A 71,592-nucleotide genomic window follows, 5' to 3' on the forward strand; every position below is an offset into this window, starting at 1 on the left:
TAATTAAGTGGTACATTTATGCTCACAACATTGTATAAGATACACACCATGTGTGTTGCAATATCATGAATAAGAAACCCAAAGAAGGTAACAACAAAATAGAGGTTCAACAATCCCCAAATGCCCCCCATCCCTACTACAGGAACAGTGGGTGATTATGTTTAACAGGATACAACTTAATCTTCTATACTCCTTTGATGCAAATTTGGGACTACACAAAACACAGATCTCTCCAACAAATGCGTTACGCTCCATTATTATTATTTTTCCCTGAGATTTAGTGGCCACCTCTGCAGCAGATGCCTTAACCCCTTAAAATATTTTAGAATGCGAACTTTTCAACCAGTTAAGCAGAACAGATCCACTACCATGCTTTTCCTTGTTGACAATTTCTTTGTGGCAGGGTTTTAAAAAAATGTATTCCTTGAGGCCCAGATTTTGTGTCAGGATTGTGCCACTTTGTTGGCACAACTCCGACTCCAAGTCTCATTTGTTAAATATCATAATACACTAAAATGTACTCATGATGCACCTGATAAACATATGTGTGAGTTCTTATTATCTGATATCACTTCTTCTGATGTCACTTCCAGTGAGGTCACTTCCTGTGATGCCACGTGGAATGTCACGTATCATGACAACGTGATTTGATGGCACGCGTCATGTCACTTTCATACTGCTTAACTTGGTCTGCCCCTCTACTTCTTTTTTTAGGACTTGTGCCCTGACCCAGTGCCATATTGGCACCAGCAGCAGGGCTTCTACCCCACTTGCAGTGGCTCAGTGGAGGAGGCCGCACAGCAACGGAAGGAGCTCTCTTGGAATGGTGCTGCTGGGACAAGAGGCTAGCACTGTGGCAACCGGGGAGTGGTGATCCTTCTTTCCTTCCTCCATATTCCTGGGCCGCTCTATGGACCGCAACAGACCCTCCTCTGTGACCAACTAGCTCTGGGGAGTGGGAGTTGGCTTATTAAGGGAGGAGGCGTTGTATACACCGAGAAGGGCCAGGGCTATATCATGACAGGCCCTGGAGGAGAACTAATCCTAACAGACCCAGGAAAACACCAGTTATGGGGGTACACGCAGCGGCGGAGGAGGCAACGTGAGAAGCAGTTCATCCAGGGACTGACAAGACTGGGCAGGAGGCTGGCACCATGGCAATCAGTGAGTGAAGACTCCTTCCTCCTCATCTTGAGGCCACTTTGTAGACTAAAGATGGGTGGCAAACTGAGCTCCGCCGCCAGATTTTGCGGAGTTTTGCCAACTTTGCTATTCTAGTCCAGCAAAAAACTCAAATTCCGCAGCATGTCGGAGTTTGCCTCTGCCACCCACCCGTAAAAAAAATATGCAGAGAACAATAGCAATTCACCTTGGGCCACAGATGCAGCATGTGGATTCTGACAGTGCAAGTGCTGAAGGGCGAGAAGGGGGCACCACTTGGTTGGTGATGGAGAGAGCTACTGGAGCAGGTCAGACCCAACGAAGACGGATTGTGCCTGAGTCCTCCTTACCTGAACTGGAATTCTCCATGCCCGGTCTGTCCTCCTACTGTGTCCTCGTCATCAGTGGTGCAAAACCCTTCCGTTGCTGGACTCGCGAGGACTGCGCATGTGCGCGCATGCGCAGTCCTTGCAAGTCCTGCAGCGAAGAGGTTTCACTTCCATTACAGCCCAGGAAGGACTGGAGAAACACCACTAATCACTGCCACGGAAAACTGAGGTAAGAAGGTGGCAGTCTGGGGTCAGGAACACTCCAGGTCTGCTGTGTGCATGGGGTGGAGTATAGTGGAGCAGGAATCCGTTGAGTTTTTAGACAACTCTGCGAAATTCTACATTGTGCCACTGCGCCAATGCCTCCCACCCTTACTGTAGACCACAGTGGGCCACTATTAGTGCCTTTCATATCGCCAGCGCGCACTTCTTGGCTGTGCTTGTTCAGAGATACTTGATTTTTAAAAGCACCTCCGTTTCCCCTGCTGCAAAGCTTGTTGTTGTTGCTGCCATTTTGTGTACATCCCCTGGCCCTTCCCCCACCTCGCTCCCGCCTCCCTGCTGACCCTCCCACGCTCCGCCCCCCTCCACTCTCCACTTAAGACAGATGTCCCAACGCGCAGCGTCCACGCGCTTCGGACACGCCGAAGGTGCGCCAAAGGTAAGCCCGTCTACGCCCGTCCGTGCCTGGACCGCGCCCAGCGCCAGACCCCCTGCCCCTCGCGCTGCCCAGCCCTCCCGCATTACCTACGATGCCGCCACCCTCCTAGCCCTTAACCCCGGCCGCGCCCCCAACTGCGTCCAAGCCGCTCCTGGACACACCCATGGATCTTTCTCCTGCTACTCCTGCAAATTCAGCGGCACCGACAACATCTCTGCTACGACCACACCACAGATTCCCGACCCCAACCACCTACAATGCATCCTTCTCAACACCAGATCGATCCACAGGCATGCCATTGACCTATGGAATCCACTAGACACCATTTCTCCGGACATCGCCTTCCTTACGGAAACATGGATGAATGCTTCCTCCGCACCAGACATCACAATTGCCATTCCTGAAGACTATAAGATCACCCACAAAGACCGTACCAGCCACACAGGAGGAGGAATCGCTATCGTCCATAAGAAATCTATCCGCATCTCAACCAGCTCCGACGTCAATCTCGCAAACTCCGAACACCTTCACTGCCAGATCCACATCGATCCCAAAACAACACTCAGAGGCACTCTCCTCTACAGACCACCAGGACCCCGCGCAAAATTCAGTGAAGACATCACGGACTTCATCACCCCACACGCACTCCCCTCCAAAGATTACATCCTTCTGGGAGACCTCAACTTTCACCTTGAAAAGACCAACGACCGCAACACCACCACCCTCTTGGACAACCTCGCCAACCTCGGACTTAAACAACTAGTCACTTCCCCCACCCACATCGCAGGTCACACACTCGACCCCATCTTCACATCCAGCAACCATGTCTCCTTCAGCCACACTACGGATCTCCTCTGGACCGACCACAGCTGCGTCCACTTCATCTACAACAAGCCGAAACCCATCAACCACTCCCAACCTACCCTGCAAAGAAACTGGAACAAAATCACCACGGACCAAATCTCCGCATCGCTCCTTCGAAACTCCCCAGCCTTCTCTTCCAACGCCAACGATGCCGCCTCCAACCTCACGCTATGGTTATCCAACACCGCCGACACCTTAGCTCCACTGAAAAAACGTCAAAGCAAACCTGGCAGCAAGAAAGCCTCATGGTTCAACGATGATCTCAAGAAGTCCAAGAAACTCTGCCGCTCCCTTGAAAAGACCTGGAAAAAAGACCCAACCACCAGCACCAAGGACGCCTTCAAAAGCGCCACCCGCTCTCACCACCAACTGATCCGAAAAGCCAAGAAAACAGCATTCAAGGATTGACTTGACAACAACGCCCACAACAGCAAGGAACTTTTCAACATCGTCAAGGAATTTTCCAATCCCTCGGCCAACTCCAACGACATCACACCCTCTCAAACCCTCTGCGACTCCCTAGCCTCTTTTTTCCACAACAAGATTGCAGACATCCACAACAGCTTTGACAACCAACCCGGAAACCAACCCACCCTACCATCTGCTGACCATCTTCCCCCCGTGAACACCCTTAACGCTTGGAACCCAATCTCCACCGAGGACACCATCCGCCTGATGAATTCCATCCACTCAGGATCCCCCACAGACCCATGCCCTCACCACATCTTCAACAAAGCAGACTCCGTCATCGCACCGCACCTCCGAGACGTCATCAACTGCTCCTTCAACTCCGCCACCTTCCCAGAAGACTGGAAACACGCTGAACTCACCGCCCTTCTGAACAAGCACTGGCGTTGCCAATAGGTCTCGCAGTAGGAAAGTTGGAGCTATTGGTTTTGTAAATGACAAAGCCCTTTATGTATTTAAAATGATAACCAAAGTGAAAGGCATTGTTATTTGCAATTGTAATGGCTCCAACTGTCGTACTGCGAGACCTATTGGCAACGTGAGTGGTTTTTCGTGTGTGAGTGGCGTTGTGTGTGTGAGTGGCGTTGTGTGTGTGAGTGGCGTTGCGTGTGTGAGTGGCGTTGCGTGTGTGAGTAGCGTTGCGTGTGTGAGTGGCGTTGCGTGTGTGAGTGGCGTTGCGTGTGTGAGTGGCGTTGCATGTGTGAGTGGCGTTGCATGTGTGCGTAGTTGAGTGGCGTTGCGTAGTTGAGTGGCGTTGTGTAGTTGAGTGGCATTGCGTAGTTGAGTGGCGTTGCGTAGTTGAGTGGCGTTGCGTAGTTGAGTGGCGTTGCGTAGTTGAGTGGCGTTGCGTAGTTGAGTGGCGTTACGTTGTTGCGTGGCGTTGCGTAGTTGCGCGGCGTTGCGTAGTTGAGCGGCGTTGCGTGTAGTTGCGTGGCGTTGTGAAGTTGCGTGGCGTTGCGTAGTTGCGTGGCGTTGCGTAGTTGCGTGGCGTTGCGTAGTTGCGTGGCGTTGCGTAGTTGCGTGGCGTTGCGTAGTTGAGTGGCGTTGCGTAGTTGAGTGGCGTTGCGTAGTTGAGTGGCGTTGCGTAGTTGAGTGGCGTTGCGTAGTTGAGTGGCGTTGCGTAGTTGAGTGGCGTTGCATGTGTGAGTGGCGTTGCATGTGTGAGTGGCGTTGCATGTGTGAGTGGCGTTGCGTTGTTGCGTGGCGTTGCGTAGTTGCGTGGCATTGCGGCGTTGCGTAGTTGCGCGGCGTTGCGTAGTTGAGCGGTGTTGCGTAGTTGAGCAGCGTTGCGTAGTTGAGCGGCGTTGCGTAGTTGAGCGGCGTTGCGTAGTTGAGCGGTGTTGCGTAGTTGAGCGGCGTTGCGTAGTTGAGCGGCGTTGCGTAGTTGAGCGGCGTTGCGTAGTTGAGTGGCGTTGCGTAGTTGAGCGGCGTTGCGTAGTTGAGCGGTGTTGCGTAGTTGAGCGGCGTTGCGTAGTTGAGCGGCGTTGCGTAGTTGAGCGGCGTTGCGTAGTTGAGTGGCGTTGCGTAGTTGAGTGGCGTTGCGTAGTTGAGTGGCGTTGCGTAGTTGAGTGGTGTTGCATGTGTGAGTGGCGTTGCGTTGTTGCGTGGCGTTGCGTAGTTGCATGGCATTGCGGCGTTGCGTAGTTGCGCGGCGTTGCGTAGTTGAGCGGCGTTGCGTAGTTGAGCGGCGTTGCGTAGTTGAGCGGCGTTGCGTAGTTGAGCGGCGTTGCGTAGTTGAGCGGCGTTGCGTAGTTGAGCGGCGTTGTGTAGTTGAGCGGCGTTGCGTAGTTGAGCGGCGTTGCGTAGTTGAGCGGCGTTGCGTAGTTGAGTGGCGTTGCGTAGTTGAGTGGCGTTGCGTAGTTGAGTGGTGTTGCGTAGTTGAGTGGTGTTGCATGTGTGAGTGGCGTTGCGTTGTTGCGTGGCGTTGCGTAGTTGCATGGCATTGCGGCGTTGCGTAGTTGCGCGGCGTTGCGTAGTTGAGCGGCGTTGCGTAGTTGAGCGGCGTTGCGTAGTTGAGCGGCGTTGCGTAGTTGAGCGGCGTTGCGTAGTTGAGTGGCGTTGCGTAGTTGAGTGGCGTTGCGTAGTTGAGTGGTGTTGCATGTGTGAGTGGCGTTGCGTTGTTGCGTGGCGTTGCGTAGTTGCGTGGCATTGCGGCGTTGCGTAGTTGCGCGGCGTTGCGTAGTTGAGTGGCGTGGCGTAGTTGATTGGCGTTGCGTAGTTGAGTGGCGTTGCGTAGTTGAGTGGCGTTGCGTAGTTGAGTGGCGTTGCGTAGTTGAGTGGCGTTGCGTAGTTGAGTGGCGTTGCGTTGTTGCGTGGCGTTGCGTTGTTGCGTGGCGTTGCGTTGTTGCGTGGCGTTGCGTAGTTGCGTGGCGTTGCGTAGTTGCGTGGCGTTGCGTAGTTGCGTGGCGTTGCGTAGTTGCGTGACGTTGCATGTGTGAGTGGCGTTGCGTAGTTGCGTGGCGTTGCGTAGTTGCGTGGCGTTGCGTAGTTGCGTGGCGTTGCGGCATTGCGTAGTTGCGCAGCGTTGCGTAGTTGAGTGGCGTTGCGTAGTTGAGTGGCGTTGCGTAGTTGAGTGGCGTTGCGTAGTTGAGTGGCGTTGCGTAGTTGAGTGGCGTTGCGTAGTTGAGTGGCGTTGCGTAGTTGAGTGGCGTTGTGTAGTTGAGTGGCGTTGCGTAGTTGCGTGGCGTTGCATGTGTGAGTGGCGTTGCGTTGTTGCGTGGCGTTGCGTAGTTGCGTGGCGTTGCGTAGTTGCGCGGTGTTGCGTAGTTGAGCGGCGTTGCGTAGTTGAGTGGCGTTGCGTAGTTGAGTGGCGTTGCGTAGTTGCGTTGCGTTGCGTAGTTGCGTGGCGTTGCGTAGTTGCGTGGCGTTGCGTGGTTGAGTGGCGTTGCGTGGTTGAGTGGCGTTGCGTGGTTGAGTGGTGTTGCGTGGTTGAGTGGCGTTGCGTGGTTGCGTGGCGTTGCATGTGTGAGTGGCGTTGCGTTGTTGCGTGGTGTTGCGTAGTTGCGTGGCATTGCGTAGTTGAGCGGCGTTGCGTAGTTGAGTGGCGTTGCGTAGTTGAGTGGCGTTGCGTAGTTGAGTGGCGTTGCGTAGTTGCGTGGCGTTGTGTAGTTGCGTGGCGTTGCGTAGTTGCGTGGCGTTGCGTAGTTGCGTGGCGTTGCGTGGTTGAGTGGCGTTGCGTGGTTGAGTGGCGTTGCGTGGTTGAGTGGTGTTGCGTGGTTGAGTGGCGTTGCGTGGTTGAGTGGCGTTGCATGTGTCAGAGGCTAAATGTAGCACAGGGAGACCTCCAGTGGTAAGACAATCCAAAACAACTTAGAAAACATTTGACAGTATGAAGAGATCAAACTCATGAACAAGCGTGATACACCTAAGCTAAAAATCATGATAAATAACAACACACATTAGAAGTGAAACTGCAAGTACAGAAGGACCAGCTTTGCTTGTTTAAAACTCCCACTTCAGGCAGATGAGTGTAATGTGTAAAGCGTCTTGTGCACATGAGCAGATCGGAGTCTGGAAGCAAATACAAAGAAGAGGAATGACTGAGGCGCATTGGTGTGAAGCACATCAAAGGGCTTCTCCTCCCCTAATTAGCCGTTCTGGGGAAACTGAAAGTACGGCCGGCCTGCGGCCGGCCATGAATAATTAGGGGAGGAGAAGCCCTTTGATGTGCTGGGCTGGCTGGCCCTGAATGCGCGTGCATGTTATCACGTGGTTCACGGGCACTGCAAGAAAACCGCGGCTGAAAGGCCTTTGGTTTGACGAGAAAATAGCTGACTTGAATTCTCCCCATTTCCCATTCCTGCGGAATGGTAAAGGCTCGACCTAAAAAACCAACAGCGGACCCCACCGAACTCAAAAATTACCGCCCCATCTCGCTTCTTCCATTCCCGGCCAAAGTCATCGAGAAAGCCGTCAACAACCAACTCGCCGCTTTCCTCGAAGCCAACAAATCCCTCGACCCCTCACAATCTGGCTTCCGAGCAAAACATAGCACTGAGACCGCCCTCATCGCAGCAACAGACGACATTCGAACTCTACTGGACAATGGAGAAACAGTCGCCCTCATCCTCCTCGACCTCTCTGCAGCATTCGATACAGTCTGCCACAGCACCCTCCTACAACGCCTCAATAACATCGGAATCCAAGGAAAAGCACTTGAATGGATCACCTCGTTCCTCACCGGAAGAACCCAGAGAGTCCGCCTTCCTCCATTCAAGTCCGAGGCCTCTGAAGTCATCTGCGGCGTACCTCAAGGATCCTCACTCAGTCCCACCCTCTTCAACGTATACATGAGCCCCCTCGCGGCCATCGCACGCCAACACAACCTCAACATCATCTCCTACGCGGACGACACTCAACTAATCCTCTCTCTCACCAATGACCCCAGCACCGCCAAAACTAACCTACACGAAGGAATGAAAGAAGTTGCCGAATGGATGAAACAAAGCCGTCTGAAACTGAACTCAGACAAAACAGAAGTCCTCATCTTAGGTACTTCCCCCTCTTCATGGGACGACTCCTGGTGGCCGGAAGCCCTCGGAAAAGCACCCATCCCGACAGACCACGCACGGAACCTGGGCGTCATCCTGGATTCCTCACTTTCGATGAACAGACAAGTCAGCGCCGTATCCTCTTCATGCTTCAACATTCTTCGCATTCTCAGAAAAACATTTCGCTGGATCCCCTCCGAAACAAGGAAAACAGTCACCCACGCTCTGGTCACGAGCCGACTGGACTACGGAAACACCCTCTACGCGGGTACTACCGCAAAACTCCAGAAAAAACTCCAACGAATCCAAAACGCATCAGCCAGGCTCATATTAGACATCCCACGCAACGAACACATCTCTGGTCACCTTAAAGACCTCCACTGGCTACCCGTCAATAAGAGGATCACTTTCCGACTGCTTACCCACGCACACAAATCACTCTACGACATCGGACCAGATTGCCTCAACTCTCGACTGTCCTTCTACACCCCCCCCGCCAACTACGGTCTTCCAGCCAAGCCCTCGCCACTGTACCTCGCATCAACAAGACCACCATGGGAGGCAGATCCTTTTCATACCTGGCTGCTAAAACATGGAACTCACTCCCCCCCTACCTGCGCCTCACCCAGAACCACCTAGCGTTCAGAAAGCAGCTTAAAACGTGGATATTTGACAAATAATCCTCCTCCCCTTCCTAAGCGCCTTGAAACCCTCTGGGTATGTAGTGCGCTATACAAATTTTATGACTTGACTTGACTTGACTTTTCCTGTAGTTAGCTGGCCCTGAGGGACATGCAATGGACAGGCACTGCAGGCCTCACACTGAAACCACAAGGAAAATATCCAAGGGCTGGACCTGTTGAGTGGCAGGAACCCATTCTGAGGTTTGCAGGTGAGGAGCACAGGGGTCACAAGAAGGCATACCAATGAGCCCTACTATGGAGGGGGAGCGCAGGGAACCTTGCAGGGTATGGAGATCTTTTTGGAGTGCAGACCCAGGGCGGGGTCCCACTGAATTGCATACCTGGTGACTAAGATGCTTTGATTAGAACCAAGAACTTTCTAGTGAAACTTTCTTGGAAAATAACACTGGCTGGATTGTTGGCCCGAGGGGTGGATGTATCTGCTGCTTTGTCGTGGATGGTGCAGCAGGTTCATCTGCTTTCTGATGTCTCTTTTGATTCATTGGGGACGGCGGCCTCTGCGGCTGGGTCTTTGATTGCTGCGAGACGTCTATTGTGGCTCCGTTCCTGGGTGTCTGATGCGGCGCAGTAGGGTCTCCTGATGGTATTCCCGTTTTCTGGGGTCTAATTGTTTGGGTCCCCTTTGAGGGACATGGTGATGACCTGGACGTGCTGGTCGCTTCCGAGCCTTTGGTAACCAGAGGGCTTTTGTGGTCATTCTCGTGGGGGCCATGCATGGTCAGCCCTTTTGTGGGAGGGGGCGTGGCCGGGGTGATCTTTCCTTTGTCTAGTCCCGGTTCTCCGGTGCTTCTACCTCCTCCACTCCCGCTTCGACATCCTGGCTGGTTCGCTCCTGGAGTGGGTCCGGTTGGGGGTCGCCTCGCTTGCTTCGTGGACTCTTGGCGCGAGACTGTGTCAGATCAGTGGGTGCTACAGGTGGTGTCCGGAGGTGTGCGTCTTGGATTTACCCTGTCTCCCCCTACCTGTTTCAGGCCCACTCCTTGTCCCAGGGACGCTATGAGGTAGGTGGCTCTTTTGGAGGGTGTCAAGTCCTTTGTTTTGGGGTCTGCCTTGATTCCCGTACCCGTGGATCAGTTGGGGTTGGAGGTTTGTTCCTTCCTTTTCCTGGTGATGCGACGCACTGAGGATCTCTGTTCTCCTGGGGATTTTCTGGCCTCCATAGGCTTGTATGATGCTTTTCTGCATATACCTGTTCACCCGGATTCTCTGAGGTTTCTCCATTTCTGCTTCCTGGGTTGTCGCTACCTGTTCCGGGTTTTGACTTTTGGCCTCTGGTCTTCGCCCGGAATTCGCCTGGAATTTTTAACTGCAGTTCTGGCTCCTCTTATTGGACTTTACATGGGGAGGGCGTTTGTGTTTTTCCTTTTCTGGGCGTTATTTGTATTTCTGCTTCTTCTCTTCGGGGCAGAGTTGCATGTCCGGAGGGTGTGCCTTGTCCTGATGCATCACGGCTTCCTGGTGAATGTTCCGTGGTCCTCCCTGGTTCCTGCGCAGCACTTGACTTTTATTGGGGCTCTGTTCATGTCTCCGTTGGGAATGGTGTTCCTGACCCCTGCTCGAATTCTGTCTCTGTTGTCTGCTGTGCGGTCCATGTTATCGGGCCTTCTCATCCTGTGAGCTTGTAGTTACGGGTTCAGGGCCTGATGTCTGCGTCCTTGCTGACCGTTCCATGGGCTCGCCTTCACATGTATACCTTGGTGTCCCTCGTTTTGTTGCTTGGGTCACCTGTTCCATGGTTATGGGTGTTTTCGTCCCCGTGTCCCCGGCGGTTCGGGTGGTCCTGGTGTGGTGGTTGGTTTTGGGTCATCTGTCCGGGGGCCGCCCGTTTCTGGGTGTTCCTTCCCGGGTTCTCTCTACCGGTGCCTGTCTACTGGGGTGAGGTGCTACTCTGGGGGTTTCGACGTCTCTAGGCATTTGGCCTCGGTCGGTGTTGTTTTCCACCTACGAGGTGCTGTAGCCCGCCCTGTTAGGTCTGTTGGATTTTTCGGATCTTCTTCGGGGTCACCTTGTGCGGATCCGGATGGACAATCAGGTGGTGATGTCTTATGTGATCCTTCATGGGGGGTGCAGGGTTTACTCCCTTGGTTGCCTCTACTGTCGGTTTTGTTGTTGGGCGGTGGTGGACCTGGATCCCTGTCTACCGTTTACCTGCCTGGTGCGGTGAACACTATGGTGGATTGTCTGCACCGGGTGTTTCCTTCCGTGGGGTCTTTGTCCCTCATGCGGTTGATGTTCGGGTGCTTGCGGGAGATGTTTGGCTGTCCGATTGTGGACCTGTTTGCCTCCCGGTACTATGCCAGGCTCCGCTGCTTTTGCACGATTATGCCTTGCCGGGATGCCTGGAGGGTGGACCCCCTGGTTTCCTTTGGCCGAAAGGCCTGTTATATGCCTTTCCTCCCTTTCCCTGATTCCATTGGTCTTGCAGGAGATCGAGAGGGTGGGGTCGTTTGTCCTTCTGGTTGCTCCGGGGTGGTGCCGTCGTTCTTGATATCCCCTGTTGCTGGAATTGGCTGTATCTCCGGGCTGGACGTTACCGTTCATGCCTTATCCTCTGTTGGATTCTCTTCTACCTCTGCCTATGTTCCGGTCCCTGGGTCTGCGGGCCTGGATCTTGAGTGGGGATCGCTGATGCGTGCAGGTTGTTCTTTTGCGGTTGCTGGCGTCGTTCGGCAATCTCGGAGGCCTTCTACTATTGAGTCCTTTGCTAAGCATTGGGATGACTTTGCCTCTTGGTGTATGGGTCGCGGTCTGTCATTGGATTCTTTGGACCCTACTCGACTTCTGGATTTTTTGGATGATGGTTTCCATTTGGGCTTGACCATTTCCACTCTCGGGGCTCGTTGGGCCGCCATTCGGGCATTTCTTGTCCTCCCTTTGGTTCAAATTTATCCTTTGATGGCTCGACTTTTTAAGTCGCTTTCTTTGCAACGTCCCCGTCCTCTCTTATGTTCTCCTCCTTGGGACCTTCCTCTGGTGTTGCGTTCCTTGCGGTCGGCTCATTTTGGGCCTTTGGTGTCGGTGGGCCTGGAGTTCTTGACACTCTCAGTGGTGTTTCGTGTAGCTCTTGCCTCTGCCTGGCGTATTGGTGAGCTGGGTGCCTTCCTGCGGTCTGCTCCATTTTTGGTCATTTATCTGATCGTGTGCTATTGTGCCCTCCTCCTACGTTTATTCCTGTGGTGGTTTCTTATTTCAACATTCTGCTGCAGTGGTTCTTCCGATTCTTTGTCCTGATCCTTCCTCGGCTGGGGTTTGCCTTCTCCACCTGTTGGATGTGCGTCGTTGGTTTCTTTATCACGCACTTCTTACTTTTGTACGGTTGCCAATTTGTTTGTCAATTTTGATTTGTCTCATCAGGGCCTGAAGCCCTCCCTGTCCACTGTCAGTCGTTGGATTAAGGGGTCCATACTGTTGGCTTATGGTTCTGTTTCTGAACTTCCCCCTCTTCATGTTCGGGGTCGGTCCACCAGATCTGTTTCTGTATCCTAGGCTTCTTTCAAAGGGGTGTCCATGGAGGATGTTTGCAGGGCTGCTACATGGTCTTCCCCACATACCTTTGTGTCCCATTACCGCCTCCAGGTTGAGGGTGGGGGTTCTGTTTCTTTTGCCTCTTCTGTTTTGTCTGCGGGGGTTCCTTGTGAGGTTATCCTTTTGGTTGCTATACCTCTGTATATTGAAATATGTTTTTCCCTACTCTGATGGTGTGGCTTGTTTTCCTTACATGAAGCTGATTGCTTTGGTATCGGCTCATATGTGAATACTGTGGCGAGGAAGACAGGATGAGGAGGTAATGCCCTGGTTACTTACCGGTAATCTTCATTACTCCGAGTCCATGTCTTCCTCGCCACAGTATAGTTTCCCTTCCCTCACGGCCCTAGTGGTGGCTTCATGTCTGCGGCTTGGTTCTTCAGGTCGTGTTGGTGTTTATGTGTCCCTTTATGGGATTGGATGGAGCCACTGGGGGCCATCTTGGAGGAGGGAGAGGGAGACTAGAGCGCTGTTTTTATGCTTGGAGTTCTGTGTGGAGCCGGAGGCTCATGTGTGAATACTGTGGCGAGGAAGAAAGGACGAGGAGGTAATGCATGACTTTTCTATTTTAATGGAGAAAAACTGTGGCTAATGCGGGGATCCAACCCATGACCTTGGCGTTATTAGCACCACGCTCTAACCTGCTAACCGGCCAGCACATGTCTGCATGACATAGGAGCTTCTAATGAAACTGAACAGGCTATCACGGTACACAGACACATGTAATAGACATTCAGACAGGCTATTACTGACCCATGATAGTTTCAGTCCACAACATTGAAGAGCTCAGATAGTCCTGTACCAACTTGCACATACTCGGGAGCGTCACCAAAGAACACGGATATTATTGAATGAGCTGCACTGAACGCACTTCACTAACAAGAGCTGCACGACCATCACAATCCAGAAAAGATGTATTGAAAGCTAGAATCACTCCAGAGACCCTCCCTCCTCCCACACTCACCCAGAAAAGGACATGTCTGGGCTCAGCAGCATTGCGCATGCTCAATGTTCTGCAGGTTCGTCTCACACCTGAACCTAATCCATACCACTCATGGTGCTGTCACTCCCTAACCCTTCCCTTCCTGTACCCTTTTCTCTGTACTCCTTCCGCTAAGTAACCGAGGCATTACAGTACAAGGCGTTAAAAAACATATAGGGTTGTTTGATTCTTCTGGTCATTAACTGGGACATCGCTGATGTTTGTACAAGGGTAAGTGTTGCTAGTACCATTTAAAGGGCACTGTGGGCTAACAGCCTCCCTCTCCTCCCGCTGGAAGACCAGCAGCCCGCTCCTTTGGCACTTTTTGAAGCGCTGTTTGAACCTGGAACGCGTCCCTAAAAGTGTCGGTTCCTCTGCTTCTTGTTGGGGTATCCAGAGGTCACGAGAGGTGAAGGAAGGAGCACAAGGGTTATGTAGGCATCATTAAATTGTCTTCTATGTATTGGTTACCTTTAAAATCGTTACACTCTCGTTTAATTTCACGTATGTATTGCGCACTCGTCCACCAGTGTAAATATTGCAAAATGAATACAGATATGTACATATAATGATATACGTTATTCGTGACCCTCTTTCTACATTTCCCATTCCAAGTTCAGGTTTTCTTCTCCATTTTCTTGTTAGTAGCTGGAAAAAAGCAAAGTGTTAGAGACAAAAACATATGCAATGTCACCAGGACAGAAGGTACAATGGGGAGAACCAAACTCAAAGAGGTGCTGTGGCTTAGTTGGTTAAAGCGCCTGTCTAGTAAACAGGAGATCCTGAGTTCGAATCTCGGCAGTGCCTCGTCTTTTACACAATATCTTATAAGACCTATTGTTTGATAAAAGACTCATTGTCTGCAAGCCCAGTTGCTCTTATTATAATTGTACACATATTATAATTATCCACATATTATAATTATCCTCACAAACACAATGCTTCTCCTTCGAACCTAAAGATGTTTCAGGTGTTTAGATGCCAATGTTTTGTACCGCCAACCACCAGTTTCTTTAATTTTCAAAGCCAATCAGTTTGGTTTTGTGAAATGAAAAGATGTTTTTAGGCTGCACTCGCTTCAAAGTACAACCAGGGCAGCAGTAATGCAAGCTTCAAAAAACAGGTGCAGCACAGGCAGCACCAGAGTGACCTTCCATTACTGAGCCTGTTACTGAACAGGCAGAAGAGGTTCGAGCTTCAAGAACAGGCACAGCACAGGCAGCACCAGAGTCTGATGGATTGTGAGTGCTTGGAAAATAACACTGTGTACTGTGGGCAGCTAAACATGCTGCACCCATAGCACTGTTCCAAGTTGTGAATGTCACATCTGTGACATTGTGTTCACTTAGGGAGGCTTCACGTGAGGTTCTGGAGGCCTCTTCTGAAATATTGTGTCTGTCCTGGGAGACTCCTACGGAGTATTGTCATGTGCAACACACCCCATATGAAACGTCATGTCCAGTTCTCCATGCCTGACCTAGAGGTTTGATCCTACTCTTCAAATGTTTGAATAACATAACGCTTGAGGTGTAAAAAGGAGGGAGCGGTCCCTACAGAGTAGGACTGCAGGGCTGTGTGTGTTGGTTTGTGAACATCCCAATCAAGTAGGCGAAATGTGAAGCATCTACCTCAAAACAAAAACACAAGAACGAGACATGACGCGCTTTCTGCATATAAAACCCTCATGGCAGAGAGCGCCACCGGATCTGCACTATGAACGTCACGTACAAGGCGACTTCATTAAGCCCGAGTAGCTCGCCATGATCGTATAGTGGTTAGTACTCTGCGTTGTGGCCGCAGCAACCTTGGTTCGATTCCGAGTCACGGCATTGCGGGTGGCAATGTCACGGCAGTTGGGTGGTATTTTTTCATTGTAAACATATATTTTCAATATACAGAGTATTTTTTTTAAATACCACCTGTGCCAAACACTTTGTTTTCTATTATTTGTGAAATTGCCAGCTTTAATAAAGAGAAGTCATTTCATTAGTATGCCACAGCTGTAGGGCGGTAGGGAAAGTGTGTTTTATACATGCAACACTTACATATAATATACTCTTGCATGTCGTAGTCCGTGTAATTGCGCATAAATCGTTTTTGCGGAATGCAGAAACATTTGCTTGTGTTATATTACCTTTTCATAAAGAAAGTTTTATTTTTCTGTAATGTTGCTTTATTTTACGCTCAGGCTAAAACTGGCATTTAGGGCCCTTCCAGATTAAAGGGTAAATGTTTCTCCCTTAAATATGGATAGAGACGGTCGTCCCATTAAGAGTATCCCAGCATCCCGAGAAAGAGCTTTAATGTCCTATTAAACAGTGTAGTTGGCCTGGTGAGAGGTGTCAGTACTACTGTACTGGAGACATGAGGGAATCCTTATGTACTTTCCAGTTAGCACCGACCCCCGGCCGCGCCTCCCCTCCTTTCCCTTCCGGTTACTTTGGTATTCCAGATTTTCAACTCTGGTTTCCTTTTTGTGAGATTTTGCCTTCAAGCAAGTCGTGTGGACTCTCTCTTCTTCCAAGCACTCACTTGTATTCTGCTTTGCTAAATTGGATATATTTGTTTATTTTGAGATTCAAGTTTTAGTATTTTTTCGATGGGTAAAAGAACTTAGTTAATGAAGGGGAGGCCACATTTGGTTTGGAAAGTGATAAGCTGTGTACTCTATGACTATGAAAAGAGAGGGAGGGGGAGGAGTGAGTGATGGCGGAAGGAGTACAGAGAAAAGGGTACAGTAAGAGAAGGGTTATGGATTGACAGCCCAGTGAGTGATAGTGTGTGGTATGAATTAGGTTCAGGTGAGAGACGAACCTGCAGAGCATTGAGCATGCGCAATGCTGCTGAGCCCAGACATGTCCTTTTCTGGGTGAGTGTGGGAGGAGGGAGGGTCTCTGGAGTGATTCTAGCCTTCAATACATCTTTTCTGGATTGTGATGGTCGTGCAGCTCTTGTTAGTGAAGTGCATTCAGTGCAGCTCATTCAATAATATCCGTGTTCTTTGGTGACGGTCCCGAGTATGTGCAAGTTGGTACAGGATTATCTGAGCGCTTGAATGTTGTGGCCTGAAACTATGATGGGTCAGTAATAGCCTGTCTGAATGTCTATTAAATGTGTCTGTGTACCTTGATAGCCTGTTCAGTTTCATTAGAAGCTCCTACGTCAGGCAGACATGTGCTGGCCGGTTAGCTCAGTTGGTTAGAGCGTGGTGCTAATAACGCCAAGGTCGTGGGTCTGATCCCCACACTAGCCACAGTTTTTCTCCATTAAAATACAAAAGTCATGCATTACAGTACAAGGCGTTAAAAACATATAGGGTTGTTCGCTTCTTCTGGTCATTAACTGGGCCATCGCTGATGTTTGTACAAGGGTAAGTGTTGCTAGTACCATGTAAAGGGCACTGTGGGCTAACAGCCTCCCTCTCCACCCGCTGGAAGACCAGCAGCCCGCTCCTTTGGCACTTTTTGAAGCGCTGTTTGAACCTGGGACGCGTCACTAAAAGTGTCGGTTCCTCTGCTTCTTGTTGGGGTGTCCAGAGGTCACGAGAGGTGAAGGAAGGAGCACAAGGGTTATGTAGGCATCATTAAATTGTCTTCTATGTATCGGTTACCTTTAAAATCGTTACACTCCCGTTTAATTTCACGTATGTATTGCGCACTCGTCCACCAGTGTAAATATTGCAAAATGAATACAGATATGTACATATAATGAATATGTGTACAATTATAATAAGAGCAACTGGGCTTGCAGACAGTGAGTCTTTTATCAAACAATAGGTCTTCTAAGATATTGTGTAAAAGACGAGGCACTGCTGAGATTCGAACTCAGGATCTCCTGTTTACTAGACAGGCGCTTTAACCAACTAAGCCACAGCGCCTATCTGAGTTTGGGTGTCCCCATTGTACCTTATGTCCTGGTGACAGTGCACATGTTTTTGTATCTAACACTGCTTTTTTCCAGCTACTAACAAGAAAATGGAGAAGAAAACCTGAACTTGGAATGGGAAATTTAGAAAGAGGGTCACGAATAACGTATATCATTATATGTACATATCTGTATTCATTTTGCAATATTTACACTGGTGGACGAGTGCGCAATACATACGTGAAATTAAACGGGAGTGTAACGATTTTAAAGGTAACCGATACATAGAAGACAATTTAATGATGCCTACATAACCCTTGTGCTCCTTCCTTCACCTCTCGTGACCTCTGGACACCCCAACAAGAAGCAGAGGAACCGACACTTTTAGTGACGCGTCCCAGGTTCAAACAGCGCTTCAAAAAGTGCCAAAGGAGCGGGCTGCTGGTCTTCGAGGGGGAGGAGAGGGAGGCTGTTAACCCACAGTGCCCTTTAAATGGTACTAGCAACACTTACCCTGGTACAAACATCAGCGATGGCCCAGTTAATGACCAGAAGAAGCAAACAACCCTATATGTTTTTTAACGCCTTGTACTGTAATGCATGACTTTTGTATTTTAATGGAGAAAAACTGTGGCCACAGTGCCCTTTAAATGGTACTAGCAACACTTACCCTGGTACAAACATCAGCGATGGCCCAGTTAATGACCAGAAGAAGCAAACAACCCTATATGTTTTTTAACGCCTTGTACTGTAATGCATGACTTTTGTATTTTAATGGAGAAAAACTGTGGCCAGTGTGGGGATCGAACCCACGACCTTGGCGTTATTAGCACCACGCTCTAACCAACTGAGCTAACCGGCCAGCACATGTCGGCATGACGTAGGAGCTTCTAATGAAACTGAACAGGCTATCACGGTACACAGACACATTTAATAGACATTCAGACAGGCTATTACTGACCCATCATAGTTTCAGTCCACAACATTGAAGAGCTCAGATAATCCTGCACCAACTTGCACATACTCGGGAGCGTCACCAAAGAACACGGATATTATTGAATGAGCTGCACTGAACGCACTTCACTAACAAGAGCTGCACGACCATCACAATCCAGAAAAGATGTATTGAAGGCTAGAATCACTCCAGAGACCCTCCCTCCTCCCACACTCACCCAGAAAAGGACATGTCTGGGCTCAGCAGCATTGCGCATGCTCAATGTTCTGCAGGTTCGTCTCACACCTGAACCTGATCCATACCACACACTATCACTCACTGGGCTGTCAATCCCTAACCCTTCCCTTCCTGTACCCTTTTCTCTGTACTCCTTCCGCCATCACTCACTCCCCCCCCCCTCTCTTTTCATAGTCATAGAGTACACAGCTTATCACTTTCCAAACCAGATGTGGCCTCCCCTTCATTAACTAAGTTATTTTACCCATCTAAAATTACTAAAACTTGAATCTCAAAATAAGCAAATATGTCCAATTTAGCAAAGCAGAATACAAGTGAGTGCTTGGAAGAAGAGAGAGTCCACACGACTTGCTTGAAGGCAAAATCTCACAAAAAGGAAACCAGAGTTGAAAATCTGGAATACCAAAGTAACCGGAAGGGAAAGGAGGGAAGGCGCGGCCGGTGGTCGGTGCTAACTGGAAAGTACATAAGGAGCCCCTCATGTCACCAGTACAGTAGTACTGACACCTCTCACCAGGCCTACTACACTGTTTAATAGGACATTAAAGCTCTTTCTCGGGATGCTGGGATACTCTTAATGGGACGACCGTCTCTATGCATATTTAAGGGATAAACATTTACCCTTTAATCTGGACGTGCCTTAAATGCCAGTTTTAGCCTGAGCGTAAAATAAAGCACCATTACAGAAAAACAAAACTTTCTTCATGAAAAGGTAATATAACACAAGCAAATGTTTCTGCATTCCGCAAAAACGATTTATGCGCAATTACACAGACTACACATGCAAGAGTATATTAAATGTAAGTGTTGCATGCATAAAACACACTTTCCCTACCGCCCTACAGCTGTGGCATACTAATGAAATGACTTCTCTTGATTAAAGCTGGCAATTTCACAAATAATGGAAAACAAAGTGTTTGGCACAGGTGGTTTTTAAAAAAAAATACTCTGTATATTGAAAATATATGTTTACAAGGAAAAAATACCACCCAACTGCCGTGACATTGCCACCTGCAATGCCGTGACTCGGATTCGAACCGAGGTTGCTGCGGCCACAACGCAGAGTACTAACCACTATACAATCACGGCGAGCTACTCGGGCTTAATGAAGTCGCATTGTATGTGACTTTCAGAGTGCAGATCCGGTGGCGCTCTCTGCCATGAGGGTTTTCTATGCAGAAAGCGCGTCATGTCTCGTTCTTGTGTTTGTGTTGTGAGGTAGATGCTTCACATTTTGCCTCCTTGATTGGGATGTTCACAAACCAACACACACAGCCCTGCAGTCCTACTCTGTAGGGACCGCTCCCTCCTTTTTACACCTCAAGCGTTATGTTATTCAAACATTTGAAGAGTAGCATCAAACCTCTAGGTCAGGCATGGAGAACTGGACATGACGTTTCATATGGGGTGTGTTGCACATGACAATACTCCGTAGGAGTCTCCCAGGACAGACACAATATTTCAGAACAGGCCTCCAGAACCTCACGTGAAGCCTCCCTAAGTGAACACAATGTCACAGATGTGACCTTCACAACTTGGCACAGTGCTATGGGTGCAGCATGTTTAGCTGCACACAGTACACAGTGTTATTTTCCAAGCACTCACAATCCATCAGACTCTGGTGCTGCCTGTGCTGTGCCTGTTCTTGAAGCTCGAACCTCCTCTGCCTGTTCAGTAACAATCTCAGTAATGGATGGTCACTCTGGTGCTGCCTGTGCTGTGCCTGTTCTTGAAGCTTGCATTACTGCTGCCCAGGTTGTATTTTAAAGCGAGTGCAGCTTAAAAACACCTTTCATTTCACAAAACCAAACTGATTGGCTTTGAAAATTAAAGAAACTGGTGGTTGGCGGTACAAAACATTGGCATCTAAACACCCGAAACATGTTTAGGTTCGAAGGAGAAGCATTGTGTTCGTGAGGATAATTATAATATGTGGATAATTATAATATGTGTACAATTATAATAAGAGCAACTGGGCTTGTAGACAATGAGTATTTTATCAAACAATAGATCTTCTAAGATATTGTGTAAAAGACGAGGCACTGCCGAGATTCGAACTCAGGATCTCCTGTTTACTAGACAGGCGCTTTAACCAACTAAGCCACAGCGCCTCTTTGAGTTTGGTTGTCCCCATTGTACCTTATGTCCTGGTGACATTGCATATGTTTTTGTGTCGAACACTTTGCGTTTTTTCCAGCTACTAACAAGAAAATGGAGAAGAAAACCTGAACTTGGAATGGGAAATTTAGAAAGAGGGTCACGAATCACGTGTATCATTATATGTACATATCTGTATTCATTTTGCAATATTTACCCTGGTGGACGAGTGCGCAATACATACGTGAAATTAAACGAGAGTGTAACGATTTTAAAGGTAACCGATACATAGAAGACAATTTAATGATGCCTACATAACCCTTGTGCTCCTTCCTTCACCTCTCGTGACCTCTGGACACCCAAACAAGAAGCAGAGGAACCGACACTTTTAGTGCCGCGTCCCGGGTTCAAACAGCGCTTCAGAAAGTGCCAAAGGAGCGGGCTGCTGGTCTTCCAGCGGGAGGAGAGGGAGGCTGTTAGCCCACAGTGCCCTTTACATGGTACTAGCAACACTTACCCTTGTACAAACATCAGCGATGGCCTAATGACCAGAAGAAGCAAACAACCCTATATGTTTTTAACGCCTTGTACTGTAATGCATGACTTTTGTATTTTAATGGAGAAAAACTGTGGCCAGTGTGGGGATCGAACCCACGACCTTGGCGTTATTAGCACCACGCTCTAACCAACTGAGCTAACCGGCCAGCACATGTCTCCATGACGTAGGAGCTTCTAATGAAACTGAACAGGCTATCACGGTACACAGACACATTTAATAGACATTCAGACAGGCTATTACTGACCCATGATAGTTTCAGTCCACAACATTGAAGAGCTCAGATAATCCAGTACCAACTTGCACATACTAGGGACCGTCACCAAAGAACACAGATATTATTGAATCAGACCCCCCAGGATATAGCGGCATGGATTAGCAAATTTAGCGGCACAAAAATGGAAATTTAGCGGCACAAATATGGAAATTTTGCGGCAATTTTGCGGCATTTTATGTGGCCATTTTTCCTACAACAAACACAGATATATTAGTTTTTTTAGTTATTTAACAACATGAAGCTATGTATATTTGGTTTCTTTACAATGTAGACACTTTGGGGCAGATTTACAAGCCCCTTGCGCTGCTTTTATGCCGCCGTTGCGTCACTTTTGTGACGCAGCGGCGGCACAAAAGATGCACCATGGTGCGGGGTATTTACAATGAGACGCATCTCCCAGATGCGTCACGTTGCAAAGCCCTGCGCCAGAAGAGGCGTACCATTGCAGGTCAGTTTGTGTCTTGCAATAACCTTAGAGTTTGGTGCCACTGTACCTGCTGCACTAATGATGGCCATACCTATCGCCCCTTTACAGTGTATTTTGAACACGACCTGATATCCCACCGGATGCCCGTTCGACAGATCTAAACACTAGAGAAAGAGCAGTCAAAACCGCCAAGTGGTCACTTGTTAAACAGTAGCGAACTGCATGTTGGTACTTGTAGTTTCGTTGCAAAATGTCAGCCTGCAAATCGTCTCCGATTTAAAAGCGGGGACTGGTTGAAGTTGACACCCATGACATGGGGCCACTTGACGCCCGATTTAAATTTCTCGCCTCTCTGATTTTTCCCATGGCTCACTCCCAGGGGGAAATGGTCTGCAATAGGTGAGCTCAACCCTCTGACTTCATCCCTTGTCCAGCGCGCCTCTGCAGATACCCCGTCCCGTGTGCGCCTCAGCTCTCTCGGCTGAGTGGTTCTGTCTGTTTATCTTGAGGGACAGACATCTCTGCACGGCGCTCCGTCTCCAAGCCCGCGAATAGGGTGACCAACTGGCATTGGTGCAAATTCAGGACGGTGAGTGTACAAATTCAGGACAAAGGGTCAAAATTCAGGACACAAATTCAGGACAGGAGGTCAAAATTCAGGACAAAACTTCAGGACAATAGGTACGTTTTAACACATCAGAGGTCGCGCAATAGTATATAAGTAAGCCCAGCCATTTCCAAACATATTCAACCGTTTGCAAACCTATCCATCATGTATCCTTCCATCTATCATTTCACTCATCCATCCCTTCATCCATCCCCTCATCCATCCTTTCACTCATCTCCATTATCCATCCACCCTTTTACCCTATCCATCTGTACACTTATCCATCCACTCCTCATCCCATCCATCCATTCACTCATCCATTCAGCCATTTACCCTTTCACCAATTCAGCCATCCTTTCACTTACTAATCCTTCCACCCATCCACTATTTTAGTCATCCATCCATCCTCCCTTTCTCTCTCCATCGACCCTTTCACTTAGCCATCCTTCCTTCCATCCATCCTTTCACCCACCCATCATCCATCCATCCATCTGTCCTTCCCCTCATCATCCATCCATCCATCCCCTCATCACCCATCCATTCTTTAACCCTCATCATCCATCCATCCTTTTCCCTCATCATCCATCCATCCTTCTACCCACCCACTCTTCATCCATCCATCCTTCCCCTCATCATCCATCCATCCTTCCCCTCATCATTCATCGATCCATCCATCCATCCTTTCACCCACCCCCTCATCATCCATCCATTCCCTCATCATCCATCCATCCATCCTTTCACCCACCCCCTCATCATCCATCCATCCACCCTTCCCCTCTTCATCCATCCATCCATCCACCCTTCCCCTCATCATCCATCCTTTCACCCACCCCCTCATCAACCATCCATCCATCCCCTCATCATCCATCCATCCATCCTTCCCCTCATCCATCCATCCTTCCCCTCCATCCATCCATCCTTCTCCTCATCCATCATCCTTCCCCTCATCCATCTTTCCCCTCATCCATCATCCAGCTACCCTTTCACCCATACATCCAGCTATTTACATTTTCTCTCCATCCGTCCCCTCTCATCAATCCATCCATCCTCTCTCATTATCCATTTATTCAATCTTTCATTCATCCATTCACCCTTTCACTAATTCATCCAGCCATTCACCCATCCCTTCACTTACTTACTCACCGACCTTTCCACATTAATCTTGAGCTGAGCCCTTTTGAGAAGAGGCCCATCAAGAACTTCACCCTCGCTGCAGGGGCCGTTCCAGGACTCGGACAGAAGCCACCCAGGGCGGAGACAGGATCCACCACAGGGGGGGACAAGAGCCATCACAGGTGTAGGTGGACTGGAGCCACAACATGGGGGGGGGGACAGGAGCCATCACAGGTGGGGGATGGACTGGAGCCACCACATGGGGGGACAGGAGCCATCACTGAGGGGAGGGCAGGAGCCATCACAGGAGAGGGAACAGGATGGGATGGGTGGGCATGCAGTATTCTAGTATCATCTTGGGCTCCTCGCCCCCTCCTGCACAAGACAACGAGAAGACAGGCTCTCTGTCCAAAATGCCATCCCCCACTGTGATGTACAGTACTTACAGGAGATACTCTAAGAGAACTGATTAAACTGATTGTCCACCATACTTTGTTAATCAGAGTGGGTGCGATTGTGCCATTTCTTTATTTTCTTACATTATGGAAAGGGGCGACCAACTCGGTCCCCCCGAACTTATGGCAGAGTGCCTCGATCCCCCCGGGAAGCCATTTTGGGGCGGGGGGCGCGTCTCGGCTGGTATGCCCGAAGCGGCGTAGCTGGGGCGCGCCTGTTCCCGCCCTAGAGTGGGCTGGCCTAGACACTGACGCAGCCAGCCACGCCCTCGGGGCAGGCAGGGGCGGGTATACGCCCGCCCTGAAGACGGATAAAAAGGGACACAAGACCAGAAGACATCCTCTTGTTCTTGTGCCCTGAAGCTGCACCTCCTCGCTGCACGTGAGCTCGGGACAGAACGAAGAGACAATTTTGAGCGTTTTAATCTTTCTTTTTGTCTTCTAGATACTTCGTTTGAAAGATGCCCAAGAAAGGCGCGAAGAGAATGACGACTGACCAGATGGTTCGGGTCCTCATGAAGGAGATGTCCGAAATAAAGAAGCGGTTGGCGGAGCGAGACGGGGAGGAGGGATCGGGGCGTCCACCGGCTGGAGGGAAGCCAAAGAGGCCGAGAAGGGGGCCAGCCGGGGGAGACGTCCCGGTCCCCTGTTCCCCGCTCGAGGCGCCAGCCCCGGTACCGGCCCCGGTACCGAAGGAAGGGAATCCGATTCCCGTCGTAGTCACCCCGACATCCACTGAGGATATGCCTACCGAGTTGGCGGCACAGTTAGCAGCGTGGTTGGGGGACAGTAGCGAGGGCGCCACGGCTGCCGAAGCGCAAGCACTGATGAAACAGTTGCGCGAGAAACGTGATACAGCCAAGGTACCCGCGCCGGCTGCGGTGATAGACAAGCCACGAGTGGCGGAAGCAGCGTTCGGTGCAGGTAAGCGGCCATTGCCGATCGCGAGGGATGAGTCAACACCCTCTCGTAGAGAAAAATTGGGGCAACACGTTCCTTTGGTAATAAAGGAGAAGATTTGGGCGGGGGAATATGTAAACATTTTCTCCTTGCTCGTTGATCATTATGAGGTTGAAACTGTTAAGAGTCAAAAGGATCTGATGCATCCAAGTGTTTGGCGCGCAAAAATGGCCGCATTTAAGGTGAATGAGAATATTGGGAACTGGGGCAATGCATGGGGAATTTTTACGTCAATTTTGGGGGAACGTAGGCCTGAATTGCTCCCTGAGTTTCCAGTATATCAGTCACGAATTATGGGGTACTCGACATCGCACCAAGGTAACCAATGGTTCTGTTATGACAACCTTTTCAGGAAAGCGATGGAGCATAACAAAAGTTTAACCTGGGACTGTTATGATTCTTTGACATGGGATAAAATGAAAGAGTCAGGGATGTTGAAAATGCCGTTGGTGGGGAGTACTGTTGGTGAATCTTCCCGCCAATATGGGGGGACGCCCTTTCGGTCGGGTACGGGTACCGACGATTATCCGAGACCCGCCGGCAATGCAGGGAAGAAGGGTTTCTGTTTCAATTTCAACAAAGGTAAATGTACTAGGCCCCCGGGATCGTGTAAGTTCAAGCACGAATGTAGTGGTTGCGGGGCACCCCATCCTGAGTCCTCGTGCAGAGCCAGAACGGGTGAGAATGGGGGTAAGGGAGGCGCCAAACAGGTCTAATATAGTCCGAGGGGCGCCTTTACCAACCCCGATTGATACCTTGGCGATGATTCCCTGGCTCAGCGAATACCCAGATCGTACTTCTGCTGGGGTGCTGCGGAACGGTTTTTCATATGGTTTCCGCATCCCGGTGGGGGACTTTCAGGGTGTCGGGACGTGCAAAAATCAACTTTCCGTCTTGCAGCATACGACTGTAGTGCAGGATAAGATCCGGAAAGAGGTTATCCGAGGTCGGGTTGCCGGCCCGTTTAGTGTTCCCCCGGTACAGAATTTTGTCTGTTCTCCTTTAGGGGTGGTCCCCAAGAAGGACCCAGGTGAGTTTCGATTGATCCACAATGTATCAGCTCCTCATGGCCTTTCTGTGAACGATGCAATTGATCCAGAGGTATGTTCGGTGCGGTACGCATCATTCGATGAGGCCGTAGCCATTTTGAATCGCTTGGGGCCCGGGACGCTGATGGCGAAATCAGATATCGAGTCAGCGTTCCGTTTGCTCCCGGTACACCCGGACGACCAACGTCTTCTGGGATTCATGTTTCAAGGTTCGTATTACATGGATAGGTGTATGCCGATGGGGTGCTCTATATCTTGTGCATATTTCGAGAAATTCAGTAGTTTTCTACAATGGGTTTACACGAAGGAAACGGGTTTTCGAAATGTGATGCATTACCTTGATGACTTTCTGTTCCTTGGGGCCGCTGGGGATGACGAATGTGCCCGGGCCTTGACTGAATTTTGTGTATTAATGGATCGATTTGGCGTGCCATTGGCACCAGGTAAAACTGTGGGTCCCACGACTTGCCTCGAGTTTCTGGGGATCGAGTTGGACTCTAGTGAGGGTTGTTTTCGTTTACCAGCTGCCAAAGTGTCGAAATTCAGGGCAGCCCTGCAAATGTGTATAAATGCATCTAAAGTTACGCTGCATCAATTGCAGCAATTGGTGGGGAAGTTGAATTTTGCCCTGAGGGTGATCCCAATGGCCCGCCCCTTTTCCCGTTCAATTGCCCAGGCGATGGTCGGCCTAAAGGAGGGTCATCATCGCACGAGACTATCGGCTGAGGTCCGCCAAGACATGCGCATTTGGTTAGCATTTTTGGCGGATTTCAATGGTCGAGTCGTCTGGAACAAACCAGCCTTGTCCTCTGAAGAGCTTGGTCTATGGACGGATTCAGCGGGAAGCATGGGCTTTGGCGCCATCTTCGGCACAAAATGGTCGGCACAAAGGTGGCCAACATGGTGGCATGAAGAGGGGCTGACGAGTAATATTGCTTTCCTTGAACTGTTTCCCATTTTGGTGGCCCTCAGAACCTGGCCCGATGGATTCAAAAATCACTCTGTCATATTTTGGTCTGACAATATGACCGTTGTAGAATGCATCAATAGTCAGGCAGCACGTTGTAAAATGATTTTAAGGCTGCTTAAAGAAATTGTCTTACTGTGTATGCAACTGAACGTGGTATTCAGAGCGAAGCATGTCCCAGGGGTGATGAATCAGGCAGCTGATGCACTGTCTCGTTTTCAAATGCAGGCTTTCTCGGGTTTCCTTCCCTCAGCGGACCCAGAGCCGGCACCCTTTCCCGAAGCTCTCTGGTCTCTCGGTGCCCCGAACTTCGTTACCTCGTGGGAGAGAGTCTAGCACCAAGGACGAGGAAGGCATACGAAGGGGCGTTTCGGGCCTATTTAGCCTTTTTGGGGACTGAGAGAGGGGGGTTTTGGGGGCATGAGGATTGGGTAGTGCATTTTCTGATGTCCTTGCGTAGGGCTGGGAAGTCGGTGGCTACAGCCCAGAGGCATCGTGCTGCCATTTCCTTTGTTGCCAGGGCTCATAATATCCAGGACCCGACAGCGTCTTTTGTGGTACAGAAAGCGCTGCGTGGGTGGCAACGCCTTGAGGGTCGCAGAGTAGATGAGAGGCGCCCGATAGGTCTGGATAGGTTGTCCCAGTTGCTGGCCACACTCCCCGCCACATGCTCGTCTCAGTTCGAGGCCTGTTTGTTCCGAGCTGCTTTTACGCTAGCATTTCACGGGGCGATGAGGATAAGTGAGCTGGTGGCAAGGAACAAGCAGGATGTGGTGGGGGGTTTGTGCCGGGAACACGTTCAGATCTGGGGTGAGACGATGACTGTCTCCTTTGTCAAGTCCAAAACCGATCAAGGTGGGGTAGGGGACTGCATAGTCATTCGCAGGATTCCAGGGTCCTCCATGTGTCCGGTAAAGTGTTTAGAAGACTACCTAGCACGAAGGGTGGCATCATGGGGAGGGACATTGTTGAGACACGCGGACGCCACCCCACTGACGAAATTTCAGTTTCAGCGGGTGCTCGCGATGTCAATTACCGCAGCGGGCTTGGACCCGGGCGAGTTTGGGACCCATTCCTTTCGGATAGGGGCTGCCACTGAAGCTACAGCCAGGGGTCTCAATGTGGAACAAGTGAAACGTGTGGGGCGCTGGTCCTCCAATTGTTATAAGAGGTATGTGCGGTTGCACATGTTGTGAAGCCATGATAATGTACTCACGCTTCTTGTCTTTTGTTTGGTTTTCAGTTACGCAAGCCTTCGAGGCGGGGCGGACTATGCAGTCGACCCAACACCAGGCCAGCGGTCAGACATCACCGGCTGTGAGGAAAGAGGTGTGGGTCGTGGGCCACTCATACGTGAGGCGTGCCGCTGACGTATTCAAAGCAGGTGACATGATTCACATAGCTGGGGAATACGGGTACAGGGTGTCCTTCTACGGAAGGGGCGGTCTCTGTATTGACCAGTTTCAGGCATTCTTTGAGGGTTTGTTAGGGCGGACGAGGTCACCGCCGTCTATAGTCATAGTACATTTAGGGGGCAATGATTTGGTCACCACCGGTAGACGACTTCTCCTGGAGGCAATGCTTTCCACTGTAAGTTGGTTGGCGAGGAAAGTTCCGGGGTGCATAATTGCGTGGTCTCATATGATCCCACGAAAAGTGTGGCGGGGGGCTGTTTCGATTCCTGCTTTGAACCATTCTGTTAGAAAACTTAATAACAAAGTGAGTAGGTTGTTCCGTTCCAGGACATTGCATTCTATCTCACATGGTTGTATTAACGATGACAGTATGTATCTAGGGGATGGTGTGCATTTGTCTCGGGTGGGAAATGAGTTACTCATAGGAGACTTCTTAGCATGGTTAAAAAACGTTGAAACATGACCTTTAGGTAGGAGTTTTGTGGGGGTCCGGATAGCCGGTCAACTATCCGGCCTGTGGCGGTAAGGTCATGATCGGTGAGCACTAATTGGTAGATCCCTATGAGTGGGCGTCACCCAACACGGATGGGAGCGCTCGGGAGAGGTGGCCATTGGCCCCTCAATGGGGAGGCGGTCCCTTCTAAGGATGGGTCGCCGGAAGTAAAGGAAAAGGCGGTCAAGGCCCCTTCCTTTGTAGGAGGGGTTACAGCCCCCTCCTGGGGAATTTCCCGGGGCCAGTGACATCTGCGACGGCAGATGCGGTAAGTTGTGTGGGGTTGGGATAAGGTCTACGATACCTTCTAGATACCTCACACGAGTATTCGAACGACCTTTAACTGGCGTCGAGTCTTTAGGTGCCCCCGTCAAGTCAAGGGAAATTGGTAGTAGTTGCACTTGAGGTACGCCTCCGTGCTGTCGCCCCTCCCAAGTGGGAGGGGTAAGTCGGGTTAGGGATCTTGACACCGGTTATGACCTTGCCGTTGGCCCTTAAACGTTAGGATGTACAATTTCAATATGTCAAGAAAATGTTTGTAGGATGCTAGTTCGGCTAGGAGAACCTCTGTATTAGAGAATCTGTTAAGGATAGCCAAACATCGTAATGTGGTAATGAAATTGTACATAACATGAAACGTTTAATGTTTTAATTTTGTTTTAATAAATACGGCCGGGATGGTCACTCCATCCCACTTCCAAAAACTTCAAGAACTGTTTCCGGTTTCCCTCCTTTTGGGGATTGTGTTGAGAGGGGGTGGCGGGTATCTCGGCCATATGGAAAGGGGCGACCAACTCGGTCCCCCCGAACTTATGGCAGAGTGCCTCGATCCCCCCGGGAAGCCATTTTGGGGCGGGGGGCGCGTCTCGGCTGGTATGCCCGAAGCGGCGTAGCTGGGGCGCGCCTGTTCCCGCCCTAGAGTGGGCTGGCCTAGACACTGACGCAGCCAGCCACGCCCTCGGGGCAGGCAGGGGCGGGTATACGCCCGCCCTGAAGACGGATAAAAAGGGACGCAAGACCAGAAGACATCCTCTTGTTCTTGTGCCCTGAAGCTGCACCTCCTCGCTGCACGTGAGCTCGGGACAGAACGAAGAGACAATTTTGACCCACCCACCAGCCCCTGAAGACAGCCAGTTGTTTGTAATAAAGTTGATTAATTCTGCTTCCATTTCGTTTACAGGTTGTGGAGTCATGTTGATGTTGAGTATAATAAAGAATAGTCGGTTGGAGTACGTTTTGCCATTAAAGACATTCAGATATAGTGTTGAATTTTAAGCATGCTCTTTCGGTCATAGTGGCCAATGGATTCTTAGGTTTTGTTAGCACTGTCTTTGTTAGCACTGTCGTATTTATTTTGGTAGGCGGTAAGGTCATGATCGGTGAGCACTAATTGGTAGATCCCTATGAGTGGGCGTCACCCAACACGGATGGGAGCGCTCGGGAGAGGTGGCCATTGGCCCCTCAATGGGGAGGCGGTCCCTTCTAAGGATGGGTCGCCGGAAGTAAAGGAAAAGGCGGTCAAGGCCCCTTCCTTTGTAGGAGGGGTTACAGCCCCCTCCTGGGGAATTTCCCGGGGCCAGTGACATCTGCGACGGCAGATGCGGTAAGTTGTGTGGGGTTGGGATAAGGTCTACGATACCTTCTAGATACCTCACACGAGTATTCGAACGACCTTTAACTGGCGTCGAGTCTTTAGGTGCCCCCGTCAAGTCAAGGGAAATTGGTAGTAGTTGCACTTGAGGTACGCCTCCGTGCTGTCGCCCCTCCCAAGTGGGAGGGGTAAGTCGGGTTAGGGATCTTGACACCGGTTATGACCTTGCCGTTGGCCCTTAAACGTTAGGATGTACAATTTCAATATGTCAAGAAAATGTTTGTAGGATGCTAGTTCGGCTAGGAGAACCTCTGTATTAGAGAATCTGTTAAGGATAGCCAAACATCGTAATGTGGTAATGAAATTGTACATAACATGAAACGTTTAATGTTTTAATTTTGTTTTAATAAATACGGCCGGGATGGTCACTCCATCCCACTTCCAAAAACTTCAAGAACTGTTTCCGGTTTCCCTCCTTTTGGGGATTGTGTTGAGAGGGGGTGGCGGGTATCTCGGCCATATAGACTGCATGTTGAAGAACCGAGGTTTGCTTACAATTTAGTGACAGTAATTACGCTCTGTGAAGAGAACCACGTGCTGCCTCGGTGTAACCAGGGGTGTAATCTGGCCGAGTCTCGGATGTTTGGGGCCCTGGGTAGAAATGGAATGTGCGAGCCCCCTCCAAATAGCAGAGACATGATGCATTCAGGGCTGTTTGCATGTGAATAGATGTCGTTGCTCCTGAGCCTGCAGCCCCTCCCTCTCAGTCACCTTCGCAGCGCCTCTTAACAGGTCAGCAAGGGCTGGAGGTGTCAGGGCTGCCCCCCCTCCCCTCCTCTCAGTCATCTTCGAAGCACCTCTTAACAGGTCATCAAGGGCTGGAGGTGTGAGGGTTGCCACCCCGCTGTGCCTCTCCAATGCTGCTGAGTATCTTGGCTGCTAGCCCAATTCACAGGCGATAGCCACATAAGGCAGACCCCCCAGGATATAGCGAAAAATGCCGCGATTTCTACAAAAAATGCCGATTTCGCAAGCATTTTTTTAAAAATCGCGGCATTTTTAAAAAAGTGCCGATTTCGCGGCAAATCGCGAAATCGCGATATCCTGGGGGGTCTGTTGAATGAGCTGCACTGAACGCAATTCACTAACAAGAGCTGCACGACCATCACAATCCAGAAAAGCTGTATTGAAGGCTAGAATCACACCAGAGACCCTCCCTCCTCCCACACTCACCCAGAAAAGGACATGTCTGGGCTCAGCAGCATGCTTAATGTTCTGCAGGTTCTTCTCACACCTGAACCTAATCCATACCACACACTATCACTCACTGGGCTGTCAATCCCTAACCCTTCCCTTCCTGTACCCTTTTCTCTGTACTCCTTCCGCCATCACTCACTCCTCCCCCTCCCTCTCTTTTCATAGCCATAGAGTACACAGCTTATCACTTTCCAAACCAGATGTGGCCTCCCCTTCATTAACTAAGTTCTTTTACCCATCTAAAAATACTAAAACTTGGGGGCGTGGCCAACTGCCGAGCATGGCGGCAGCTTGAAGCGGGAGCTCCGTCAGGCAAACCGGCCCGCGCTATCTATCCGCACTTTCATCCGTCTCATCGCCCGCCCGAAGAGGCGACATCGGCTCGGGAACCCGAGCGGCGTTCATTACTCCGACCCCAGTGGTGATCGGATGCCGGGAACGGCTCCTGTCGGAAGCAGCGAAACGGGGCCTACGCCTGCCTAACAGCACCGACCTCAAGTGAATAGCGGACCCGGGCGGAAGTTCACCCCCCCCGGCCTGGGCGCCCTGACACCGGCCGGCCGATGCTCCATTTTGCCACTGAGGCCCCGCGGACACACTGACTTTCCAGCGCCCGCCCCCGTGTATACCGGGGGGTCCAAGAGAACTGGAACCAGCAGCGAGCGCCATATGGAAATGACGCAAAGACCAGCAGGAGCCGGCGCCTCCCTGCGCCAAGGACTGCGCCATATTTGGGGATCCGAGTGACCAGTGACGCCGATTGCACACCAAGGTGAGGCGATCTGCACCGGGAACCAGCCGTCTCCCTGCGCTGCTGCCGGTCTGAGACTCACCCCAGCTTCACGGAGGGGCGCATAGGGGCACCGAAATCCTGACGCAGAGGCGGCGTGGTATGGGGCTATCCACAGTGCGGCCGGCCTAATGTGAGCGCCTTCTGGGTACGGACGGTCCCGCACGGTAACCACTGCAGGGGTGCACGAAGGGGTTTGGCGGCACTGCGCAGAGGGACCCACCCTCGAGAACACTCCCATCGTCACGCTTGGTGGCACCACATTACACGCAGCCTTCGTGTGCAGCCACGCTGTAGGCCTCACGAACACTTTCCAGAGGGCGGCGGACCGACTATCTCGGACGCCGGCTGCGGCACTCCTGGCCCTGAGTGGATCACACGAACCCCTTGAAATCAGTGGGATACAAGTTTACCAGCCTGACACCCGAAGGCCTTGCGTGGCCCGAAAGACAGAAGTGTACCCGGACGCGGAGCACGCATACCTCCGTCAGCAACGCGACATCATGGCCGGAAAGGGTACAAGGAGCTCGTCGACACAGGCGAAGCTCGACAAATTCGCGTATGGCCAGCATGGACATTCCCAGAATGGCAGCCGCCACTCCACTGGTGCTCCTCCAGAAACGGGTGGCACTCCGAAAGTGACCCTTGAAGACGTAATGAAGACCCTCAACGAGGTACGGACGACGGTGGGTTCCATCTCCTCCGAAGTCACGTTGCTTCGAGCTGACTTTCACAAAATGGCGGAAAGGGTCTCTCAAGTGGAGGTAGTCACGAAATCTCTTGTTGAGGACACCTCGGTCCTGCAGGTAGCCATGGAACGCATGGAAAGAGTCACTAAACAGCTACAGGAAAAGCTTGACGATCAGGAAGGGCGCTCCAGAAGGAACAACGTCCGCATCCTAGGCCTGCCGGAATCGGAGGGTAAAGCTGCAATGGACTTATACGTCGAGGACCTGATCAAAACCCAGCTGAAACCTAAAGGTCTGTCTCACTTCTTTTCTGTTGAAAGGGCGCACCGAGTCCCTGGTGGAGCAGCCAAACCGGGTGCCACTCCACGACCTGTACTGGCCAGGCTCTTCAATTTTAGGGATAGAGACGCAATCCTGCAAGCGGCAAGGAACTCCCCGCCTGTGAAAATTCAAAACTCAACTTTGGCCTTCTTTCCAGACTACACAGCGGAGGTGGCCAGGCACAGAAAATCATTCATGGATGTGAAAAAAACGCTGCGGGACAGAGGCCTGCCATACTCCATGCTTTTCCCCGCCAAATTGCGCATTGTGGCCGAAGGGAAGACGTGGTTCTTTGATACGCCGGAGGTAGCTAGAGAATGGCTTGATGGATGGAGACAGGTGGGGTAGCCTCAGCGCCAGCATAGGGACCGACAGCACCATCGCAACGGAGGACAGACGGTACACCCATCAGGAACTCCCACGAACGAAGCAGGCGCGACGGCATTGGATTCGGATCTTGAAAGAGACCCACTTGACTCTGGGCAACCAGTTAGGGGCTAATCTGAGTGGACTGCATGAGGGACAGTATGTTTATGACCCTTGGGACCTTGACGCTGATGGAGCTGAGTAGGGCGGGCATCGGCCGGTGCCTGTAGGGGTATCACCAACCCCATGAGCAAGTAAGATGGACGGGGATGGGATTAAGCACTCTGCCAAGTTGGGGATGCGGGCGGGTTTTCGTCCGTGGTGCAGCGGAGCAGGGAGGGGGCGGGGGGGGAAGGGGAAGTTGTATTGTTATGGTTGATATTGTTTTCAGTCATCACCACTTCAGTATGGAACATGGTCCCACTGCAGGCCATACACTCCTGGTTTTCTATCACAGGTCCTCACAGGTGCACTATGCTCCACCTTCACGCTTCAGTGACACTATTCTTACCTCCAAATGGCCCAACGAGACAGAAACACGCCCGCTGATGGTGACCCGCGACTAACAGCGGTATCCCCTTTAAAACTGCCCACATGGAATGTTAGGGGCCTGGGGGACAAAATTAAAAGGGGGTTGGTTCTTCAAACCATTAAACGTCACGGGCCAGACTTGGTGATGTTGCAAGAGACGCACCTGGCCGGGTCCACCTGCAAAGCACTTGACAGGCGCGGGTATAACATGGAGGTACATGCAGAGTTCACCACGGGGTCCAGGGGCACTGGGATACTCCTCAAGAAAAACTCCTCTTTTATGATTGACAGCCGCAAGACGGATGACCAGGGTCGGTTTGCAGCGCTACACGGCCAATGGGAAGGGAGGCCCCTCAACGTGGTGTCAGTATACATCCCCCCGGCGCTACACTCCACAGCACTGCCGGCGCTGGGTCAGGTTCTCATTGACCTCCCAGAGGGTGACATGATCATTGGGGGGGACTTTACCGCCATAGCAGACCCACTATTAGACACCTTTCCCGTACGGGACCGACAGCGAGGAACCGCTACGCTTCCTGGTTTTCTGTACGCGTTAGGCCTCAAGGGTGTTTGGCGTCAATTGAACCCAACGACGACACAGTACACACACTACTCCTCTACACACAACAGTCTTTCACGCATTGACTACCTTTTCTTTTTGGGGGTGGGGCTAGGTTCAGTGGATAAACTCGAGATCCTACCCAGGGGTATATCTGACCACTCCCCAGTGTCCCTCCACATCACATCACAGGAGCAGAAACGCGCCAGGCTCTATCCAATATACCCCAACTATTTGCAAATCCCAGGTGTCAGAAAAAAGCTTAAACTGGCCTCGTCGCACTATTTTGCAGAAAATGTAGGGACGGTCTCCTCGCCCTCAATACTCTGGGAGGCGTACAAAACAGTCCTGCGCGGCGCGGCAATAGCGACTATCACGGGGCACAAGCGAGACTCCAGAAATGAACTAGCTCAATTAGAATTGGCTCTCCACACCGCGAATGTTGCCCACATGTCCGACCCCACCCCTGACACCGCGCATGCGCTACATCTCAAACAACAACAACACTTGGCCCACCTCACAACGGTGACCAAGGGACACTTGGCGAGCACCACCAGCAGGATATATGATGCGGGGGACAAAGCCGGAAAAATGCTGGCATGGTTAGACAAGAGGGGTGGTTGCAACAGAGGCATTCAGAGGCTATACAATCGGGAGGGCCAGCTGCTGACGCACCCTGAACAAATAGTGCACACTTTAGCGCGCCACTATCAGGAAATCTACACACCAATTCGGGCTGTCACGGAACAGGAGGCGTTTGCATCACTCAACCAAATTACTGTCCCCACGCTTTTCCAAGACGCGCAACAGGAACTGGACACTGACTTAACAGAAAATGAAATCCAATTGGCAATACAGTCGTTGCAATCTGGCAAGGCACTAGGTCCTAATGGGATACCCGTAGAATGGTAGAAAGCATCGGCCCCCCTATTGAGCAAATCCCTGCTGGATATGTATGAAGAGAGTTTTGTTAAGGCTGAACTCCCTCTGGACCAGCGCACAGCCACCATAGTGGCCATTTCCAAGCCTGACAAGCCGCAGACGATATGCTCCTCGTACCGACCTATCTCCTTGCTCAACGTGGAAGCAAAGATCCTAGCGAAACTCCTGGCTAGTCGCCTGACGATGCACCTGCACACCCTGATACACCCAGACCAATCAGGTTTCATGCCACACAGGAGCACAGCACTGAATCTGCGGAGGGTGCATGGGGTCCTGGCGCGAGCGCATCTCCTTTCACAACAGGCAGTCATCTTATCCCTGGACGCCAAAATGGCATTTGATCTTGTGGAGTGGGAGTACCTATTTGCAGTCCTTGCTCGTATGGGCTTCGGCCCGAAATACATAGCGTGGGTCCGGCTACTGTACAAGTCGCCAATGGCACAGGTGGTCGCGAATGGTCACATCTCGAAGCCCTTCCCATTGGGACGCGGGACCAGACAAGGGTGCCCGCTTTCGCCCCTACTATTCGCGCTGGTGCTGGAGCCGCTGGCCATCCTGCTCAGAGCAACGCCACTGTTTCGGGGAATCACATGGGAGGGCGGGTGGGAAGATAAAGTGTCACTGTATGCAGATGACATGCTGATCTATATGACCGATCCCAACGAAGGTATCCCTGCCCTGTTGACCCTGTGCGACGCGCACTGGAAGGCGTCAGGCTACACCCTGAACTGGTCCAAGTCTATAATATTCGTACTTAGAGGCCCAGAGCCGTCACTGCGGGATGACTGCCCCCTACAATTGGCGTCCGGCTCATTTAAATACCTGGGCATTTTCATCACTGCTAATGCAGCGGACTTTTATAACGCAAACCTGGTGCCACCTCTGGCACGTCTCCGTGCAGACGTTAAATACTGGGCTACCCTGCCATTAACCCTCCTTGGACGAGCGGCAATATATAAAATGATGGCTCTCCCTAGATTTCTTTATGTGTTGGAGAATACCCCTCATGTGGTGGCCCCACGCTACTTCCAACAAGTCGCCGCACTTGTATCTGCTCTATTGTGGAACAATGGCCCAGCCCGTATAGCTCACGACAAATTAGTTAAAAGCTGGTACGAAGGAGGGATTGCACTGCCCAACCTTCAATTGTATTATTGGGCATCCCAGCTTAAGATAATAAATCACTGGATCCACGTCCCGCGGGAGGACCCCGCATACAAAGCGGACTGGTCACAGTTTGGGACGGACGCATGCTCTCTGTGCTATACAATCGCGCACGGGCCAGGAAATTGATTGGACCGACGTTGCACACGGTATCCCTGTGGCATGCAGCACAATCTCGACTTGGGTGGCAGGGAAAAATTACTAAAATGACGCCGTTGTGGGACATGAAATCATTAGGAAACTTAAGAGCCAGTAAGGGCTTCACACAATGGGACCAAATAGGAATTTCAGTGGTAGGAGACCTTTGGGAAAAGGGCTCGGTGATCGCATTCTCACAGTTGCGGCAACAGTATGGTATGGGCCCCAATGAAACATACAGGTATGTGCAAATCCGGCACGCCCTGCTGCACGCAATCCCCCCTGACGCCACACTCCCGGAATCATCTCCACTGGAGGACAGGTTGCTAACTGACTTTATGGAACAGAAGGCAACCTCTCTTACATACAAAAAACTAGTTAATAACCTGCCGGACACCACGCAGAAGCTCAGAGAGAGGTGGGCTGGGGAACCAGGGGACATGGACGACACAGAATGGAATGAGGCGCTGGCGTCACCGAGGGAGGTGGGCATCTCAGCTAGGTTTAGGCTGGTCCAGCTTAAGATCCTACACCGCACCTACTACACCAGAACACTTTTGCACAAGATACAGCGGACACCACACCCCTTCTGTCTAAGAGGTTGCGGGGAGGAGGGGACCCTGCTCCACACACTATGGGATTGCCCATTGATCCAAGATGTTTGGAAACAGATTATGCGAACAGTCACCCAGGCCCTTGAGATGTCGCTCCTGCCTGAGCCCCGTAAGTGTCTGTTAAACATTTGGGACCCTACTGACCTGAACAAATATGAACAGTTGTGGGCCACGTTGGCTATGACAGTGGCAAAAAGAGACATAGCGCAAAAATGGGGTGCTCCAGACTTACCGACAGTGTCTGGCTGGATTAGAAATATGGACCTCCACATGGTGAGGGAAAGGGCAGTGTACGTGTTGCGTGCCTGTCCGCGTAAATGGAATAAAGTGTGGACACCGTGGAATAAATATAGGGGAGAACCATGTGACCCGTTGCCAGAGGATGAAGACCTGGAGTCAGAGGAGGAAGACGATTAAGAGGGACGGACTGGTGTGAGTCAATCTGATTTGTGAAGGGGTGGAGGGAGCGGCAAATGTAACCTCTGAACAAATGTATGGGTTTTGTGCGGTGGATGACACCTGTCTATGAAAGGGTACAACTGTATACGGTGGTGATGACGTTAGTTACGTTTTTGGCAGAAATCATTTTCCTTCCATAAGTAGAAGTCACTGTGAACTAACTGCAATTTTACTAGGTGGGCGAAATACGAACTGGAACTGAGTATGGACTGTTGATATGTGCAATTCTGTAAGAAATTACATGCAATTCTCTCTTCTTTATACGTTATGCACAATTAGAATTGAACACCAGTCTGTCCTGTGAATTAACCATCTATGCTGACATAATGCGATACTATGTAACTAATGCGAAAAATGCTGATGAAGAAAATAATTTCTATGCCTTCTTGTCAATAAAAGTTTTTCAAAAAAAAAAATACTAAAACTTGAATCTCAAAATAAACAAATATATCCAATTTAGCAAAGCAGAATACAAGTGAGTGCTTGGAAGAAGAGAGAGTCCACACGACTTGCTTGAAGGCGAAATCTCACAAAAAGGAAACCAGAGTTGAAAATCTGGAATACCAAAGTAACCGGAAGGGAAAGGAGGGGAGGCGCGGGCGGTGCTAACTGGAAAGTACATAAGGATTCCCTCATGTCACCAGTACAGTAGTACTGACACCTCTCACCAGGCCTACTACACTGTTTAATAGGACATTAAAGCTCTTTCTCGGGATGCTGGGATACTCTTAATGGGACGACCGTCTCTATCCATATTTAAGGGATAAACATTTAAACTTTAATCTGGACGTGCCTTAAATGCCAGTTTTAGCCTGAGCGTAAAATAAAGCACCATTACAGAAAAACAAAACTTTCTTCATGAAAAGGTAATATAACACAAGCAAATGTTTCTGCATTCCGCAAAAACGATTTATGCGCAATTACACAGACTACACATGCAAGAGTATATTAAATGTAAGTGTTGCATGCATAAAACACACTTTCCCTACCGCCCTACAGCTGTGGCATACTAATGAAATGACTTCTCTTGATTAAATCAGGCAATTTCACAAATAATCGAAAACAAAGTGTTTGGCACAGGTGGTATTTAAAAAAAATACTCTGTATATTGAAAATATATGTTTACAAGGAAAAAATACTGCCCAACTGCCGTGACATTGCCACCCGCAATTCCGTGACTCGGATACGAACCGAGGTTGCTGCGACCACAACGCAGAGTACTAACCACTATACGATCACGGCGGGCTACTCGGGCTTAATGAAGTCGCATTGTATGTGACTTTCAGAGTGCAGATCCGGTGGCGCTCTCTGCCATGAGGGTTTTATATGCAGAAAGCGCGTCATGTCTCGTTCTTGTGTTTGTGTTGTGAGGTAGATGCTTCACATTTTGCCTCCTTGATTGGGATGTTCACAAACCAACACACACAGCCCTGCAGTCCTACTCTGTAGGGACCGCTCCCTCCTTTTTACACCTCAAGCGTTATGTTATTCAAACATTTGAAGAGTAGCATCAAACCTCTAGGTCAGGCATGGGGAACTGGACATGACGTTTCATATGGGGTGTGTTGCACATGACAATACTCCGTAGGAGTCTCCCAGGACAGACACAATATTTCAGAAGAGGCCTCCAGAACCTCACGTGAAGCCTCCCTAAGTGAACACAATATCACAGATGTGACCTTCACAACTTGGCACAGTGCTATGGTTGCAGCATGTTTAGCTGCCCACAGTACACCGTGTTATTTTCCAAGCACTCACAATCCATCAGACACTGGTGCTGCCTGTGCTGTGCCTGTTCTTGAAGCTCGAACCTCTTCTGCCTGTTCAGTAACAATCTCAGTAATGGAAGGGCACTAAGGTGCTGCCTGTGCGGTGCCTGTTCTTGAAGCTTGCATTACTGCTGCCCAGGTTGTACTTTGAAGCGAGTGCAGCTTAAAAACATCTTTTCATTTCACAAAACCAAACTGATTGGCTTTGAAAATTAAAAATACTGGTGGTTGGCGGTACAAAACATTGGCATCTAAACACCCGAAACATGTTTAGGTTCGAAGGAGAAGCATTGTGTTAGTGAGGATAATTATAATATGTGGATAATTATAATATGTGTACAATTATAATAAGAGCAACTGGGCTTGCAGACAATGAGTCTTTTATCAAACAATAGGTCTTATAAGATATTGTGTAAAAGACGAGGCACTGCCGAGATTCGAACTCAGGATCTCCTGTTTACTAGACAGGCGCTTTAACCAACTAAGCCACAGCGCCGCTTTGACATCGGTTGTCCACAGTGTACCTTATGTCCTGGTGACAATGCATATGTTTTTGTGTCTAACACTTTGCGTTTTTTCCAGCTACTAACAAGAAAATGGAGAAGAAAACCTGAACTTGGAATGGGAAATTTAGAAAGAGGGTCACGAATCACGTATATCATTATATGTACATATCTGTATTCATTTTGCAATATTTACACTGGTGGACGAGTGCGCAATACATACGTGAAATTAAACGAGAGTGTAACGATTTTAAAGGTAACCGATACATAGAAGACAATTTAATGATGCCTACATAACCCTTGTGCTCCTTCCTTCACCTCTCGTGACCTGTGGACACCCCAACAAGAAGCAGAGGAACCGACACTTTTAGTGACGCGTCCCAGGTTCAAACAGCGCTTCAGAAAGTGCCAAAGGAGCGGGCTGCTGGTCTTCCAGCGGGAGGAGAGGGAGGCTGTTAGCCCACAGTGCCCTTTAAATGGTACTAGCAACACTTACCCTTGTACAAACATCAGCGATGGCCCAGTTAATGACCAGAAGAAGCTAACAACCCTATATGTTTTTAACGCCTTGTACTGTAATGCATGACTTTTGTATTTTAATGGAGAAAAACTGTGGCCAGTGTGGGGATCGAACCCACGACCTTGGCGTTATTAGCACCACGCTCTAACCAACTGAGCTAACCGGCCAGCACATGTCTGCATGACGTAGGAGCTTCTAATGAAACTGAACAGGCTATCACGGTACACAGACACATTTAATAGACATTCAGACAGGCTGTTACTGACCCATCATAGTTTCAGTCCACAACATTGAAGAGCTCAGATAATCCTGCACCAACTTGCACATACTCGGGACCGTCACCAAAGAACACGGATATTATTGAATGAGCTGCACTGAACGCACTTCACTAACAAGAGCTGCACGACCATCACAATCCAGAAAAGATGTATTGAAGGCGAGAATCACACCAGAGACCCTCCCTCCTCCCACACTCACCCAGAAAAGGACATGTCTGGGCTCAGCAGCATTGCGCATGCTTAATGTTCTGCAGGTTCTTCTCACACATGAACCTAATCCATACCACACACTATCACTCTGGGCTGTCAATCCCTAACCCTTCTCTTCCTGTACCCATTTATCTGTACTCCTTTCGCCATCACTCACTCCTCCCCCCTCTCTTTTCATAGTCATAGAGTACACAGCTTATCACTTTCCAAACCAGATGTGGCCTCCCCTTCATTAACTAAGTTCTTTTACCCATCTAAAAATACTAAAACTTGGGGGGCGTGGCCAAGATGGCGGGGTGAGCGGACGCTTCCTCCCGTAGCTCCTCCGGCCCGGCTCAGCTCGAGCCCCGTTTTCTGCGCTTCTCTCCCCCCGCAGCTGCCCTGCGGGTGAGAGGACTGTGCCGGAGTTTGTGGTGCACATATTGATACTACTTTGACTCCTATCGCCCCGGAGGAAGTACCCCGAAAGTTTGCTCAAAGATCGGAGCACGGAGGAGAGCCTGGGAGGGGGAGCGACTTGCAGTGCTGTCCAGGTGCCTTGGCTGGGCCTGGTGCTGAAAGCTGGCGAACCCGAGAGCTCGGACCCGGCGCGCTCCGAACAATAACAGAGCCCTCCGACCGAAGCCTACGTGACCGGTGTCACCGATACACGGCGGACCTTGGACCTTAGCTGGCGCTTCGGCCCTTCACTACCGACGACGGTGCATTGTGCGGCGTGGACCCGGATCTGGTGGCGAAGGCCGGAGGCATCTACACGGCAGCCGGCCTGGGTGGACCCGCCGGTGAAACTGTGAGACACTGGCTGCGGACTTTCCTTGATTATTGTGCCCCGGGGGTCACCGGCGGTCTCGCCAGCCCGGGCCGCTCTCCCGGGCCCCGCCCTGCCGCCATCTTCTCCCTGAAGAGCTGGAGCTGGCGACCTCCACCCGTGCCTTTAGCGGGCGGGTGCCTACTTTCGCCTTGGCTGCTGAACTAATTTCCCGAGGGGTGCACTGCTGAGAGACCCTGACTTTGGCCCCCGATCACCACCCTGGTCGGAACCACGACTGTCTCGCCCCGGCCTGAGTCGCCATTTTGTCGCTTGTGACGCAGCACCCTTGTCTTCGGCAGGGTCTCCACATCTGGTGCCCACGAGCGACTGGACGCATCTGCGGCGGCCGGCCCTGAGCCTTCCCCACTGCAGCGGCCACGATGACTGGGAGAGGAGGCTCGAAAAGGGGAGACCGCACTCTGCCGGACATGCTCAGCAGGGCCCAGCAGCTGCGGGACAGAACACAACCGTCGCCGGGATCCTCCTGGGCCTCGGCAGACGCAACTGGAGGCGAACCGCCGGTCACGAGGTCCTTTATGGAGGACTTATTTAGGTCCCTCAAGGACGACTTCCAGACACTAAAGAAGGAAGTGGCCAGCGAGGTCCGAGAAGTGCGCAGGGAGGTAGAGGGCCTTGGCGAGCGTGTTGACACGGTGGAAACGGTGGCCCAGCGCCGAGATGAGGAGATAGTCCATCTCCAACAGGACGTTCTCCGTCTCCGAGAGCAGTGTGTCGAGCTCCAGGCCCACTCTGAGGACCTCGAGAACAGGTCCAGACGGAACAACATCCGGGTGCGGGGTGTCCCATCCGCGGACGAGGGGACAGATTTGGTGGCCTATCTACAGGATTTGTTCCGGGAGATTTTGGGAGAAGATGCAGAATTCCCGATCCGCATAGACAGAGCGCATAGAGTGGGCCGACAGCGCCAGTCATCAGCACCCCCCCGGACATTCTGGCGTTCTTGCCCGATTTTCCCTTGAAGGAGCGCATCATGGCAGTGGCCCGCAGGAAGCAGCCTTTAACTTTCAGAGAGCGGCCTGTGGCGCTCTACCAGGACCTGTCCGCCATCACGCTGCAGAAGCGCAGGTCCTTCCGGATTGCTACGGACTTTCTGCGGGAACACGAGACGCCCTACTCCTGGGGTCACCCCTTCCGTCTAATCTTTAGATGGAACGGAGTGCTACACCAGCTGCGCTCCCTCCAAGACATCTGCGGAGTGTTGGGATTCACGGCCACGGAAGAAGACGGAGCGACGCCCACATGGAGGCGCTCAGAGAGACGGAGCCGGCGGAGATCGACGAGGAGACAATCGCCGGCGACTGCGAGTCGCCCTGATTCCCCTACCATCAGGGCGGATATGGCGGAAGCCCTGAGAACGGCGGCCAGGACCTTGCCTGACTCCAATGGCGTGGCCTTGACGGCCTAACTTCACTCCGGGGGGAGAGATTCTTAGCCTCTACGATGCTGGGTTGGGGCTGGGGGTTGGGGGGGAGCGGTTGGAGGTGAGTGGCTGAACGTCCACTTGATTGGTTTCTACGGACTTGCCCGTTCGGGCTGGACTGAGACAATGGGGTGTTTTTGTTTGTTTGTGGTTTTGGCTGGTTGCCATGGGTTGGTTCTGGGAGGGCTTAAGAGTTGTTTTGTTGTTGGTGGGGTCCCGTCCGATATTGCCCAAGCACACACGTGGCCGGTCTTGGCCTTCCCCGCGCGCCTGCCCCACGCGCCCCCTCCGCTGATCCCTCGCTTGCTGCACAGCGCTCCGATTCCCCGGGGGAGATGCCATCCTTAAAAGTAGTGACCCTTAACGTTAAGGGTCTGAACAACCCTGTGAAGCGCAGAGCGATCTTATCCCTGCTAGAAGGGACGCAAGCGGACATATGCCTTCTGCAGGAAACTCATCTGCTACCCAAAGATTGTCATAGGCTGCGCTCTGCCAAGTTCCCCACCCAATTCTTCTCTTCGGCAGCGACCAAGACTGCAGGCGTAGCCATTCTTTTAGCTAGCTCTTTCAGGGGCGAGGTATTGTACAAATATGCCGAACAAAAGGGGAGGCTCCTAGCGTATCGCATGCGGCTTGGGGGTATTGCCTTCACGGTTGGCTCCGTTTACAGCCCGAATGATCACCAGGATCGTTTCCTGGAATCAGTGTTGGTGGACGTCACTGCCTCGCCCGATCGCCATGTTGTCTTGGGGGGAGACCTGAACATTGTCTTCGACTCGGCTATGGATAGGTCTGCACAGCGCTCCCCACAGGCGGGGGAGCTTTCCCGCGCGGTACAAGACCGGATTGTAGAGATGGATCTGCACGACCTCTGGCGCGCTATGCACCCCACCGATAGGGACTATTCCTATTTCTCCCACGCGCACCGCACTTATTCGCGGTTGGACTACCTCCTGGTGAGTGGACCGCTACGCACGGCCGCCACGGCGGCGGACATCGGGGTCCTGTCCCTGTCCGATCATGCGCCGGTTTCCGGCGTCTTTGCATGGCCGGCGGCCTCCCCCTCCAGAGGGATGTGGGGGCTTCTGGGTTCCTCTTCTACATAAGAAGTCGGTCGTGAAGTGAGTGGAGGAGGTCATTCAGGATTATTTGGTCCACAATGGCAACTCCGACACGTCTCAAGCGACGCAGTGGGCAGCCTTGAAGGCGGTCCTCAGGGGGGAATTTATCTCCATCTCCTCGGCCGAGAACAGGGAGCGGCAATATAAGAGGGACGAACTGACTGCGCAGGTCAGGGAACTTGAGCAGGTTCACCGCCGTACAGGGGCTCCTCTAGTTTGGAGGCAGCTGAAAGCGGCGAGGAAACTCCTTTCTGCGCTGGACCTAGATCAGGCGGAATATGCTGCGTTGCGTCTGAAGCATGCCTTTTACATGGGCGGGGACAGATGCGGTAAGCTCCTGGCCCATCGGCTCAGGGCTGCACAGCAACGCAATGTGGTGAAGGAGCTAGTGGGTGCAGACGGGGTTTCTGTTTCCGGTGACGCGGAGGTGGCAGACTCCTTTCGTAGCTTCTACGAGGCGTTATATGCCGCTGAACCCTCCTCACCGAGGGACGCTGAGGACTATCTGGAGTCTGTGACCCTCCCGGTGCTAGAGCCCGCCCAGGCGGACCACCTAGAGAGGGACATCCATGTGGAGGAAGTCATCTCCGCTATAGCACGATTGAAACACGGTAAAGCCCCGGGCCCGGATGGCTACACGGCCTTGTTCTACAAGACCTTCTGCTCCACTGTGGCACCAATCCTGGCTCGCCTGTTCAACTCCTTCTCCGAACCGGGCGCTATCCCGCCGGACCTTCTTTCCGCGACTGTGTCGGTTATTCCGAAACCCGGGAAGGACCGGACCCTGTGTGGTTCGTAGAGGCCTATTTCGCTTCTGAATGTTGATCTTAAGCTCTATACGGGGATCCTTGCGGCCAGGCTTGGACTGCACCTACCGGGCCTGGTGGAGGCGGACCAGGCTATCTTTGTACCCGGTAGACAGACAGTTGACAACACCAAGAGAGTGACGCACATATTAGAAAAGGCCTTGCGCGTCCCGGGGGAGCGGATGTTGCTGTCGGTCGATGCGGAGAAGGCCTTTGATAGAGTTCATTGGCCCTACCTTGAGCTGGTTCTCGGGAAACTGGGAATCGGCGAGAAGTTCCGCACCATGGTCTTCAATTGTTATAAAAGACCATCAGCATCGGTACGGGTCAATGGGCACAGCTCTAGTAGTTTTATCATTGAGCGCGGTACGAGACAGGGCTGCCCCCTCTCGCCGCTTTTGTTCGCCCTCTACATGGAGCCGTTTGCCCAGAGGATTCGCGATAATCCGGACGCTATTGGGGTTAAGATGGGTCAGTATACCCATACTGTTAGCCTTTATGCGGACGATGTCCTGCTGACCCTGGATGACCCCAGGAGGTCACTCCCTGCTTGCCTCCAGGAACTGAACGCCTTTGCACGCGTGGCCGGCTTTAAAATGAATATGGCCAAATCGGCTGCCCTGGACGTGTCGCTCGCCGCGGACACCAGGAGAGACCTCCAACGTCTCTTCCCCATGCAGTGGTCCTCGTCCACGGTGCCATACCTGGGGATCCTGCTAGCGCCTTCGCTGCCTGAAATGGTCAAAGCTAACTACTCTTCCCTTAGCAAGAAGATTAAGGAGGAACTCGGCCGATGGAGCAAGGGCCTGCTTTCGTGGCTGGGCCGTATCGCAGCGGTGAAGATGACGGTGCTGCCTCAGATCTTGTACCTTTTTCGCGCTCTACCTCTCCAGCCCCCTGTGGGTTGGATACAGCAAGCGCAGGCTGACATCTCCCGTTCTCGTTTGGCAAGGCCGCAGGCCTCGGATGAAGAGGGTTCTCTCCACGCTTGCTCCGGAGGCGGGGGGTCTTGGTATCCCGGATCTCCGGAAGTATTTTCAGGCGGCGCAACTCCGATATTTGGTGGAATGGAGCAGGTGGGAATCTGATAAGCACTGGCTCTTTCAGGATCAGGCGGTAGCAGGACGTACCCTTCAAGAGGTTCCATTCCTGCGGCGCGCGCATCGCCCGGCTAATCTTTACGCCTCCTTTGTCACCCGGGTTCCCCTGCGGGTGTGGGATGCGGTTTGCGAGCCCCGCGAGCTAACTACCTTCCCATCACCGTTTACGCCCATAGTTGGTAACCCAGACTTTACTCCGGGCTTAGAGCCGGGAGCTTTTTCCCACTGGGTGAGTGCAGGTTGCAGGGCACTTTTTCAGATTTACGGGCCGGAGGGCGTGCTTCCTTTCCAGCAACTCCGACAGGAATTTGGTCTGACGGAGGTAGACAGATTGCGCTACATGCAGGTCCGCCACTGGGCTCTCCAACCCCAAGTGCGCGACGTCGCAGCCCGTCAAATCACACCTTACGAGTGGTGGCTAGTGACCCGGACCTCGGATGCCAAGCTCATTACTGATCTGTATAAATTTCTCCAACCCCCGACGTTTCATTATCATAATCCGGGGAGGGAGCGCTGGCACAGAGAGTTGGGCAGGACTCTGAGCCCCAAGGAGTGGGACAAGATCGCATATCGGGCGAGGCACTCTGCGTACCACACTGGGCTGACGGAGACCTTTACTAAGGTGTCCACCTACTGGTATTACACCCTGGAGAGGCTCTATGAGATGCACAAACTCACCGACAAGGGATGTTGGCGGGGCTGCGGACAGGAGGGTACTCTATCGCACATTCTTTGGGATTGCCCGGTACTGACTGCCTACTGGAAAGAGGTCTTGGATGAGGTGGATAGACATTTTGAGTTTGAATGCAGCGCTTCCCGGCGTATGTTTTGCTAGGCCTTCCCAACGACCTAATGTACCCGCTGAAGTCCCGCAGGGGTAGACAGATTGCTATTGCGCTAGGCTCAGCGGTCCAAAATATCCTTGTCCACTGGCGCACCTCCACTGCCCCCTCCATCACTGGTTGGCTACATAGACTCTGGCAGGTACTGGGTATGGAGAAGATGTCGCTTACAGTGGCTGGAAATGTAGATCAGTTCGAGGAGCTCTGGCACCCCTTCCTGGCACTACTGTCCACAGAATTCCGGGAGCTCACATGTCCGAGGTACCTGCGCCGTCTTAGGCTGGCGCCACCGGCGGCCCCGGCGGATTAGGATGGATGGGGCTGGGGGGATTAGGGGATGGGGGTAGGCTGTTTGGGGCGGATGTTTCTATTACGGGCTATTGGACGGGGATGTTGGGGTATTGTTTTCTTCTTTTTCCTTTTTTCTGGGGACGGGGGGCTCGGAGGGACTGCGTTGTGTTTTGCTGTGTTGCAGGAAGCTACTCGCGCTTAGCTTTGGTTGGGAGGTTGGGGAATTTAGGAGGGTTGTGCGCACTTCCTTACTGCCTTACAGCTGATGCCTTCCCTTCCCCTCCTGGACCACCGACCTCCCACTTTTGACCAGAACTGCTGCAACATGTCTCTTTTTCTTTTCATTGTACTGTATGTAACCTTGACCTCCTACTTCCCTTCCCCATGTTTCTTTTGTTTTAATAAACATACTTTAAACCTAAAAATACTAAAACTTGAATCTCAAAATAAACAAATATATCCAATTTAGCAAAGCAGAATACAAGTGAGTGCTTGGAAGAAGAGAGAGTCCACACGACTTGCTTGAAGGCGAAATCTCACAAAAAGGAAACCAGAGTTGAAAATCTGGAATACCAAAGTAACCGGAAGGGAAAGGAGGGAAGGCGCGGCCGGTGGTCGGTGCTAACTGGAAAGTACATAAGGAGCCCCTCATGTCACCGGTACAGTAGTACTGACACCTCTCACAAGGCCTACTACACTGTTTAATAGGACATTAAAGCTCTTTCTCTGGATGCTGGGATACTCTTAATGGGACGACCGTCTCTATCCATATTTAAGGGATAAACATTTACCCTTTAATCTGGAAGGGCCCTAAATGCCAGTTTTAGCCTGAGCGTAAAATAAAGCAACATTACAGAAAAATAAAACTTTCTTTATGAAAAGGTAATATAACACAAGCAAATGTTTCTGCATTCCGCAAAAATGATTTATGCGCAATTACACGGACTACGACATGCAAGAGTATATTAAATGTAAGTGTTGCATGCATAAAACACACTTTCCCTACCGCCCCACAGCTGTGGCATCCTAATGAAATGACTTCTCTTAATTAAAGCTGGCAATTTCACAAATAATAGAAAACAAAGTGTTTGGCACAGGTGTTATTAAAAAAAATACTCTGTATTTTGAGAATATATATTTACAAGGAAAAAATACCGCCCAACTGCCGTGACATTGCCACCCGCAATGCCGTGACTCGGATTAGAATCGAGGATGCTGCGGCCACAACGCAGAGTACTAACCACTATATGATCACGGCGAGCTACTCGGGCCTAATGAAGTCGCATTGTACGTGACTTTCATAGTGCAGATCCGGTGGCACTCTCTGCCATGAGGGTTTTATATGCAGAAAGCGCGTCATGTCTGGTTCTTGTGTTTGTGTTTTGAGGTAGATGCTTCACATTTCGCCTCCTTGATTGGGATGTTCACAAACCAACACACACAGCCCTGCAGTCCTACTCTGTAGGGACCGCTCCCCCCTTTTTACACCTCAAGCGTTATGTTATTCAAACATTAGAAGAGAAGCATCAAACCTCTAGGTCAGGCATGGAGAACTGGACATGACGTTTCATATGGGGTGTGATGCACATGACAATACTCCGTAGGAGTCTCCCAGGACAGACACAATATTTCAGAAGAGGCCTCCAGAACCTCACGTGAAGCCTCCCTAAGTGAACACAATATCACAGATGTGACCTTCACAACTTGGCACAGTGCTATGTGTGCACCTTGTTTAGCTGCACACAGTACACAGTGTTATTTTCCAAGAAGGTTTCACTAGAAAGTTCTGGTTCTAATCAAAGCATCTTAGTCACCAGGTATGCAATTCAGTGGGACCCCGCCCTGGCCCTGCACTCCAAAAAGATCTCCATACCCTGCAAGGTTCCCTGCGCTCCCCCTCCATAGTAGGGCTCATTGGTATGCCTTCTTGTGACCCCTGTGCTCCTCACCTGTAAACCCCAGAATGGGTTCCTGCAACTCAACAGGTCCAGCCCTTGGATATTTTCCTTGTGGTTTCAGTGTGAGGCCTGCAGTGCCTGTCCATTGCATGTCCCTCAGGGCCAGCTAACTACAGGAAAAGGGGCCCACTGTGGTCTACAGTAATGGTGGTAGGCATTGGCGCAGTGGCACAATGTAGAATTTCGCAGAGTTGTCTAAAAACTCAACGAATTCCTGCTCCACTATACTCCACCCCATGCACACAGCAGACCTGGAGTGTTCCTGACCCCAGACTGCCAACTTCTTACTGAGGCAGTGATTAGTGGTGTTTCTCCAGTCCTTCCTGGGCTGTAATGGAAGTGAAATCTCTTCGCTGCAGGACGTGCAAGGACTGCGCATGCGTGCACATGCGCTGTCCTCGTGAGTCCAGCAACGTAAGGGTTTTGCAGCACCGAGGACGAGGGAACAGTAGGAGGACAGACCGAGCATGGAGAATGCCAGTTCAGGTAAGGAGGACTCAGGCACAATCTGTCTTCGTTAGGTCTGACCTGCTCCAGCAGCTCTCTCCATCACCAACCAAGTGGTGCCCCCTTCTCGCCCCTCAGCACTTGCACAGTCAGAATCCACATGCTGCATCTGTGGCCCAAGGTGAATTGCTATTGTTCTCTGCATATTTTTTACGGGTGGTTGGCAGAGGCAAACTCCGACATGCTGCGGAATTTGAGTTTTTTGCTGGACTAGAATAGCAAAGTTGGCAAAACTCCGCAAAATCTAGCGGCGGAGCTCAGTTTGCCACCCATCTTTAGTCTACAAAGTGGCCTCAAGATGAGGAGGAAGGAGTCTTCACTCACTGATTGCCATGGTGCCAGCCTCCTGCCCAGTCATGTCAGTCCCTGGGTAAACTGCTTCTCGCGTAGCCTCCTCCGCCGCTGCGTGTACCTCCATAACTGGTGTTTTCCTGGGTCTGTTAGGATTAGTTCTCCTCCAGGGCCTGCCATGATATAGCCCTGGCCCATCTCTGTGTATACATCGCCTCCTCCCTTAATAAGCCAACTCCCACTCCCCAGAGCTAGTTGGTCACAGAGGAGGGTCTGTTGCAGGCCATAGGGCAGCCCAGGAATATGAAGGAAGGAAAGAAGGATCACCACTCCCCGGTTGCCACAGTGCCAGCCGCCTATCCAAGCTGCACCATTCCTAGAGAGCTCTTTCCGCTGCTGTGCGGCCTCCTCCACTGAGCCACTGCAAGTGGGGTAGAAGCCCTGCTGCTGGTGCCAATATGGCACTGGGTCAGGGCACAAACACACACAACCACACCCAAACAAACACCCAACCACACACACAACCACAAACACACAACCACACCACACACACAATCTCACACACAACCACACACAACCACACACAACCACAAACACACAACCACACCCAACCACACACCCAACCACACACCCAACCACACACACAACCACACACACAAGTACACACACAACTACACACACAACTACACACACACAACCCCACACACACAACCCCCCACACACAACCCCAAACACCCACACACACACAACCCCACACACACCCCCAAACACCCACACACACACAACCCCACCACCATACACGCATACAACCACTCACACATACAACCACTCACAAATACAACCACTCACACATACAACCACTCACACATACAAACACTCACACATACAACCACTCACACAACTACACACACAACCACACACACAACCACACAAACAACCACACACACACACAAACACACACATCTGTCGCCCTCACTCTATCTATCTATTCCCCTCACTCTATCTATCTATTGCCCTCACTCTATCTCTCTTTCGCCCTCACTCTCTATCTATCAATCTATCTATCAATCTATCGCCCTCACTCTATCTATCGCCCTCACTGTATCTATTGCCCTCACTCTATCTATCTCACTCACTCTATCTATTGCCCTCACTCTATCTATCGCCCTATCGCTCTCACTCTATCTATCGCCCTCACTCTATCTATCGCCCTCACTCTTTCTATCGCCCTTACTCTATCTATCGCCCTCACTCTATCTATCACCCTCACTCTATCTATCGCCCTCACTGTCTATCTATCTATCGCCCTCACTCTGTCTATCTATCTATCGCCCTCACTCTGTCTATCTATCTATCGCCGTCACTCTGTCTATCTATCTATCGCCCTCTATCTATCCATCACACCACCACAGCATCACTCAGGGGCACCACAGCATCACTCAGGGGCACCACAACATCACTCAGGGGCACCACAACACCACTCAGGGGCACCACAACATCACTGAACACCACAGCATCACTCGTCGCCACCACAACATCCCTCCGCGCCACCACAGCATCAATCAGTGCAACCATTCAATAACAACTAGTTCAAATATGTTCTCTCAATGTTTAAAGCTTTATTACAAATGTCACAAAAAGACGTTAATATTTCACTTCTGTTCTTGGATTTTCGTCACAATAAAATACACTGAACATAATCTTCACAAAAGGTATTTACAAAAGTTTAAGCTATTGCTATTATAAATTACAATAAATGTTATTTATGTATTAATTATTAAAAAAATTAAAAGCCATTGTTATTTGTAATATCAATATATCTAAGTCACGTAAATACAAAACGTGTTGCATTACAAATGCTATGTGTCACATTTGCAAAAGTTAAAAGTATTGGCATTGTAAATGACAAAGCTATTAATTTTGCTATTTTCAAAACCAACACATAAATATAAAATGTGTCATTTACAAGACCAATAGCTCAAACTTTCCTAATGCGAGACCTTATGCATTGCAAATGCTTGTTACTGTTGATTTTCCTGGTATTAAAACACGTTGCATGATGCAACCTAAAATCCATGCAGTCTCCCATACCTTGCAAAACATTTATACAGAGTGCTTTGCAAGTTCAAAAATGCAACAGTTAGCTAATATGGACCACTTTGTGCAGATGGTGTGAACATGTGTAAAAGTCACAAAATAAAGAAGTAATAGTACTACAAAATGTGATGCACTATGCTGTATAATTTGCCTTTTCTTTTTTTTTTTTTTTTTTTTTTTGAAAACCTTTATTAAGCTCTTTGCACAGTACAAATACGGGCCCACAACCTTCCGGCCGGCCACAACACTTCTGAAGCTTGATAGCAAAGGATACGTCCACTCGGCGGCATGACAGCACAAAAAAGCATACGACCCATGTTACAATAAATTTACGCGCGCCGAGTGGCAGGAGACAGTGAGGTTAATTTTAAAAATTTTCATATAAGGAGATACAAAGTCTAAAAGGATCAGTGCACAGTACAGACAATCGTATGATGAATGGATAACGGCCAGCAGGAGAGACTACTAGCATTAAAACACATCTAAAATGGCGGCACGATACTTTAACATCAGGATAGAGACACGCAGCGAGGTGCGCCACCCAACCACTACCCATCGAACACCAGTCCCCACCACTGACCCTAAAAGACAAAAGAAGAAAACGAAGAAAGGAAAAGAAGGCCCATAGAAATAAAACGTATCAAAGAGGACCCCCCACCCTACACGCATGCCGAGGCTATGGCCTACCCCCCCCCCTAGCTACGTGTCTGTCGCCCCAGAAGAACCCGAAATATAGAAATAAGATATGAAAAGAAAAAAGGTCCAGAAAGTCACAAAAGAACCCGGGGAGGAAGGAAGAGTGCAGTACCCTATTACTCCCAGGAAAAAGGAACGAGGGGGAGGAGCCCACCCAACAACAAGTCACCCGGACTCCCATACCGCCCATATAACCTGCGCCAAGTACAATACAGTTTCAATAGACCCCCGTTAACCCGGTGGCCCCGATGCAATACCACCCGGCACCTCAGGACCCCACAAGTCGTCGACCCAGCAGAAAAGGGAAACCACAGGCGAAAGCACAGCGACTCGTAGCAAAAACACAGGATACCAAAAAAAAAAACTACTCAGCCTATAATGCAAAAACGTGTGTCAGTCCAAGTCCCCGCAAGCCAGTCTAATCAAAACACCACCAGGCACGTCTTCACCCCTGTCCGGACCGGCTGATGCGGTTTCGGTCCGTCCATTGCTGCGAGTCACCTTCAGCCAGGACAAAGGGGCAAGACGGCCGCTCATGAGGAAAGGGGACAAGGGAAGCGTATCTCTCCGCGGGGTCCCAAACACAGTCGCACCAAGCCACAAAAATTCCATCAAGTAGTATAGCCAGGGCAGCATCATGCGGGCAACGTGGAAAGACAGGTCCCACCAGGTAGCGCAGAGACGGAGTCAAAGCATTCAAACCGACGGGTGTCTCTGCAGCCGTATCCGTGCCGGCAGGTTGGTGCGATACAGTGTAGCCAGGAGGACTCCGCACCGCCGCCCCTCCGCTCTGCAACAGTGTTACGCCTCCAGGTGAATACATGGGCGGCGGGTGCTCTTCCAGCCAGGAACGTCCCGTTGCCAACAGTGCCCCATCGAGTCTCCGGGTCAGCGCCCGGCCGGTGCTCTGCATCTCCCGTTTCAGCTCCACGAGGGCGGCCAATACATCCCCACAGGTCGGGTCTTTCCATTCCAGGCCACGATCCGCACGCTTCCACTGTTCCCTCGACGTGTCAAGCAGCTCCGGGGCAGGAGGGCGCGCAGGCACAATAATACTAGGGACAGCCCACGTCCCAGCAGGATAAGCAGGCGCCATAGTCACCTACGCTGAGGGCAATGAACGGCCAGTCAATAAGCCGAGTAGGTTAGAGACAGTGAAATACAGTCCCCGTAGGAGCACCGTACGCTACTCGAAAGCTGCCCAGGGCGAGAGCGCCCTATGATTACTTGGATGCCAGCGGGTCGCCTCAGGGAGTCTCCTCAAAACGGAGTCCGTCCGCTTCTTGCCGGGGAGGTGGAGGAGAGCTATTGCCGGAGGGCTCCAGAGTTGTCCATGCCGCCGTCAGCGCCAGGGGGAGTCCGACCCGGGTGGCAGGGTCCGATACCAATCGTGCTGGCAGCGCTCACACCCCCGCGATCGCCCACTGTGTTGTCGCCCGGCTCGCCGTCCACAGCCCTCGGCGTCCGGCGGCGGCCATCTACGCAGGGACCTGGGGAAGCTTCAGAGGTCGAGTAGATCACCGAGTCTTCCACCAAAACAGCCGACAAAGGTGTCCGGAGGACGCCGGTCGCTTCAGTGCCGGAGATCCACGGCAACAGCACGGCGCAGGACAGGAGAATCAGACAGGATTGTCGAGAAAGCCGGACGGTCCACGGAGCCGGGAGCTCAGACGTCCGTCCCGGCCGCCATCTATAATTTGCCTTTTCTTGATGGATACTTTAGTTCACACTGCCACATAATTAGGTCCTCCCTTGACACATAATTCCCGTTTTGCTGACAATAACTCACCATCAGACAACCAGAGTTAAAGGCCAAGCGAAGCTGGTCAGCAAGGAGAACACACATTATGAAAGGAGGGAGGCAAGAGAGGTAAGGATTAGGTAGACAGATGGGCATAGGAAGAGAGAGTAGAGGGAGCGAAAGTGACCGAAAAAACATGATGAAAGCGTAGAGGGAGAAAAAGTGCAAGAGAGGGCAGGAAAGAGGGAGGAGGAAGAGAGTAGGGAGAGAGCGAGCCTGAAAGACAGGAGAGGGGAGACAGAAAGGAGGAACCATTGAAGTAGAGAGAAAATAGAGCATGTGTAGCTAAGGAAAGTAGGGGCATATCAGCAACAACCAGCGAAAATGTGCGCTAGGATAAATATCACCGGCAGCGTGCTATTAGCAACGCTTACCTCCAAAGCAATAAAAATTCCAGAGTTAGCTGCCAAATGTGCGATTATTGCTGGAATTCCAGAAATAATCGCACAACGATTGGCGATACGTTGTTAATAGGGCAGGCCAAACTTAGCCATTATATACACCTTCCAATAAGACACAGAGAAGTGACCAATCAACATTTGCGCATGTTCTTCTACTGTGCTGCAAAACATGTTGCTGCTTTTAAGTAGCTTTTGGTCTGTTTGAGTCAGAAACGTGTTTTTTTAATCTGTAAATTATGCTGCAGATGATGGATTATGTGGTAGTTGCAGCAAATCCATAAATATGCGGAAAACGCAGCAGCTGCAGAATCCCATACATCCAGTGGTCATGTTTATAATCCAGCGAATGAGGCCCACATACATTGAAATGCCTAAATGCCATAATTGTTCTCATTCCATTGCTTTGACAAGAAAGATACAAAGTTAGTCTAAAGTATTTAACACAGGACCAGATAGTCAGGAAGAGGACCCTCCAATCGCCCCCTCAAAAAATGGACGAGATGCAGGGCACGAGGAGGGAAGGAGAGTGATGTAGGAAGAAACTAAGAGAACGTGGAGGGAAGGATGGAAGAAAAGGAGGGGTGAAAAGTCCTATCAACCAAGAACCAGACCCAACTCTTGTGCCCACTACTCTGTCCGTGGTGCCCTATAAGCCTACAGATGTTGATTGCGCCTCTCAGGAGCAGTAGAGCTAAAACAAAATGCCCCAGACCAGGCAGCTGTTCCTCCATCTCCTCTTCCTTAGAAGATCAGCGGACACTGTGAAAGAACAAACGATCCCACAACAACACTGTTGATGTGCCCCTCCATACGTACAAGTGCCCGGCTAGCTCAGTCGGTAGAGCATGAGACTCTTAATCTCAGGGTCGTGGGTTCGAGCCCCACGTTGGGCGCAGGCGTCTTTTTATGATTTAATATAAAAAAAATGTATTTTCTGTTTTTATTCAATCTGAATTATATATCAATCCCTTCATTGTTTGAAGCGTGGCGACATCGTAATATGACACATGTTAAATACGAAGAATGAAAAGAGCGTGTAGCCGGGCACACTGGACTTGTCGTTTAGACTGGAAGGGATTGCTTTTCTGGAAAGCCTGTTGATTCACTGAGGGTTGTGAATTGCAGCTCTGCGCCTTCTGTTTCGTTACATGGGACGGAGTTAAAACCCTTTGTCATAAACGAACTGCGAAAGTGCTCAGTATGAACCCCGAGAGTCACAGAGACGGAAGTGAGAGGGGGTGAATGGAGGTCCCTCGCAGCGGATGTTAATGGGGGTTTCTTGGGATGAGCGGTCTGACAGACACAAAAGTGTAATGGTTGATGCTTTATGCCTGGGTTTAACCGTGACGAGCACGGAAGTGTGCGCGCGAGTCTGTGATGCCCAAAGACCCCCTGGGGAGGGTGAAGGGGTGAGACTGTGGCCGGTGCGTGTGGAGAGGACGAGGAGGAACGAGGACGTGAAGGGTTAAAATGTGTCCTGATAGAGCATGCGTCGTGGCACTGAGCTCTTCACTTGGTGCAAAGGCGCGAAAAACCACTCGCCATTCCTGAACATGTTAAGGAGTCACGTAAGACATATTATAAGTAGACTCTCTCTTCTGACTTTCCTCATGACACCCTCACTAAGGGTTGCAAGTGGTCGAATAGCGCAGTTGGTTAGAGCTTGGTGCTACTATCGCCAAAGTCGCGGGTTCGATCTCTGGGCTATGGCTCTGTTTTCTAATTACAATTTTTACCAAGGTGCTACAGAAAGTGTACTGTTACATTTACTAAACCGTTAGGGAAGACAGCATATTAATAGGGAGATCACAGCCCGCTGTTTTTGCAGAGGCCGCCGCACCCTCCCGTAAGGGTGGGGGAGGCTTGAAGGCCGGCGCCATAACCCTCGTGGTGCCACCAGCGGGGGTAAACTGGTTCTGGGCGCTTCGATGCGCACAGGAACCATCGGAAGCGGGGTGCGCACCAGCCACCCGACCGGAAGTGACCTGTTGACCTGAGCGCCCCAAAGGGCGCCCAATGGTCAACCTGGCTTTGTTTGAACCCCCCAATCAGGGGGACTCACCTGAGGCCTGCATGGAGGGCTCAAGAGGATTTAAGCGACGCCGCCCTCCCAGCAGAAGCACATCGCATTCGAGGAGCTGGGAGAACGGCGCGACGGCAACAACGACTGAAGGAAGAAAGGCGACGCGGCGAAGGACGAAGCGGAAGACGGCAAGCCCCCGGTGGGAGATCCAGGTCATCATCGCAGAGGACGCCTTGCGGAGCGCGGCGCGCCGTGCCAGCTCCCCCGAAGCAACTACAGGTAAAGCCCCGGCAAGCTCAGAGCCCGGAATAAGCACACGCAGTTAGCTGTGCCCCCAGCAGACGGCCTGACGCAGACGCGAGAAACCAATAAGCCACACACAAGTGCGCAGAGACTCACAACATGTCGGAAGGCCAGCCAGACGAGATGACGGAGGTACTGATGAAGATCCGCGAGTTATCGGCCATCCACGGCGACGACTGGCTTCACCCTCACCTGGGCAAAGGGAAAGAGAACAGACCGGTGGAACAGGCGGACGAAGAACCAGGGCCTTCCGCACCCAAGAAGCTGAAAAACACGCCGATGAAGAGAACATCGAAGAGGAACCCTCCGAGGAAAGTGCGGCAGAAACCTCTTCCGCCGAGACCGGAAGGCAGCGACCAGGGTGAGACGACCGGCAAAAAGAAAAAGGGTGAGCATATTAGCAACATTGTAAAGGAATGTTTGAAATCGCTGGCGCCGGGGCTACTTAATGGCACAGGGCAAGGGGTACCAGGGCCTAGGGAGCAGCGCGCGGAGGAAGCGGCAGATCTCACGTGGCATATGGTCGACCCGGGGTGGGCCCGCCAGAAAAGAGTGCAAGAGCAGGTAAGCTTGTCCGCCCAGGGGGAACAAATTTCCCCGCTACCCGGTTGGGGTTACGGCCCCGTTTTAGGAAGCCCACCTCCGAGTGGGGTAGTCAATGATCACTACATCAGGCCATCCCCCGGTCCGGCGTCCCTGACTACGAAAGCCACCGGCTTGGCATGTCTCATCCCCCTAGCGGTAAAAGAGAGGATATGGCGCAAGGAATTCATAGACATATTTTCGCTGCTAGAAATACAGCTAGAGGGGCTTGATCTAACCACGTGCGACAGGAAGGAGGAGGACAGGAGAGAAAGGCGTGGGGCCAGAAAGGAGCGCAGTTTCGACAATTGGTTAGATGCCTTCAGAATCATGGCATGCATTATAGTGGAGAGGTTCCCCCATTGCGCGGCAGACTTGTGGCTGTACGAGGCCAATATCCACCTAGCACAGAGGCAGTTCCCTGGGGATGCCTGGTTAGAGTACGATAAAGGGTTTAGATTAAAAATGCAGAGGCACCCCGAAATGGAGTGGAATGAGGAGGATGTCTCGGGGTTCATCCACAAGATGCTCACAGCCAAAGATGTTAGGGCATGGGCGGGAAAAGGCGACCAGCCCTTTCGGAGCTCATACCAAAATGGGAAGAGTGGTTCGTATCAAAGGCGGTCGAACGGGAGATCGTACTCCCCAACCGCAACTAAGGCGATCTGTTGGAGATACGAGGCGGGGGACTGCTCATGGGGCTCGTCTTGTAAGTTTCAACACGCATGCGCTAGCTGCGGGGGCAAGCACGCTACCGTTGCATGCAAAGGTTCCAAACACGAAGCAAAAAGGGAGAAGAGAGAAAAGAGCAAGAAGCGTTAGCCCCAACGCAGGGAAAAGGGGGGGACTGGTGGACATTTGTAGGCGCCAGCTGGCCAGATCCCCCAATATTACACAACAGCTGCGCAGATTGGCAAACAAATACCCTAACAAAGAGGGCTTCGAGCAAGGCTTTATTATTCCATTCCAGGGCCCGCTCCCCTCGGCGGGGGCGAGCAACCTGAAGTCGGCAAGCCAACACCCCGAAGTGGTTAGCGCCAAGATAGAGAAAGAATTGAAACTGGGTAGAGTTGAGGGCCCTCTCCCAAAGGAATTGCAAGAAGGCATAGTCGTCTCCCCGCTAGGCGTGGTCCCCAAGAAAGAACAAGGTCAATTCAGGCTGATACACCACCTATCTTTTCCGGAAGGTTCCTCCGTGAACGACGGTATCGACCCCGAAGCTTGCTCAGTGGGCTATGCGTCGGTCGACGACGCAATCGAGCTGGTGAAGGCGACAGGCATAGGAGCCCTCATGGCGAAAGCGGATATTGAATCTGCGTTCCGACTATTGCCGGTCCACCCCTCCAGCTTCCACTTACTGGGTTTCCAATGGGGCGAGGACGTTTTTATTGACAAAGCCATGCCCATGGGATGCGCGATATCATGCGCATATTTTGAGCAGTTCGCCACTTTCTTAGAATGGGCGCTGCATGACCGGCACCAGGAAGGTGGAAAACTGCACTACCTAGACGATTTCTTGTTCACAGGCCCGGCGGGTTCCTCAGTGTGCGCAAGCACATTGGCAGCCTTCGAGGATCTAGCTAGGTCCCTAGGGGTCCCCCTCGCAAAAGAAAAAACTACAAGCCCGACCACGAGGCTCACGTTCCTGGGCATAGAATTGGACTCTATAGCGGGAACGGCCAGGCTGCCTCCAGGCAAAGTAAAAGAATTTCGCGAGGAAGTATCGAAGCTACGGGGTCGGAACAAAGCCACCCTGAGGGAGATCCAACGAGTGATAGGAAGACTCAACTTCGCGGCTCGGGTGATCCCGCCCGCCAGGGTATTTTCAAGGCGCCTAACAGGGCTAACGGCCGGCGTCACCCACAAGCACCACCACATCAGGCTGAGTGCAGGCGTGAAACAGGACCTGCAGGTGTGGGACGAGTTCCTACAAGATTTCAACGGGGTGCTGATTTGGAGAGCAGGGTGGATAACGGCCGAACAGATAGCTCTTTACACAGACGCGGCCGGAAGCCTTGGCTTTGGCGCGGTCCTGGGAAACAGTTGGTGCGCCAGCCAGTGGCCGGACGAGTGGCATGCGCAGGGGCTCATCAGGAACATCACGTTTCTCGAGCTGTTCCCGATCATTGTGGCACTGACCATTTGGAGCGAGAAAATAAAAAACCTGAAACTCACGTTTTGGTCAGATAACATGGGAGTAGTGCAGGCCATTAACAGAGGCGCAGCGAGATGCCCGGACATGCTGAGGCTAATGCGACGGTTAATTAAATTACAGCTGGAAGGGAACCTGGAGCTGAAAGCACGCCACGTGCCAGGGTCAGAGAACTCAGCAGCAGACGCACTCTCACGGTCCCAAATGAAGCGTTTCAGAGAACTGGTGCCCGGGGCGGACAAGGAGATGACCCCCTTTCCATCGTCCCTCTGGGACCTGGGGGAGTAGACTTATCATGGCTAATAGGGCAATCATTTACCGCAGAGGCTAACAGAAGATACAGGACATACGCGGGCACGGTAATGAGAGTTGGGGGCCTAAAATCGCTGGAAGACAGGGCAAAAACTAGCCCAGCAGTCGAGAAATTCGTACAATGGGCATTCAAGTCGAGAAAAAGGAGATCGTGGGCCCAGGCGCATTTGTCCGCCATCGCCCACTTTGCCAGGCTTTACACAGGCGAGGACCCCACTACCTCGGCCTATCTAAAGACGGCCTTAAAAGGCTGGAGGAGGGTTGAAGGGAAAAAGAAGGACAACAGGCGTCCCATCGATTTTGCCAAACTGGGGCAGCTCCTTGGAGCCCTCACAGGCATAATATCGGATAAATATGAACTGCTGCTATTTAGGGCGGCTTTCACGACGGCTTTCTTCGGAGCATTCCGTATCAGCGAATTGGTAGCCCCCAGCAAGTAGGGCCCAGCGCAGCAATGCCTGCAGGCAAGAGACATTAAACCAATGGAGAAGGCAGTGGAATTAACGCTGAGACAGTCCAAAACGGACAGGGCAAGGAGGGGGACGACGATACGTCTCCATTGCATCCCAGAGTTGGGGCTCTGCACGGTATGCTGGCTATTCAGGTACATGGGGGCTCGACCAGCTGGTGAGGGCCCCCTCTTCACACATAAGGACGGAAGGAACCTGAGTAAGTTCCAGCTTACAGCCATAATGTGCCAAGGCCTTGGTAAAGCCGGGTATTGCGCGGCATCGTTTGCCTCTCAATCATTCAGGATCGGCGCAGCGACCTCGGCAGCGCAGCATGGCATGCCAGAGGACAGGATCCAGGCAGTGGGCAGATGGCGCTCCAGGGCGTACAAGTCATACATACGCCCTCACCTCGTATAAAAAAAATAAAAAAAAAGACAAAAGACAAAAAAAAAAAAAAAAAAAGACAAAAGAGAGAGAAACCCCCGAGGGGGGGGGGAGGGAGAGGTAGTCACTTTGGGATGCCGCACGGCAGGGTGACAGCACCCCCCTCTCTTGAGTGCAAACGGTGCGCAGAAAGCCACCTAACAGAATGCTTTCTCTCGACAGGGGGACGCCCGCGGCTGGTCTGGGTGGTGGGGCACTCATTCGTGTCCCGGATGGAGTCTTGGTGGCGGCAAGGGGGCCGCAGCATAAACAGGCCCAAAGCGACGTACATCCGGTGGATAGGGCAGCCAGGTATGAGATGGGAGCAGCTACTGCCGATGCTGGACGGCCTCATGGCAGATTCGGCCTGGCTGCCCGACGTCCTGATCATCCACCTTGGGGGCAACGACCTGACCCGGCTGGGGCGAAAAGCAGTCGGGCAAGCCATCCAAAGGGATCTCACCAAGATAGCAGCGTGGCTGGGACCCACGACGGTAGTCTGGTCCGAAATGATCAGCAGGAAACATTGGAGAGGTGCCGATTCCAACAAGGCCGTCGACAACGCAAGAAGGAAACTAAATGTGGCAATGCACAAGTTTTACCTCGCCAATGGCCTGGAATCAGTTCGGCACAGCCTCATCCACCCGGGCCGCCCGGAACTCTATGGGCAAGACGGGGTACACCTCTCCGAAAAGGGGATGAAGGTGTTTTGGGATAACTTGTGGGGTGCAATGTCACTCCCAGGTTGCAAAAAAAAAAAAAAAGGTAAATATGGAGAAAGGTGGGAGCCACGAACCAGGTGCAGGGGGGGGAGCCGCAGTGAGACGTGGGCCTCCCTGCGGCGTGGCGGAAATCCTACACTGGTTGGCTAAGAAAACACACCGGCGGGCGGTGTGTAAGAGGATGGCCACTCACTTTTGAATGCCGCACGGCAGGGTGACGTGGCGGCATAAAGGAGGGGAGTAACAGGAGGAGACGGCACTCGCGGCCCAGACCCGGCCGGACGGCAGGGCGCAATTTGGTAGCGAGCTGGGGACCTAACTCCCGACTGGAAAGCTCCCCTCCGCAACACGCAGAAGGCGTGGGCAACCAACCACTGGAGCACCAATAGACTGGCAACAAACTGGTTTGTGTACAAGCCCCATTTTCGAACTAAGGAGGGCACAAAAAGACTGACACCCGTTATCACAAGAGGGTGTCATAATGTGTAATATGCCAATTATGATTGATGAGTAATGTTCGCAAAATGGAAGATTGCTTGAAACCAGTTTGTGTTATTAATATGTCTTTGGTTATTAATAAAATGCGGCCAACAACGACCACTACTGATACCAGGTTTTGTTGGCTGACATTATTTCCCACCTTTGGCAACAGCAGAATGCGGGGGCCGGTAAGTATGGAGGCTTGGGTCTCCGCAGAATAGGCACATGCGAGGGTTATTGCAGAGGCCGCCGCACCCTCCCGTAAGGGTGGGGGAGGCTTGAAGGCCGGCGCCATAACCCTCGTGGTGCCACCAGCGGGGGTAAACTGGTTCTGGGCGCTTCGATGCGCACAGGAACCAGCGGAAGCGGGGTGCGCACCAGCCACCCGACCGGAAGTGACCTGTTGACCTGAGCGCCCCAAAGGGCGCCCAATGGTCAACCTGGCTTTGTTTGAACCCCCCAATCAGGGGGACTCACCTGAGGCCTGCATGGAGGGCTCAAGAGGATTTAAGCGACGCCGCCCTCCCAGCAGAAGCACATCGCATTCGAGGAGCTGGGAGAACGGCGCGACGGCAACAACGTGTGTTGTTACATTTACTAAACCGTTAGGGAAGACAGCATATTAATAGGGAGATCACAGCCTGCGGTTTTTACTTGCCTACTACAGCCAAGCTTGGCCATCTGCATTTTTGGTAAGTACATCGTGTATCATAGGTCATAGACATGTGCTTTTTTGTTGTTTTTTTACATGTAAATGTTGCCTTTCAGCAGAATAGAATGTTTACTCCATCATGTAGCATTTCTTAGAGCTGTGTGTTTTTAAACTTGACCTTGAAAATGTTTATGTACTGATACCATAAGATAAATGAACCAAGAGGCATCAGTTATATCGTATCCCCTACATCTGGCCGAATATTGATACTATAGATTGGGCAACATTATAAACCAGGGCCACTGGAATTATGCAGCAGTGGAGGACGAAATTATGCAGCAGGGTCGAGCGAGTTATGTGGTAAGACAAAGCAAATTAGGCGATCAAATGCAGCACATTTTGTGATAGTATATTAGTTCATAATTGTGTCTCTTTCACTTTTTTCACATGTTAATACTGTCTTGGCAAAGTTTTCACCTCGTTGGCACTAGTTTCACTTCCAAATACAGTAATAGTCAACTGAAAGATGACCAGGGAACCTTTCCATAGACCTTCCACTGCATGGTATGACGGGTCACAGAAATTGTAGTAACTTTTCATCCATTTGAGTTAGAAACTTTTTTTGCTAAAATCCGCAGTTTATGCAGCGAATGATGGATTATGTGACAAATGCGGTGAATGCCTCAGTTGCAGAATCACCTAATTGCACTGGCCCTAGTTATCGTGGATTGTCTTTTAAGCCATACACAATGAACGTTTTTTCACTATGTAAATCCCGAACTGATGCAGGAGTTTTACTTCTGCGAAAAGTCCATGAAACATTGGTGAAATTACACTTTCATAGCAAAATTTTGTTTTCCAATATTTTATGAAAGAAATCTTTTAAGTGAACACGCACCTTGCATACAAAACAATCTTGCAAGATAATAAAAGTGGACTGGCTAGAGCAGAAAATGTCTCTCAATAAGACATTTTCTTTGCAAGTCAATCTCCATCTCATCATTTGTGAGCTATATGTACATGGAGTGCACGCTGGTTTGAAAAAGTTACCACAAATCGCGCAATACAAAATGTATTTGCACATTTCGTACTAGACGGTGTTCTAGCATAATTACCTTCTACGCTGACTTAGTAAAATCACTTCTATTATACTGGTCTGTGAAATGGTGGCTTTTGTCGATGACTGGTGATGCAGAGAGTTGTGTTATGTTACACCCGATGAGGTGCGTATAAAGCAGGATCAAGGGGCAGAGCATGACAGCAATACATGCAGACATCATGTGCTTGGTTTCCAAGTGCACGAGCCTGTGTCCCAGAGCTTTAACACCTTGGCTGTGGCTGGAATTCCGCACCGGTGCTGGACATTCCGATTGCGGGCGTGGTCATGACAGCTCCCAGCCGTCATCAGCACATGCCCACCGTGACTCATGACGACTGGGAGCCGTCATCAACACCGAAGGGGTTAATTAACTACATGACCTCAGATGGCATCAAATGGGAGAAATCAACTTATAACCAAACAATAGTGAGAACTGGGGTGTGATGACAAAGACAGATGACGACAGACACTGGACACTAGGACCCTGTGGGTCACAGGGTGGTGACCAGGTCACCGGACACCACTTCCTGTCGGGGACAGGAAAGGACATTATGTAGCAGGACGAGGACGAGGACAGACGTGCCCTGACGGACTGACGAGGAGCCGGAATAAAGAAGCACATATGCACATACCTGATCTGTGTCCCGAGTAATTACTGCGTGCTGCATGCCGTGTATACGACAACTGGCGACGAAGGACGGATCCAGTCCCTGCGTGCAGAAATCCAGAAATCGCGATTTAAAACCAGGAGCCCACCCTGGATCGCGTTGTGACCAAGAGGAAGAGGGAAGAGTGAAGCGCCGTCCAGATATCAGCAGCGACGTGGGAGCCCACCCCGACCGCTGCAAAAGGAAAGAACAACAAAGCCGGTAAGCGCTAGCGCGAAGAGCGCGAAGTTCGAAGAGCTCAAAAGCCAGCGCGAGCTCTCGCGAGAGTCTCGGCGGCCATATTGGGGCCAGGCGTGAGAGCCAATCAAAAGGAAGAATAAGCACAGCGGCCATTTTGAAGTCAGGCAGCGCCCAGATTGGCTAAAAAGTCTCGCGAGAGTCTCGGCGGCCATTTGAAAGTCAGGCGCGAGGGCCAATCAGGAAGCAGGAAAGTTGGGCGGCCATCTTAAAGTCAGGAAAAGATCGAAAAAGAAGGAAAAAGCGCCGATTGCAAGGAAAAGGAAAGAAAAAGCACAGGCAAAGACAAAGAACAGAAGATAAAGGCTAAACAAAGAAAGAAAATAACAGAAAGACTCAAAGAAATCAAAATAAAAGGGGGACAAAAGTGTCACCACAAAAGAAGAATAGACAAGAAATAATAAAGGAGATATCAAGAGAAATAACTGGAAATAAAAGAGTGTCACCACAAAAGAAGAATAGTAAAGAAAGAATAAAGGAGATATCAAGAGAAATAACTAGAAATAAAAGAGTCTAAAGAAAATGCCAGACACAAAATCACAGAGTGCACAATTCCGCAGACCAGTGCCTTTCGTTGTATCGGAGCCACAAGTGGGCATCCGGTGGGAAAAGTGGATCATAAAATTTGAACGATACATGAAGGCGACTGACGTGGTAGATGAGAAAAAGTTAGATCTACTGTTAAACTTAGTGGGGGATGAGGTGGAGGACCTCCTCATAACACTACCACCGAGTGAATTAGAAACCTATGACAAATTAAAAAAGTGTCTGACGGCCAAGTTTGACCCGCAAAGAAACGTCGACTTTGAGAGATATTCTTTTCACATGGCATATCAGCAGCCAGAAGAGTCAATGGATGACTTTGCAACGAGGCTGAGAAAGCTAGTAGCATATTGCGAATTTGAAAAGTACGACAACGAACAGGCACTTCGCCTCAAACTGATAGAAGGCTGCCGTGACACGGAATTTCGCACAAGACTACTAAAAGAACCGATCACTTTGGAAAAAATTCTTGATCTTGCAAGGGCAGAAGCAAGAGCGATGATACAAGCGAAACAGATGGATCGAAAGGGAGAACAAATACATAGGATGACAGACACCAGCAAGAAAGGAAACTGGAAAGGAGGACACAAGGAACAAGCAGCGAAGAAACAAAGTTCCCAATGCTACAGGTGTGGCCTGGAATTCCCTCACAGAGGACCATGCCCAGCATTTGGCCAAACGTGCAGAAAATGCAACAGAAGCAACCACTTCGCAACTATGTGCCAAGGTGACCAATTCAAAAGTGAACGTGGCAGGCCAGGAAAGCCAAGAACAACAACAACAAAACATGTAAGGCACATGGACGCGACGGAGAGGAGCTCGTCGGGGTAATCAGAAGAAGAAGAGGAAGAAATAACAAGAAAAGTAGAACGCCTATATCTCATGACCACGGATGAAGGATATGAAGAAGAACATATCAGGCTAATAGACAGGAAGTCAATAAAGAAGACGGATTGGGTGACAATTGAAGTAGGGCCACATCAAACAAAATTTGTACTGGACAGCGGAGCCACGTGCAACATCATGTGTGCCACAGAATATGACAAGATGAAGAAGAATCCGCCGCTACAACCATCAAGTGTAAGAGTATTTACATGGGGTGCACAAAATCCTGTAACCAACATGGGAAAATTCACGGACACCATAACGCACAAAGGCAAAACTGTCGTAGAAGAAATACATGTGTTACGAGGAGACATTCCAGCGCCATGTCTACTAAGCAACGTAACAGCAAAAGTAATGGGACAACTGAAAATGATGTATCACATGTCAGAAAAAGAGAGCATACTACAGGAATTCCCGAAGCTAACGGAAGGACTAGGAAAACTTAAAGGAAAACAAATAACACTACACATAAATGAGGCTGTCAGGCCAGTTGCACAGCACCACCGAAGGGTACCAATACATCTACAACCTCAAGTAGAGAAAGAAATAAAGGCGCTACTGGCCCAGGACATCATTGAGCCTGCAGAAGGACCAACGCCATGGGTGTCCGCAATAGTGGCTGTACCAAAGAAGGACACTACGCAGATAAGGATCTGCGTGGACATGAGAATACCGAACACAGCCATCGAAAGAGAAAGGCACCCAGGGCCACACCTGGACGACATTATAAGCTGCCTGACAGGAATGAGAACATTTTCCAAACTAGACCTGTGCAAGGGATATCATCAATTGGAGCTAGATGAGCAATCCAGATACATAACGACCTTCTCAACGCACCTCGGACTGTTTCGTTACAAAAGGCTGAGCTTTGGAATATCTTCAGCAGCAGAAATATTCCAAGAAACGATCAGGCAGATAATAAAACCAATAACAAACAGTCTAAACTACAGCGATGACATCCTGGTCTTTGGGAAGTCAGATGGGGAGCATGACACGGCACTGAGGGAAGTATGCTCACGGCTAGTAGAGGTGGGCCTGACAGTAAATGAGAAGAAATGCGAGCTGGGAAGAGAAGAAGTAGTGTTTTTTGGACACATATTCTCACGAAAAGGAATGAGGCCTGACAAGAGTAAGATAGACACGCTCGAAAAAACGAGTGAACCAAAAGACGTCGCCGACGTGCGCTCGTTTCTTGGCCTTGCCAGCTACTGCGCGAGGTACATAAAAGACTTCGCAACGGTGAGCACACCCTTGAGAGAACTGACAAAACAAGGACACCCATTCGAATGGACCACAGAGTGCACAAAAGCATTTGAAGAGATAAGAGCATCCGTGACAGCAGTCGACCACTTAGCATACTTTGACCCGAACCTATGCACAGAACTAACAGTAGACGCCAGCCCGGTAGGCCTGGGCGCAATACTAGCACAACACAAACCTGGGAAAGATTCACCTCGACAAATAGCAGCATACGGAAGCAAAAGCCTGTCCGATGTTGAGCGAGCCTACTCTCAACCAGAAAAGGAGAGCTTGGCGGTGGTATGGGCATGTGAGCACTACCACATGTTCATATATGGAAAGCCGCTCACAATAGTGACAGACCACCAAGCGCTAGTGACTATTTATGGCAACACAAAAGCAAAAATACCACTGAGAATAGAAAGGTGGGGAATAAGGCTGATGGACTATAACTTCAAGATAATACACAAACCAGGCAAAGATTAAAATCCAGCCGACTACATGTCGCGACACCCGCTCCCGTATCGGAGTAATGGTACCACAATGGCAGAAGAATACCTCAATTTCATCGTGAAACAAAACACTCCAGCGCCAATAACAAGTGAAGAACTGGAGCAAGAGACAAAAAGTGATCCGACAATGAAGACAATAGGAACGATAGTGAGGCTACAGAGATGGAGACACATCAATAGTAACACCGTCACAGAAGAAGGAGTTGACAAGGAAGAACTGTTGGCGTTCAAAAAGATAGGCGAAGAATTGTCGGAGACAGAGAACGGAGTCCTGAGGAGAGGTTCAAGGATTGTAATACCACTTCGACTACGAAAAAGAACAATTAAGATAGCACATGAGTCACACAGAGGAATAGTAGCGACAAAGAAGATGCTGAGAGAAAGAGTGTGGTTCCCAGGACTAGACAGCATGGTAGAGGAAGAAGTGTCACAATGTCACACCTGTCAAGTAACTGGATCATCCAGTAAGCCCACACCGCTGAGGATGTCGGAACTGCCATTGGCAGTATGGACTGAACTAGCGGCGGACTTCTATGGGCCACTGGAGACTGGAAAATACCTGCTGGTAGTCATTGACGAATTTTCGAGATTCCCACTAGTGAGGGAAGTGGCATCGACATCGGCAAACGCCACCTTACCAGTGCTGGACGACATATTTGCTGCCTGGGGCTCACCACAAACACTGAAAACAGACAATGGCCCTCCATTTTCAGGAGAAGAGTTCCGCAGGTTCATGGACTACCTGGGGATCAAACACAGGAAAATAACACCACTGTGGCCACAAGCCAACGGAATGGCAGAACGATTTATGGGGACCATCAAAAGGGCCATCCAGCGAGCAAAATTGACACAGATCTCCATTGGACAAGCGCTGTGTCAAGTACTACGAGACTATAGGAACACCCCTCACAGCACCACGGGCAAATGCCCAGCAGAACTGGTGTTAGGAAGAACAAGCAAGACGAGGCTACCACAGAGAGAAGCCACAGCAGACACCAACAGACAAGAGATCGCAGAAAGAGACAACAAAGAGAAAAAAAAAATGAAAGAATATGCTGACAAAAAGAGACATGCAGCTGAACACCAACTAAAGGAAGGAGACGTAGTAATAGTGAAGCAAACACAGCAAAGAAAATCCGACAGCCCTTTTTCAAAGGAGCCGCTGGTAGTAACTGGAGTAAAGGGGTCAATGGTGACCGCGGTCTCAGACCATCAGAAGATAACAAGAAACAGCTCACATTTCAAGGAGTTCAAAACGGAAGAAGGAGAAAGAGCAATAACAACCGCGGAAGTGGAGGAAAAAGAGCAAGGAACAAACGGAGAAGTGACTACACACAAAGAAGAAGGTGGAAGACCAGAGCAGAGCGGAGACCAAAGACCAAGAAGAGAATGCAAAAAGACAAAGAGACTGCTAGAAGAAATGTAGAGACTCTCTCTCTCTCTCTCTCTCTCTCTCTCTCTCTCTCTCTCTCTCTCTCTCTCTCTCTCTCTCTCTCTCTCTCTCTCTCTCTCTCTCTCTCTCCTCCATCTCTCTCTCTCTCTCTCTCTCTCTCTCTCTCTCTCTCTCTCTCTCTCTCTCTCTCCGCACCGTCTCACAGGAGTTCCACAGTGTGGGGCAAGGACTTGTGCATGGGGAAAGTATTTGTTGTAACAAGGGGGGAGATGTGATGACCAAGACAGATGACGACAGACACTGGACACTAGGACCCTGTGGGTCACAGGGTGGTGACCAGGTCATCGGACACCACTTCCTGTCGGGGACAGGAAAGGACATTATGTAGCAGGACGAGGACAGACGTGCCCTGACGGACTGACGAGGAGCCGAAATAAAGAAGCACATATGCACATACCTGATCTGTGTCCCGAGTAATTACTGCGTGCTGCATGCCGTGTATACAACATGGGGCCTCTGAGTATGTTCCCTAGATGATCAAGAAGAACTTTACCCCAAAAGCAAAAGATAAAAAACAGGATAGTCAACACCATAGGAGAACAGAAACACATCCCTTATATTTTTTTAAACTACAAAGACTTTATATTTCAGAGTAGTTTGTGAAGTCGGCCTCAATGAACAATCCAGTGTTGCAGTTATGACGGTAAGTTGACTTGCACGAGTAGTGGTCTCTGTCCTACCAAATGAAGGCACCATGGAAGCGGTCATGGATTCCTTTCATCTGTCACTCACAGAAGGTAGAAGAATGTACCACTGGTTCAGCATCAGAGCCATCCATGGTATTGGGCGCTACCTTTTCCGTTTTTTTGGGAATGAGACATATTCCTTGAGAATTCCTCAAAGAGTCTCTCGACAGATACAACAGTTCTGTTTCTAGATGCCACAATCGATGGCTGAGGGTCAAACAGTGGTCTGACTTTAGCTGATACTGTCACAAACTTTGCTACATTATGCTGCAAAATTTACATTTTCTTGCCACGTAATTAGTAAACTCTGCAGTATAATTTGATCCTCTCTTGCTGTATAATTTCAGTGTCCCTGGGTATATTGTCTCCAGTGCCTTGCCCTGCCAGTATAGCACAGTAGCAGGAGTGTTTCAATTAGAGGCATATGGACCAGTGAGATTTTCTCTAAGCGTGGGCGTAGTTTGCGAAGTAGCCCTACGCATAGCTATGCAAAGTGCACTTTGCACTACGCAAGCTTCGCATAGCACTACGTGAACTGCATAGTGCGCTGTTCGCGATGATTGCGCAGTGCCGGATGCTTGTCCACACTGTGCAATCATTGAAAACGGCATCTTGCACAGTGCGAGCTGTCTTTAACTGCCGCTTGAGT

General features: G+C 50.7%; 9 non-coding genes across 9 annotated transcripts; 2 read left to right on the forward strand and 7 right to left on the reverse strand.

Annotated features, from left to right (window-relative positions):
* Window positions 1–13,917: 13,917 nt before the first annotated feature.
* On the forward strand, window positions 13,918–13,991 carry TRNAT-AGU (transfer RNA threonine (anticodon AGU)). The gene has a single exon. It is a non-coding gene; the product is annotated as a tRNA-Thr (tRNA).
* Window positions 13,992–14,941: 950 nt separating this feature from the next.
* On the forward strand, window positions 14,942–15,013 carry TRNAH-GUG (transfer RNA histidin (anticodon GUG)). The gene has a single exon. It is a non-coding gene; the product is annotated as a tRNA-His (tRNA).
* A 1,974-nt stretch (window positions 15,014–16,987) lies between these two features.
* On the reverse strand, window positions 16,988–17,061 carry TRNAT-AGU (transfer RNA threonine (anticodon AGU)). The gene has a single exon. It is a non-coding gene; the product is annotated as a tRNA-Thr (tRNA).
* Window positions 17,062–17,836: 775 nt separating this feature from the next.
* Window positions 17,837–17,910, reverse strand: TRNAI-AAU (transfer RNA isoleucine (anticodon AAU)). Its single transcript has one exon. It is a non-coding gene; the product is annotated as a tRNA-Ile (tRNA).
* A 1,347-nt stretch (window positions 17,911–19,257) lies between these two features.
* Window positions 19,258–19,329, reverse strand: TRNAH-GUG (transfer RNA histidin (anticodon GUG)). Its single transcript has one exon. It is a non-coding gene; the product is annotated as a tRNA-His (tRNA).
* Window positions 19,330–20,277: 948 nt separating this feature from the next.
* TRNAT-AGU (transfer RNA threonine (anticodon AGU)) lies at window positions 20,278–20,351 on the reverse strand. Its single transcript has one exon. It is a non-coding gene; the product is annotated as a tRNA-Thr (tRNA).
* Window positions 20,352–20,967: 616 nt separating this feature from the next.
* TRNAI-AAU (transfer RNA isoleucine (anticodon AAU)) lies at window positions 20,968–21,041 on the reverse strand. The gene has a single exon. It is a non-coding gene; the product is annotated as a tRNA-Ile (tRNA).
* Window positions 21,042–40,268: 19,227 nt separating this feature from the next.
* On the reverse strand, window positions 40,269–40,342 carry TRNAT-AGU (transfer RNA threonine (anticodon AGU)). The gene has a single exon. It is a non-coding gene; the product is annotated as a tRNA-Thr (tRNA).
* Window positions 40,343–40,962: 620 nt separating this feature from the next.
* On the reverse strand, window positions 40,963–41,036 carry TRNAI-AAU (transfer RNA isoleucine (anticodon AAU)). The gene has a single exon. It is a non-coding gene; the product is annotated as a tRNA-Ile (tRNA).
* Between the last annotated feature and the right edge of the window lie 30,556 nt (window positions 41,037–71,592).

This window comes from Lissotriton vulgaris, chromosome 12, assembly GCF_964263255.1.
Source record: "Lissotriton vulgaris chromosome 12, aLisVul1.2, whole genome shotgun sequence".
NCBI lineage: Eukaryota > Metazoa > Chordata > Amphibia > Caudata > Salamandridae > Lissotriton > Lissotriton vulgaris.